Source organism: Cryptomeria japonica, chromosome 10 (genome assembly GCF_030272615.1).
Source record: "Cryptomeria japonica chromosome 10, Sugi_1.0, whole genome shotgun sequence".
In the NCBI taxonomy this organism is placed as follows: Eukaryota; Viridiplantae; Streptophyta; class Pinopsida; order Cupressales; family Cupressaceae; genus Cryptomeria; species Cryptomeria japonica.
The window spans coordinates 370,589,138-370,661,226 of record NC_081414.1 but is presented as its reverse complement, the minus strand read 5'-3'; the positions used below and the strand labels follow the sequence as shown (position 1 = coordinate 370,661,226).

General features: G+C 35.7%; 3 protein-coding genes across 8 annotated transcripts; 1 reads left to right on the top strand and 2 right to left on the bottom strand.

Moving 5' to 3' along the window:
* The first annotated feature begins 2,522 nt into the window (after nucleotides 1–2,522).
* On the top strand, nucleotides 2,523–3,122 carry LOC131858992 (uncharacterized). Its single transcript, XM_059212499.1, has one exon. It carries the CDS (start codon nucleotides 2,523–2,525, stop codon nucleotides 3,120–3,122), a length of 600 nt encoding a protein of 199 aa, XP_059068482.1.
* Nucleotides 3,123–16,617: 13,495 nt separating this feature from the next.
* LOC131077490 (E3 ubiquitin-protein ligase RHF2A) lies at nucleotides 16,618–49,865 on the bottom strand. Of its 6 annotated transcripts, none has more exons than XM_058014988.2 (9): nucleotides 49,677–49,865; nucleotides 49,211–49,354; nucleotides 48,179–48,225; nucleotides 48,013–48,075; nucleotides 47,550–47,658; nucleotides 47,037–47,416; nucleotides 46,681–46,788; nucleotides 46,213–46,585; nucleotides 16,618–17,222 (listed from the first exon to the last, which is right to left on the bottom strand). In XM_058014988.2, exons 1-9 carry the CDS (start codon nucleotides 49,677–49,679, stop codon nucleotides 17,133–17,135), a joined length of 1,317 nt encoding a protein of 438 aa, XP_057870971.2. In that variant the 5' UTR covers nucleotides 49,680–49,865; the 3' UTR covers nucleotides 16,618–17,132. The 6 variants fall into 6 exon arrangements, with proteins under 6 accessions (XP_057870971.2, XP_057870974.2, XP_057870975.2 ...); XM_058014991.2 differs by having other exon boundaries at nucleotides 16,618–17,225; nucleotides 49,499–49,861; XM_058014992.2 differs by having other exon boundaries at nucleotides 16,618–17,225; nucleotides 49,632–49,861.
* On the bottom strand, nucleotides 36,215–38,857 carry LOC131859472 (uncharacterized). The gene is made up of 3 exons (XM_059213256.1): nucleotides 37,751–38,857; nucleotides 36,937–37,635; nucleotides 36,215–36,845 (listed from the first exon to the last, which is right to left on the bottom strand). Exons 1-3 carry the CDS (start codon nucleotides 38,660–38,662, stop codon nucleotides 36,465–36,467), a joined length of 1,992 nt encoding a protein of 663 aa, XP_059069239.1. The 5' UTR covers nucleotides 38,663–38,857; the 3' UTR covers nucleotides 36,215–36,464.
* Nucleotides 49,866–72,089: the final 22,224 nt, after the last annotated feature.

The following is a 72,089-nucleotide window of genomic DNA, read 5'->3' as shown; positions in this document are numbered from 1 at the left end:
ATAGTGTCAAGGTGAGAAGAGCCAAGAATAGAATCTCGCAAATTACTAATGAGGAAAACCAGATTATCATAGATCAAAAGATGATTGCTAAGGATGCAATCCAATACTTTAGAAACTTGTTGAATAATTGGGAGTACTCGGATCTCCCACATAATCGAGATTTGATTAAAAACATTCCTAAACTACTATCAGACGAGGACAATAAGATGCTTAATGCCAAAATCACTAAGGAAGAAGTAAAACAGGCTCTATCTCAATTCTCGGGGGACAAGGCCCCTGGACCAGATGGATACCCTACTGGCTTCTATCAGAAATGTTGGCATATTATAGGTGATGAAGTGTCAGATGCCTTAGAAGCCGCTAGAAATGCAGGCAATTTTCCGAAGGAGATAAATAGCACATTCTTAGCACTTATACCTAAAAAAGAAAACCCTTCAAAATGGGAAGAATTCAGACCCATATCCTTATGCAACATGACATATAAATTATTAACTAAAGTCATGGCTAATAGATTAAAAAAGCTCCTACCAATTATCATTTCTGAAGAATAGACAGGATTTGTTCCTAACAGATCAATCTTGGATGGGATAATTATTGTCCAAGAGGCTATTCATTCCATACAAAATCAAAGACAACCAAATATGCTAATAAAACTTGATATCAAGAAAGCATATGATAAAGTAGATTGGTATTTCATATGTAGCTGTATGAAAGCCTTCGGCTTTAATAGACAATGGATTAATTGGGTATATAGATGTATTTCAAGTCCCAGTTACTCGGTCTTGATAAACAGAAAACCAGAAGGATATTTCGAAGCAACAAGGGGTTTGAGACAGGGGGATCCGCTCTCCCCCTTCTTATTTATTATAATGTTTGAAGCCTTAGGAAGAGCCTTTACTGCCTCAAGAATAGGAGGTAGGTTGCAAGGTATTCAAATAACAGCAGGGGTAGAACCATGTACACATCAACAATTTGCAGATGATACAATGATATTGGGAAAGGGCAAACTCAAAGAGGCTAAGGAAATCAAAAGAATCCTACTCGCTTATGGGAAAGCGTCGGGAGAATTTGTAAATAACCAAAAATCAGAAAAAAATTTCTTAAATATGTCTATACAAGAGGAAAATTAAATAGCTAGTTGGCTTGGGTATAGAATTGGACAATTACCATGCACATATTTAGGAATACCAATAGATAAAGGAACAAGATCCAGCAAGCTTTGGGACCACCTCATTGAACGCATCAAGAAAAGACTCTCATCTTGGAAAGGCCTTTGGTTGACAGGGGTAGGTAGAATAACATTGATTAAATCAGTCTTATCGGCAATACCCATTTACCTTCTATCTTGCATTCCTATATCATTAGGAGTACATAAGAACATATCCCAAATTATCAGAAATTTTTATTGGCAGGGCACAGAAGACAAAAACAAAATAAAATTGATATCTTGGGATAAAATTTGCAGAGACAAATGCGATGGGGGCACGGGTATAAGAAACCTAATATGGCAGAACAAGGCCTTAGGGGCAAAATTAATCGAGAGGACATATGTCTCATCCGATGCCAAATGGGCTAGAATCCTAAGAAATAAGTATCTGGCAAACAACCATAAGGAGGCAATATTCAAGGAAGAACACTTGCAGAAGGGTTCAAGAATCTGGAATTTTATAAAAGATTGTCGCCCCATCATAACAAATCATCTGGCTTGGGACATCCACAATGGCAAATCGGCATTGTTTTGGGAAGACTCCTGGGGGGATCAACCTCCAATAGATGTATTGATGGATACATCCAACATCAAGCATCAAATAAAGAACCTTTGGGGGATTTATGTAAAGGATTACATAATTCCTGAACCAAAATCAGCATTCGGATGGAAATGGAAAAACATGCGTCCATTTATGCCTGAAATCAAATTCCAAGAAATGCAAAAGATACTTAATCACCGACTAATTTCATTTAGAGAAGGGGATGATAATTTAGTATGGTCAAAATCCAAGGATGGGCAATATAACTGCAAAGATGGCTTCAGGAGCATATACAATAAGGCAAAAGTCAGCAAAGATCACATTCCAGTCGAACTCTGCTGGAATAAAATGTGTCTTCCAAAGGTAGGCTTCTTTGCTTGGGTGGCAATTCAAAGGAAAGTACTTACTGCTGATCAATTCAGACGTAGGGGTTATGAAGGACCATCAATCTGTCTATTATGTAGGGAAGATGAGGAAACAAGTGATCATATTTTCATGACATGCAAATATACCCAGAAATGATGGTACTAGTTAATGGCATAGCTAGGATGGTCAGGAGCTATTAGCTCCTCCTTGATAGAATGGTGTTCATATTGGCCAATCATCAAGAAAAAAAATCTATTTCATAATTTATGGATCTGCAGCCCATCCATAGTAATATGGGAGATCTAGAAAGAAAGAAATAGAAGAATATTTCAAGAAAAGGAAATGCAAGTAGAAAAACTCATAATCAAAATAGAAGTGGCTATAACTGAAACCTCCAATAATAGGAATATGAACACTCCATTACATGGAAAGTCATTCACAGAATGGGACAACTTTATTAGAAAGCAATGGAGTGGAATAAAAATCCCTCCTTTTACTGGGAAAACGGGAACAGACAAAGAAGAAATAAGGAAAACGTGCAAATGGCAACCTCCAAAGCATGGATGGTTCAAATTAAATTTTGATGGAGCATCTAGAGGAAACCCTGGTACTGCAGGGGCAGGATGTATAATACATTTAGATAAAGGGAAGAGTATTGGATCAAAATCCATTCATTTAGGACAGACCACCAACAATACCGATGAATTCCTAAGCCTCATAGAAGGATTAAAGATGTGCAGAGAACTAAGGATACATAAAGTAGAAATTGAAGGTGACTCAGCATTAATAATCAATGCAATTAGGAATAAAGGAATGTCTAATTGGAAGCTTAAAGGTATTCTTGATAAAGCATTGGAATTACTCAATTATTTCACAGATTTCACTATCAACCACATATACAGAGAGGCAAACTTGGCAGCTGATGCTCTAGCCAATTTAGGGGCAGATGGGATAACTAGGACAACGATTAATATTTCAGACTTTACTGATAAGGAACAAGTTGGATAAAAAAATTTAAAAAAATTATATATCTATACGCATATAGATAAGGCATAGACATATATGTATATAGACATGTTTCCATAGACATATTTGATCAGACTCAGTCAATCTATGCATATACAGAGATACCCACGGATATATATATATATATATATATATATATATATATATATATATATATATATATATATATATATTTGAATATATTCTTTATATAGATTGGACAGGTATTGATATATATTTACATATGCACATATAGATATATACAAATGTATAAACATATACACATTTACTTATATATTTATATATAGATATATATTCATATGTACTTATATATATGTATAGATACACATTTATATATATACATATATAACATTTCTTATATATATGTATAGACACACACACACACACACACACACACACACACACACATATATATGTGTGTGTGTGTGTGTGTGTGTGTGTGTGTGTGTGTGTGTATATATATATATATATATATATATATATATATATATATATATATATATATATATATATATATTTTCATAAACATATGGGTATACATATATTGTTATATACTTGTATATTCATATAAATGCATTTATATATACGGTCTTATACCCTTATAACCTAGCTCACTCTCTAGTAGAATTCATTATTGCTGAGTAATATTAAAGCATTGATCCAGACTGGCCGAATTTATGGAGATTGACACGGATGCTCTCCAAGAGGCTTGATCCTCTATACAGACTTAATAGTATAATTAAGAATGAAGATTATGCATTAGTTTCGATGATATTGATATCCAAAATTTATTTTTGAAACATGTGAAGGATAGGACAAATATGACCTCCGAAGCATGTCGTCTCAAATGAATCAATTAATGATAAATTAAACATGATCTCAATTTACGGAACATCTGCTAGTCATTAAAGGAGAATACGACATCAAGAGATTTTTAGATACGATTTAGATCTTCACAATTAACAAAAAGTTAACTTGGATTATCAATAACTAAAATGGCATGAAAACACATGTTGCCATTTCAAGTAATGATTATAACCTGATTTTTAGCCTAGCTCGCGTTTATATTAAAACATAGATCCCACATCTCTCAAACTTAAACTGGAAATAATGGATACAATTATCAAACTCAAGAGTGACAAGAGACAAATGGCCTTTTGTGGGGAAATTTCCAAAAAACGCCTAAATGAGATTATCTTATTCCCACATGAAGTTGTCATTTATGCAGTAAAGAAGGTGCTAGGAAAGGATTTCCTTCAGAGTGATGACAGAACCAGGGCAAACAGTGACATTGTTGCAATGTTCCTCGCAGTAGCCATGCATTTCGACAGCAACAAAGATAATATAAGGAATTTATGCAAAAATATCTTTATTCCATCCATACTGGGAGAACTAGACAGGGTTCTTTTCAACATAGATGACAATCTCACAATCCCTCGGCCCAGACATTATGACATTCTCATAAGGAATAACAGACCACCACCGAGGTTCCCCATCTTAATGCTAGGGGAGGAAGACAACTTCGGATCTCAACAGGAAGAGATCAGGCGAAGCATGGATTTTCTATGCTGGTTAATGCATGTGAAGCCTCCAACAAAGGAGGATTGGTTTGAGGATTATCTGGCAGCAGAAAATATCACTGTATACGCGGAACCAGTGGTTCCCGTTAATATGGGTTAAGGATGAATTTAGGCAAACACTGTTTAATATATCTGCAAGACGGCTTAATATGTGAATAGGTATGCAAATATAATCCTAAGCTAAGACTTAAAATTAGAATAGACTATGCTCTCAATACATTATTTCAACTCTACTAGATGATGTGGTTGAATTTTTTGATCGAACGCATATCTATATCTTCATGTATATAGACATATACATATAGTAACATAAGAATGGTATATACATACTGCTTATGAGCTGTCCTAAATGGCATGGTAAAATGAGCAGGGGTTTACTAATGACATTTTTAATATCTGCTTACTTTCCTTTTTTGATCGGCTAACACTTTTTTTGAGATTTCCATGGCTATAATGGCCCTTGAAAACGGTAGTTGGAACATAAGGTTCAGGATTGAAGGCTAAGAATTCAGAAGAAGTAAATGCAACGTTGGTAGCACTAAGGCTTCATCAACCAGGTAAAATGGGACACTGCAAACATGGTAAGATTTTAAGTTGTTTTTCCCCCATCCTTATATTGAGAAAGCCCAGTCCGGAAGTGGCCAACAAGAACTCTGGATTGTGAGGCATGACTTAACTTTCATTTATTGTAGCCTAGGTAGTCTCTTATCTTGGTATAATCAAAATAATGGGATATCAAAATAAGAGATATACAGGGCTACAATAATTGTTTGAAGAATAGATCAATAGTTTTACATTATGAAATTTGGCTTATGATGTTACTAATAAATTTACTAGGCTGGGAGGGTCGGTATGACTAAATTTCCTTCATCTACTCTTGTTTTTGTAGCTTCGGTCTTATCCTTTATAAAGGAAAAAATTCAAGAGCATAAACATGAGTTGGTAGCCTAAAGATTATTTGGTTGGTTAGGACACTGGTCGATCTTGTTCCAGCCTAATCGTAATCAGAATCTCAATTCTGTTTCTTTAAATTCTTTATTGGATGATCTGAAAAGATTGGTTTTCACAGGAAATTGAATGATGGGCAGAGTCTAACTTTACAGATGAATTTTCATATGATATAAATGTTTGGATAACACTAACAGATATGCCAAGTGTTTGAGATATAACAATGCAGGCCAAACAGGTTATCTTGGATAATTAAGGAGAGACTATAAACAATCAAAGAACAACCTCTGAGCCAAACCGTCGGAAGCTGAGGGAATGATTAACTGATCATTAAAAATAATACTTTTGGGTTTGTAAGGGGAGGGAAAATAAAATACCCCCCACCTGATCACCCTGGCCCGGGGTGATGATGTATTAAATCTGAAACTATTATAAATGATTTGCTGGACTATGGTCCCAGGCAAGGCCGGAGGTTTTCTCGCCTCCACTCTTTCCTACCGGTGCCCGCATGAGTGGAGTAGTGTATAATTTCAAAATGATTAATAAAATTCTTGGCCTTGGCCTTTTACCGAAAAAAAAAAAATTTAAGTAAACTAATACCTTTTACTCTAACAATACACATGGGAAGAAATGAACAAAAAAGAATTGGGAACCATTGTGGGAATTCAATGTGAAGTGGAAGTTAGGATAGGATTTTGAAATAGAAGTTTAGAAGTTCACTAAAATTACATGAATGAATTAGATAAAAAATGAGAAAAGATAAGATGGGAGGTGCAAAATTTCATTGCAAAAATTAAAAGTGAGAAGTAGACACGACGATGGAAGTTTGGAAATCCATCAAAACCCTACAACTAGATGAAAATGATGTAGGGAAATATGTGGGGAAAGGAATTTTTGATGTGAAGGGAAGATGGAAGAAGTGTATTAGAACACTACATGAGCGACTAGAATGAATGCAACAAAAATATACAAAAATGGCGAAGGGAAGTAGAGGTGGGAAGTCTAGAGGTGCAATAGAATTATACCAACAACAAAAAACCAGTAGGAATAAGGTAAATAAATGAGAAATGAAAGGATTGATGTTCAAACGTAAGGTAAAATAGAAGAATTCTATTAGAAACTCATTAATCTACAAAACACTAAACAGGACATTACATGGAATGACCAAAGGTCAAGATGCTTGGAGGTAAAAATGGATGAAACAAGATGTATGTTGGAACTCCAATTCCATAAAGGGGAAATAAACCACAAATATCAAAAAAGGATTTGACTAAAGGTCAAGAATTAAAGAGGTGAACAAGGATTGGAAGAAGTCTAGATTAACTTTGTAAGAGGGAAATAGGGAAAGGAGCAAGTGAAACAGGGGATTTGGGGATGAGAAAGAGGATGGGAGGTTTGAACAAATGAGTTGAAGTCAAGATATCTATTAAAATTTTACACTCCTTTTTGTGCCCTTGCCTTAGTGTATTTCCTCCTAGCTCTTTTCCAAGCCTATTTCTAGCCTTTGCATAGCAAAATTGTCATTATATGATCATATGGTGATCTAGATCTCTTTCCTAAGCTTGAGTGCACCTGAACCACCTTTATTTCACCCCATTCAGGGTGGTCAAGGACACTAGGCATCCTTGTCCCCCCAGGTTGGGCCCATTTTTAAATATGTTGATGTCCTAATTCTTACCAGTTGATCTACAATCCTGATATTTCAATATGACTGCTAGAGGTTAGCCTAATTCATGAAATATCTTAGGAACCTTGTACAAGAGAATCTTTCTAATTCATTTTCATATCCACACATCCATCAACAATCATATTATAGCATATTAAGGAGACATCATTTCATCCCACGATATCCTTCATATCCTGAGCATTATTGAGCAGCAAGTTGCAACAATCTTCATGCAACCATGTTTTCATAATTAATACCTTTTATGTCTTGTCGTGTCATTTTCTTGTATCAACACTTGGGGGTCATATTCAAAGAGAATTGCATCATCGCCATTATCAACGTCAGCAAGCTTGAGGTATAATATTGTAGATCCAACATTTTACTTCAGAGCTTTCCTTTCATATATTTCATTAAGGGTTAATTCCAAACCTAGGGTTTGAGCTAGGCAAACCCCTATCAACCCAACAACTTTTTCCCTCTTGTGTGCAAGTGATGAATTCTAGGGACAACAAATATAGATCTAGAAAGAGAAGACTGAGATGAACATGACTAGATTTTGAAGAAGCAAGAAGTTTGGGTCAAGATCGCCTAGCAAGAGTGACCGACACTTTTCTTACAAAATTTTAAGGAGATACTCAAAATGACATCTTGATTTTGAAACTATTTATGATATCTGCTTCTCACACTTTTGGGTCAAGGTCGCTTAGCATCATTGACCCACACTTTCGAGCCCAGATTTCAGCCACAAGTTCCTTTCTGCTTCCCGTTTCCAAATTTGTACTTAAAGTTTGCGCATCTCTTCTAAAATTGTTTGGGCATGCTGATCATTGGCAATTTTACATCATCAACCCTAGTTCTTGCATTCAAATCATATCCTTCCAAAATCATTTTTAACTAAAATCAAGCAGGTGAATCCAAACTATGCTCAACCCTATTCCCAATAGGTTTTGAGGATGAGCATATTGAATTTTATTTACTAAATGTATTGTTGTGAAATGGGCTCAATTTCCTAGTTTGCATACTAGACTAGTGAACCCCATTTTCCACACCAACTAAATTTTTGTTGAACCTAACACTTCTAACATTTTTCCATATTTTTGATTGGGTATTTTTCAGATCTTATTGGTTTAATATTTCACATGTGAATACATTGCTTATTAGTTATATCTATCAAAACCATATGTTGGATAATGGCTTCTTTCACTTCATGATACTTGCATTCATTCATAGCACTTTAATGTATTGCATTATGAGGGTTTCAAATATTTTTTCTACCTTTAAATCATTTCTCAGAGCTTTCGTACATGTTTCATGTTATGATATGATGATATTTTTAAAGAAGATTATGGAATTAATGCTAGTAGATTTCCACAATCCATGAGATTAATATGAGTTGATTATGGATTCGATTGTGTGTGTTTTTTTCATCAATGTTTTGGATCACACTTTGTGATCCATCATCGGGATGAGAAAGAGATCTAAAGGAGAAAAATGATATAAGTTACAGACCAACACCTCTTTTAAATAGGTGTTGGTCTGCAACTTATTACATTTTTCTCCTTATGATCTCTTTCTCATCCAGATTATGGAATGTTTAGATTTTATTAAAACTTTGATGGATGTTTCATATGGAACCTTTGATAATCCTCCTAGAGATAATATTGAAACGAATCATACTTGTACTCCTAGAGTATATTTTATTCATGAGGAAAGAGTTAATGCTCCTATCAATGATCTCCCCAATGGAGATGTAACATTGAAGAGTAATGATGAGTCTTCTTCTCACAAGGGTACTTTGGTGCAAGAGGGCTAAGGTAAGCATATTAATCTTAGTTTATATATCACTCCAGATCCTCCTTATTACCCAAGAGCTTATCTTAATCATCAACATATTTTGAGACAAGAAAATGTTATGCATTTTATTCATGATTTACCTCCTAACATAACATTAAGTAAAGATGAAGCTTTAGATGATGTGGATACTTCTTTCCAACCTAACAAAGTGGACATAAATAATAATGAGAGAAATAAGAATCTCCCTAAAAAGACCCTTCCCCCTTCATCTATCCATCCCTTTGACCCTTCAAGATTTAGTTACACAACAAGACTTTATGAGGTTGGCTATGACATGATTTCTAAACAAGGCTATAATGGACACAGTCTTGGAAAAATGGGACAAGAAATTAAGGTCCCTATAGAACCTCCTTTACAATGCACTAGAGGTGTAGGATCTCCCAAGTTTTTATCACAACAAGAGGACATTTACTTTGACCTTATCAAAGCTAAAATAATCTCCCTTTCATTAGGAAATCAAAGAAAGAATCGTAAACAAAATCAAGATAATCCTTCTTTTTTTAAAAATCATCACATACATGGTCATTCCAGCCACAAATGTTATGATTTAGAATGTGAAATTCAACAACTTATTGTTGATGGTACCATTCAAATAGCAGATGATTAGCACTCCCTTCACCTATTATGTTGCTCCTCACTATATGGTACTAGTAGCTTTCTATTTTTGGGGGGGCTCTTTGTCATTCATGGTGGTACAATTTCATGTGCAGTCATACTTGGATATCAACCCAATAGCCTTTTTATTCTTGTCTCCATGCTAGAGAGAAAATAGTTTTTAATCTTTTATCTCTCTTTTCTAAGGATTCACTTTTCCTTTGTTGAGTTGCATCTTTTTTAAAGATATCATTTCTTGTATAGAATTGCTCGTCCTTCATGGGGTTTTAACCTTGCTTGGAGGTGTGTTTCCTTTGTTAAGACCTCTTCCTTGCTTGAAAGTGTTTGTTTTTATTATCTATCCTTGGTGTTTCAAAGGAATCCTTCATCAAGAATCTTATTTACTAGTAGTAGGGAAGTTGTGCATTCTTGGTCTCCTTCCCCTCCCCTTTAGTTAAAAAAAAAAATTTAAAGACCTCCTCTTGGAGGTAGATGTCTTTGGGCAAAGATCTCTTTCTCCTTTCATTATGCATCCCTCAAAATGATTTGTTGCAAAATATCCCTTTTACAACTATCTCTTCCTTGCTTAAAAGAGTCATGTCCCATTTTTAGCTTGGAATATATGACATTGTTGCTTTAAGGATATCTCCTTGGTGATGAAGGTGTTTATCCTTTTCTTTTCTACCTTAAGATATCAACATAGAGATACATTGACATCTTAAGGGGAGGCATATACACAACCTCCTTGTTACTTATTTTGCAGTTGTGTTTGTGGATTTCCTTGCCATCAATGGGCTTTATTTTGTTATCCTTGTTCAATTTTGTGGATTTCCTTACAAAAATGATTTGTTTAGTTATCCTTGTTCAATTTTGTGGATTTCCTTACAATATGTTTTGTTTGGTTATCTTTGATCAATTTTCTGACCCTTGTCATGGTATCACTAGAGCACCCATTTTGCAGTGGGATTTCCTTACAAGCAATGTGTTTTGTTTGGTTATCCTCATTCAATTTGTTGACACTTGTCTTGGTGTCACTACAACACCCATTTTGCAGTAGAACTTTCTTGAAAACATGTTTTGTTTGGTTATCCTTGTTCAATTTGCGGACCCTTGTCCTAGTGTCACTACAACACCCATTTTGTAGTAGGATTTCCTCACAAATAGCATGTCTTGTTTGGTTATCCTTGTTTAATTTATAGACCCTTGTCCTGGTGTCACTGTAGCACCTATTTTGTAGTAGATTTCCTTACAAGCAACAAGTTTTGTTGGGTAATCTTTCTTTTTTAGGATGAGTCAACTAACACAACACACCTTGCTAGACCTTTTGACTCCCCTTGCCTTTTTCACATGGATCACACAACATAGCACACTTTGTTGTCTCGAACAATTTGTTATCTCCCATGGCTCACCTAGCATAACACAACTTGCTAACCCATGAAATCCATGTTCCATTCCTCCATAAATCACCTAGCATAACACAACTTGCTAGTCTGTGGAATTCATGTAGCATAACACATCTTGACCAACTGTTGGATCATAATTCCCCCTCTCATCAATTGATGTATGTTCTTGTTCTTTCCATGTGACCACTGGTGCTCTTGCAATAGCATTCCAAGAATGATATTAGTGGTTGAGAAATTTTGATTATCGAGGTCTCTTCAACTAGTTGACTTGATGATATTAGTGGTTGAGAAATTTTGATTATCGAGGTCTCTTCAACTAGTTGACTTGAAGCCTTAAGTTTTAGTAGTAACCCCTTTTTGTGTGTCTTTTGTCTTTGTTTGCCTTTTTGCCCTTTTTGTTTAGTTTTACTTTATTTTGTGTGTCCTTGTATGTGATTATGTGAGTTAATATCCTAAGCTTGGGAGCTTGTTCCCTTGAACTTAGTGATCTCTCTCTCTCTCTCTCTCTCTCTCTCTCTCTCTCTCTCTCTCTCTCTCTCTCTCTCTCTAGTATGAGCATAAGTTCATACTACGTTAAAATGGGGGCTAAATTTAGTGTCACCAAGCCAATTGTTGGCCTTTGCATTGTGGTGATCCGGATCTTTATCCTGAGCTAGAGTGCACCTGAACGACCTTTTTTTCACCCCTTTTTGGGTGGCCAAGGGCACTTCCGTGTCCCCCCAAATTGGGCTCGTTTTTTAAAATGTCAATGCCCTGGTTCCTGCCAGTTGATCCCTGATCCTAATATTTCAATATGATCATTAAAGGTTGGCCTAATTTATGAAATACCTTGGGAAACCTATATAAGAGCATCTTTCCAATTCATTATTATATCGACACATATCACACATCCATCAACAGCCATATTATAACGTATCAAGGAGACATCATTTCATCCTACCATATCCATCAAATCTAAGCATTATGGAGCAATAAGTTGCAATCTTCATACAAACATGTTTTCATGATTGGTCCTTTTTATGTCTTGTCGTGTTATTATATCAACACTTGTGGTCATATTCAAAGAATATTGCATCATCAGCAAGGTTGAGGTATAAGGTATAAAATTGTTGATGTGTTTCTTTGTCTAAAACTATGCATTATAACTTAAATAGCTATGTAATTAAAAAGGATTGTTGTTGGCTCTATTTGAAGTCTTTAGAGGAAAAGGATATTACATGCAAATACATGTCTTGGTTCCTTAGAGATGCTTGTTTGTATCTAAGGGCATAGCCTCAAACTTTGAGAATATAAAACAATGATATTAATGTCCAAGCAAGAACAAAAGTGACCAATGGGACTATCCAAGTACAATGAAAAATAGGCATAAGGAGAGCGAGCTCAACTCCAACAAATCAAAAAGAGAACCAAAATAAAAGGCATAAATTGAAACAAAGTAGAACAAATCAGATCATTTGATGACTCAAATTTTGTCACATTTATAAGCTTGTCATGCGGTTGCTTCCTACTTGATCTTACAAAGAAATAATGTGAATGAGAGAAGAAATTATCCAAATGTGACATTGTGGAAGAAGACCCATTTGCTTGATGTTATAAGAGGTCAAATATAGCTTGAAAGAGTATTAAGCATCAACGGTCCTCACAAGCCATGAACCTTGAAGAGGCAAAAGAATCACCCCTAATCTAATTGTAAGGATAACTCTAAAAACAAAATGATAATTAATTTCAAGTTCAATAGAACAAATACTATACAGCTACAAAATATGGTGATTTGTGTCTATGCAAAGTAAGTGAACAAAATTTGAATCGTACCAAAGGGGCCATCAAATTGTAGGGCAATTGGATCTTAAAGTAACCTAGAGATTAGATAATCCTATCCTCAAAGTGAAGATATATATTGTAGTAGTGTTGAAGCTTCGAGGAAAGAAGGTTCCAAGGCTAACCATTTTTTTTATAAGTAGGCTGCATAGATCTCGATCTTTGATTCCCTTATTTATCTCCCTTAGTGCATCAATTAAAAATTTATGTTGAAAAAGCCTATCCATACCACTACCTATCAAAGAAAAAGTCTTGATGCACCACCTTGAAGATATCTCATATTGTGGAGGATTTAATTGTTTGATATGAGTTACCTAAAAAATCAATAAATTTTTAGTCATCTATCTAAGCCTTTATATCAGAATTATTTTTCACTTTACATCTTAACAAAAGTGGGATAGTACAAAATTCAATTAAGTAGCAAGCACACTTACAATTAAATGGTAGGGTAATCATGCCAACTAGTGACAACTAAGTTTGGATTTAAAGAAAGGATTTTTAATACACACATAAAGAGACTATCCCAAACCTTTGACTTTTATATTCGATGATATTTAGTTTGGAAATACAATTTGAAGTGTTAGAAACTGTACCTTTTCATTTTTAAAGACCAAATCGACCTCTACAAGAATTAGACTCTTTGATCTCATAGGAAAGCTATGGTGTAAGGAAGTATTGAGAAACATATGGAACATAGTTGGAGAATTCATCAATGTAACCTATGTAACCAAAGAGAAATCCAAATATTCTTATCCAAAAAAAGTTTTGAATTGTACCAGTCAAACCCGTTCTTCATTCCCTAAAAAGAAGACATAAGAATTCTTGTAGCCATCTCCAAGAATTCGATTCTGAGTGCCTCCCATTCCAATGTCATTGTCATCTAAAATATTGTGCTTCGAGGACTAGAAATGTAAAAATTGCAGTAGTTAAAAATTCAAGAAAAGGATGAACTCAAAATCCCCTCCAGCCTATAAGAAAGCGTTAATGTAAAAAGACCAGGCCTAGAAAATGCAAGTTGTAAGACACGGAGATTGCTTCCATGACTACAAGTGGAAAAGAGCTTCGGACCATATGGGAAAAATAAGACTAATAAAATGCAAACCAAGGACACTATTAAAGAAAAAAATCATACAAGTGCCCATTTGAATTTTTTTCCCACTTACACGTCTTGTCAGAAACAATACTAAAATACATAAATCTGTATTTAGTTAGTCATAACACAAGATTCTTGAATAAACAATCACACTAAATAACAAGAGTGGGGGAGGGAGCAAAGGGGTTTCTGAGATAACAAGTAAAGAGGAATAGTCAAGGACGCCTGATGATAGGGGAAGAAATGGACAATCAATGAATGTAGGATGATACCAAATGTCACCAATGTGCTTGTATATAACAGCCATGAATATCCTGTATGTAGACATTCATGTAAAATACAAGTAATCACCTCCATTAAACAAGGCGGCTCCTTCAGTAATTAAGGAACTCAACTTTTTTCAATCACTGGTGTTCATGGACCACATCTCATAGGCTTCAATGGAAAATACTTATTAAACAGTAAATAATTCGCTATTTACCAATCAAATACAAATTCATTGCTGAGAAAGCTGAAATAAGTGAGCTAAGGGACATGGTACCAACAGTTTAAATACTTCACTATCTTATGGTCAAACACAAATGCATTGATGAGGCAGCTGAAATAAAGAAGGATTCTTTCCCAAATTTATAAGCTAATAATGGTATTCAAGCATAAGTTAAAGGTAGCCTTTTTTTGTAATTTCATAGTTATTGATAATCTTAGTGTCAACCAGCGACTGGTACCTTGCCTAATTTTGGATCTAGGTTCCCTTAACCCCAGATGCCTTTTACTTAAACATAATATATCAAAAACAAAACATTACTTCCATTTATAATAAAACCAATCTCTGATGCCTTAAAAGAAATCAAAATTAAAATAAAAAACAGAGACTAAAATATTCTTCGTCCTACCAAGTGATGACAAATTTGTCATCCTTTAAAGTGATGACAAATCAAAGCCAAAAAATATACACTAATCATTGCAAAACCAAGACCTACACATGAACCAATTAAGGGAGTAGATCATAACTTGACACCCTAGAAAAATAAAGCTGCTGTAACAAAGCATATACATTATATAATGATTAAGAAAACAAAGCTTATACATTATATAATGATTAAGAAAACAAAGCTTGGAGATTTCATTTTAGATTTAAACAATCTTAGAAACATCTATCTAGACAGATAAAGAAACATCTATCTAGACAGATAAAAACAACATTTGGCTTGTATGATGTTTAAAGGTCATCTCTCGATTTTGTTTTGATTTTAATTGTTCGTTGTATCTTCACACTTAATAATTAATAGGCATTTGTAAACAGTCAAAAAGAGGAGATAGTGAAGTACATACTTCACAAAAACGTTAAAGACAAATTAATTGCCTAAAACAGTTTAATAGGCCTTAGATATTTACTAGGTTTAAAAAGTGTTAGGAAGTCGTCATTGTCATATCATAAATGTAAAATTTGTTCTTACCAATTATGTTTTAAATATTGATATATATTATATCTAAATTTTATACTGTTAGGTTTCAACCTCAGGACAAAGCTTGGAAGTTTAATATACCTCTGGTGCTCCACCTCCACCTTCACCCACAATACAAGGAAGCTGACCTGGTATCAAGAAGATTATGGTTGAGCATATCAAGGTCATAATAACAGACTGAATATACTGTACTAATCTTTTCTTGAGCCTCAAACAAAAAGTCAGAAAACTTTGACTCGGTCATAGAAATCTTATATTCGAGTAATTATGAACAGGGGTAAACCTTTAAAGCTTCTATTGATGGACATCTCAAACAGGCTAATTGATGTAGCCATTGGCCCTGACCTCTTTACATTACCATGTTGAAACCTAATAATGACTCACCAATCCATCACCACAAACCACACCTAAATCAACATAAATTGAAAACATTCCCTGGATATCAAATGCACTGTAAAAAATATGATCCAGGTTTTTAGTCCAGCATGTTGAGTACATACGAAACAAACTTCCCTCAACATTCATGCCAAAAAAATCTTAGAATCAAAGCCACGTTGTATGGTAGCATGAGTCAAAACTCATCACCAAAAACCACCCAAGTTGAGATATCTTGAAAACATCCACTCAATATCAAAAATACACTTTCAAAAAATTTGATCGAGTCCTTTTGTCCAGCACGTTGATTACGTAGAAAACAAATTTCCTTCAAAATTCATGCAACAAAAATCATAGAATCAAAGCCACATTGTATGGTAGCATTAGATTGCCACTGATCTCAACAAAGAAGAGACCTTTAAAAATGGCAATAAAATGCAGACTGACATAATAACACAAATATGATTAAATAATCTACAGATATGTTAAGTGCAATACCAACAAGCATCATATTCCTAAAACTTGAACTGGAACTGCTGCCATCTGACAGATCTATTTATTTATCACTTGACCATGTCTAACCACATTTTTTGTATAAATACAACAGCAATAAGTAATTTAGAAAACAGGGGAAGGAAACCTCTAAAATATCTGTTCATTCCAAATCAACCAGTCATCCATAATATGCAAATCATGTTGGTATTTATTATTTCCTTATCCATAAAGATAATAGCGCCACAATTGTCTTTTGAAGACAGTCCTGAAAAATCTATACACGGCAAAAGTTCATTTTTCTAGAATTAGACCTTACAAGGCATTTGTCACACATTTTCCTCTTCAGGGTTGTTTCTTACACCTTAATACCATCATTAAAGTAGTAATGCAAAGACACTGCTAGCAAAACCAGTTTCTGGTGATAATCACTTCAGAGAAACACCACTTCTGTGATTTGTTACACTCCATTCTAAGAGTCGACTCCCAATAGAAAGAAAAGGATGATCAAAGTTTGCTTACACTTGAGATATACCACTTAAAGGATGAGGAATCCCAACTGTTTGAACAAGCTATACAACAATTATAATGAATTTTGAGCTGTAGCCATCAGGATCACTTCTTCAGCTCATTGTGAATATACATAAGGTATTTTTTTTAAATAAGGGAAACAGTGTTTCCCTTTTCTCTGTGTGTGCTATTTTCATGATACGGGGGAGATAACAGTAGCAGTAGCAGTAGCAGTAGCAGTATGTTGCACACTGGCTTCGCCTCCACTGCTATCTTCTATATCCTGCTGAAAATATTACAAAAGCAAATGAAAAAAAACCCGGATGGAAGACATTTTTAGTTTTTGGAAAAAAAAGAACATTATCATGGCATGCTACAAAAAAGCACAGAAATTTCAGATTACTATTAATAACAATGCAAAAGTAGAAATGGATCCAAATTACACTCAAAATAAGAGATCATAACCCTGATGCATTGTGATATTCTATTCTCATTTCAAATGACAGTTGCGAGCCTGACTTCTCATGTAGAGGCACAAAGATGGAAGGAAAGGAACACACGGGACCTAGATAACATGGAGTGAGCATGCTCACTTGGGCCGGAACCCAACTCATCATCAACAAAGAGCCACAACTTAATCCGAGACCAGAGCCTTACAAAGATTAGATTAGCATAACTAGCCAGTACTAGATAGGCCATGAAACTTCTGAGCGTGCATAATTAGAGGTTTGCTCTCAAGAACAGATATGAATTTGCCAGTACTTTGTTCTCGCAATAAGGAAGATGTGCCTTAGTTCAATCAATTTATAAGACACTCAAACCTAGTCTTCTTTAAATAGGCAGATATCAGAAACAGCAATAGTTAAAAAAGGGTAACTGGATGCATGTTTACTAATGTAAACTACACTTAAAATTTAGAAATTAGGGCAAACCAGTTATGGTCAGAGGCTAGGCATTTGAGTTAGTCCAGTAAACAGATCTTAGTCCACTATCTCCAGAACGTTTCAGGAAGATGCACAAAAAGTTTTTACAGCCATGCCTATTCTCTCAATATGGAACACATATTAGTATATTATTTACTCAATAACCCAAGCTTCAAATTGATTTAAAAGCATAATCCTTACTAATAATGGGAACCTTTAAGGCACATATTCCCCAACACCTCCCTCCATGATATTAACAAAGCAGTGAGCCTGGTGGCAATGGTCCTTTGATATATATGCAAGCACTTATAGGTTTGAAATCACTCACCAGGAAATTCAAATGAAAAATGAGCATATCCCCTATAATTTATAAAGAGATCAATGAAGCAAACACTCCACTTGGAACAGAAACACTCCCAAAACAGAACAAACTTTAAAAATTGACAAGATTGGTGCCGTCAATATGTACTCTAGCTAAATATGAATCCTTCTGAATCTTAAACTTCCTCAAACATTTTACCCATGTTGCATCAAGAATTGGCCACTGGGAAACTCTGAAAATGGAAGCATCAGAAAATAGGACAGCTATGGTTAAAAAAATAGCAGAAACGTCAGGTACACTTCTGTAAAATGTTACCGAGTTCCATCAATTAATCACCATTTGTCTGATTTATTAAAGTTTATTATTTTGATAACCATCTCAATTTTGTACGCAACTTTCACATTTTTTTTTTTTGAAAAATGCCATTTGTCCTCAATTTTTCAGTTTTTTATTAACCCATGGCATTTTTTACCAATTTTTCGTACTTCTGTAATGTCCCCTAATTAGTTATATTCTAAATTATGACCAGTGTTCCGCGGCCGTTGGGTACAGGGAGACGGGGGGACGTCGGGATGGGCTTTGGGGATGGGGATACAAAGGGAAAAAGTTTGGGGGACGGGTTTCAGGGACGGGGGGACTTGGGCCTGGCAGGGGGAAACGCGTTTCCATGGAACACTGAAATTATCTTAAATTTTCCCAAATCTGAAATAGGTAACTAAGTTTTAAGGGAGTACCTTTGTATACTGTTTTACATTAGCATTATATTTGTTAAAATCAGATTGTAGGTTAGTTGCCATTCTTTATTATCCAATTTCTTAGTGTACTAGGGTAGGCTAGCTGGATAGGATGTCCAAGAGACCCTCCACCCTAGGCCCAAGAGCAGATGCTACACCCCTCTTGGCTCCATGTGGCAGGTGTTAAGCATTCATTATGGAGTGGCCTACCCAGTGAGGTGTCCTATCACCATTCCCCCTCATCACAACCACCTCCTCTCTTAAGCCCAAGAGCAGATGCTTCATCCCTCTTGGCTCCATGTAGCAGGGGTTAGGCATCCACTATGGAGTGGCGTACCTAAGAGAGCGTCCCACATACATTAAGCAATGAGTTTGCAATTGATATGATTTTATAACAGTCTTGTAAGGGTTACAAGTTCCCTTAGTTTAACATTATCATACCATCATATTAATCGGTCCTTATATTGTCCATATTATTGTGATCAGATTTTGTCACAGCATTAAATTACATTTATTATCAGCTTTTTAAGTTAAATTCATCACATTATATTTGAAGTTATCATCATTATAGAATTAATTCCCATCACATTTATATTCTTATTATATCTGATTATGTTCATGTATCAGATTGTCATATCCACTATATTTACTGTATAACTCTGATCATTTATCAGATGATCAGCTATGTTACTGCCTGTAACTTAATAACAGTTCTGATCTGAACTGATCGATGGTGATGTTACTGGATGCTTTGATTCCTTTCCTTTATATCTCTCAATGTGAGGGAGAGGTCACACCTCTTCATCATGTATGCCCTTTGGCAAGAGACACAAACTTTCACCATTATCACCATTAGCACTCTTTGAAAGAGTGCAACTCTTCATTAGTTCTGCCCTTTGAAAGGGACACAATCTTTCATGATCAGGTCTGCACTTCTTATTTATATCAGATGTGCACTTCTCATTTCCAAATTATCCCCCTCTCAAATGAGTATCTCTTCTCCCTTTTATATCTCATTGTTGAGGGAGTCGCAACTTTTCCTTCCATGTCTTTTGACCATTCATTAACTTTATAAAAAAATTAATTAATTATATTTAATTATATTATTTTATATTTTAATTTAATTTTTAATATTTAAATTTTATTATTATTATTTAAAATTAAATTCAATTTCAAAGTGGGGACATTACAACTTCCACAAATATTGTTCCAATTTCCAAAAACAGTAAGAAATGGCAAGAAACAATGATGAAAAATAACAATGGAAACATAAGGAAGAAAAAATAAGTTTAACAAAACCCTGCCGATAACTGGTGGACTTGCTTTCAAAACAAAATTGATGTTTTATTTAACAATCCCATTTCCTTGGGTACACTTTGGATGATTAGGAAAAACAACAAATATTGAAACTTGAAAGCACATAATTCAGTTGCCTATTATTAGAGTCCTATGGAAGTTAAGACGCAAGTCTACTTTTCAGAATGCCCCCTTGTCTGGTAGCTTAGTGAAATTTCAAGCAGGATTTAGCCTTGCTTGTTAAAGTGAAATTCAAATGCTCTGCAAACAAATTGATACATGTGATAAATGATTCCACCTTCGATCATGGCTTATCTTAAGAGTTCTTTAAAAATGTTGATGTCATCAACAATGCTTTGAAATTCCTTGTAACATGAAAAATCTGTATGTGCAAAGTGCAGTAAAAAATGCTAATGATGAGAAAAAACAGATACTTTGTTTCTAAAACACTGGAATCAGTGTGTTATCACTTATCCCAATCAATAAAATGGGGGAATAACATGCAGCAAAACAAATGCAACGTCATCCATTGGTAAGTTCCCATCGAAGAGACCTAGAATGGAAGCAAAAGCTCCATCCAATGATTGCAACAGTTTGGCAGGACAAATATATGATAAATTGGCATTAACCAAATCATATATGAGGACACCTCAATATTTCTGATAGCATGTACCAACCTGCAATACTAATATCATCATTGATTATTTTCCATATAGGAAAACACAATAAAGTTCATTACAGTCTACTCCTACGTTATACTTTCATTTTAGTTAAAGAATTTTTTTGCAGCAGCCTCAAGAGCACTCAGAATAAAAGCAGTAACCGTAGACCATTCAAGTGCCATAAAGAATAGAATGCAAAAAGTGCACTTGAAATCAATTACCTGATACAAATAATCATACCAGTGTAAACTGATTCCAACAACAGGATTCTATACCATAGAAAGTATACCACATCCAAATAACAAATGGTTATAAGAAGCACACAAAAACTTTTTCATGATCACTTGAAAATTTCTAATGTATGCATCGCTGATGCTCAAAAAGGAAAGCCAACATGCAAATATAGATTGTGATTCCAGCAAGCATGGTTCATATCCATCAATTGTCAGTGTCCTTAAAATAACTTTTTTGTTTATTACTCTTTAAAATAACAAGTTTACTTCTCCATGTAGCCTAATTTGCAAACATCTGCAAGTTGAACTATTGTCAAAAAGAAGGAACCAATCCATATGAACAATTATAGCCAAACAAGAATAGTGATTAATTGCAAGATATACCTATTCCTTACTGTTTGATCATACATACTCGAGCATTAATTTGTGCATGACAAGAAAAAACCACACATTATATTAGATATGAAGTATTACTCCCAATCTCTAAATGTCAAAGCACTAGAGGTGCAAGGCATCTGAAATTTGGCAATGTACCCAGATACTTTCTTCAAGCCTGAGCTATAGAAGAAAGTTTTGCTGGGTAGCTCAACTGTGCACGTAAATTTTTCTTCTCTTTCCAATACTTTGTAAGGCCTATCAAGGGTGAGGCTTCTCTGTTCCACAGTTCCACTTCCTTTAAGATAGTGTTGCTTATAAACTTGTACTTCAAGAAAGCCCACTGACCGATCTCAAATTCTCTCAATTCAATGTTGGTCCGGTGATCCATGTAGAATGATAACCTTAATGAGAAGATATTGGAACCACTGCCTGAGTTATTGAACTGAAGCATGCAATTCCTTATGTAAATATTATAATTGAGATTGACCTATTACATTTATCCATAAATGCTCTCACTGCTTAAGAACTGCAATTATGACATACTGAGAAGCACCAGTCTTGAGATCAAATGGCTGCTGCACATCAAGAAAAACAAGAAATGCAAAGGGAATCTTTCAAACATTTAAATGCTCAAGCAACTTGTCGACTAAGTTGGATTTTTCTTATGACTCAGATGATGAAAACGGTGGGCAAATTGTAAGTAGCAGGAAATACTTATTGATATTCAACCAATCACCTACAGGCTACCATAAAATAGAGTTCTTCCTCCAAAACCATTGTAGGCCTGAAATGAATTTCATGCTAATGGACTCCGATTCTTGTTTTGGAAATGGGCAAAAGCTGCATTATATGTGGACTTCTCTCATTCCATGCTAATTCAGTAAATTCCTTTGGCAGGTTTTCACAAGAAGCCACAGTATTTTACATATTCTGTCATCCCCATGAAGAAAAAATTACTGTCTATAATTCTTAAGCAATCCAACATGAGCAGTAGGCATGTGGGGAATGAATTCCTCTGATTCTTAAATTTAAAACTTGGTACAAAAGGTGCATGTCTCCCTCGTGGGTTGTTTCTAGGTTTGGTATACATGCCTTCCTCATAGAATAATTTCTAGCTCTTGAAGTTGAAACCATAGTAAGAGCTCTCTCGAGTCTTATCCTTCAGCATATTTAGCCAATGTGTACTCTTTCCATTCAGGTTAGACATGCTTTTCCAACAACTTTGTTTCAACTCAATGATGTGTTATTTACGATGTTTCATGGGGACACGTCCCCTAAATCTCAGGCACATCCAGGTGACTTGGGGACTTGGCAGGGATGTCACCCTGTTTGCGGTCTTTTTGGGGACTTCCTAGTATCCCACGGCCATTCCCAAGACTTCAGGGCATCCCCCACATAAAATGTATTAAGAAAAGCAAAAAAAATTAATAACCATGCTCATTGCTGTTTTGCATTTACCAAAAAATGAGAGGAAGAAGAAAAGATAGGAAGAAGAGTAGTTTCTAAGATATCAATTGGATGATAACTCCAATTTCTGGGCTTGTTTCTCAATATACCTATGTACCATGCCCAACCCAACATTTTTTTTTCTGCATCTCTTAGTATAAATTATGTTTCATATTATATATCTAAGATTATAGAATCAATAAATATTAATGAATTGTTATTTTACTTACTCTCTAAGAATTTCATCTTCTTTTGGTTTGAGTTATTTTTCGGTATTTTTTATCTACTTGTATTATAAAAATTAAAATATTAATTTTGTAATTTTGTATTATTTTAATAGCCTACCCAATAACCAGACAAAATTTTGCTGTCCCCAAAATCCACCCCTGCATCTCTCCTCCCCAGAAACTTGGAGAAATACAGGTTATTGCCCTCTATTTGGTGGAAGCCAATAGTAATACAGTGAGAATCAGAAAACATCTGCAAGTTCATCACCTTCATATTAATCATGTTTCATGTTACATCTAGAATTACCAGTATGTCACATGGATTTTCGAGTCAATGAATTCTTAGTACTTTTCTATATAATTCCATTTTCTTTCAGTTCGTTTAAGTCAATTTTAGATAATTTTGATCTATTTGTATTATAAAAATTAAATATTTTTTTATATATTATTTTAATAGCCATCACCAATATCCAGACAAAATTTTGCTGTCCCCAAAATCTGCCCCCATGTTTCCCTTCCCTGGAAACTTGGAGAAAAACAGGTTAGTGCCCTCTATTTAGTGGAAGTTCATACAGCAAGTCTCATAACATCTGCAAGTTCATAAATGAGTCATAGCACCTCAAATTTCTCTCATTGGGTTTCTTTGTTTTTACCTTAACATGTAGACCATTAGTCCAGATACATTGAGCATTTGTAAGTTGTGTTATGTGAGCTGAGATCAATTTTATTTGCATCTTTGCAGCCCTTTAATTGTAACGTACAGCATATCAAGATTCATAGGAAATCCTTCTAAGGTATTCACATAGTGTGTCCCAGTCTTGCTAGGGCTACAACATTGAAATAAGAACCTTTTGTTCACCCATTTGCAGTCCATTCTAGTATCATTGGCTAACAAAGCTTGGAAATTTCATGGGCAAATCTCAACATTTATCACCAAATCAAAGAAATCTTCCATTACATGACATTGACATGATGTGGAAAAAGAGTAAATGGAATCCACTTACCCAGGTTTAAAATGGAAACGACTTAGCAAATGAGAAAACAATATAATATCCATATAAAATTTAAATAGAGGAAACATCAATTTTGTTATTTCATGTCAAATATATTGTATAGAGACAAAAATATCAAAGTATGTTCAGAAACAACAAATTTTAAAAATTGTGTAGGAACTAAAACAAAAAATATAATACTTTTACCTAATGGACTTTATATAAAAACAGAGGCTCATCCTAAAATTGTAGATCATGCCATCATGGAGCACAGCTTATAATTTTAGGGGCAGCCTTATCAGTTTATCTAACCCTCGTTAGGGTATAACATCAAAGAAAAAACCTCGTCGCTATTTAAAATTCCAATTCTAGAATAAATCCATTCAAAGTAAAAGTTCAAAAGAAAATTTTAAAAGCCACCTAAACTGAAAAAAATCAGTCTCCATGTTCCTTGGACTTTTTCACTACTGATATACTGAATCAAAGAAAGGTATATATAAAAATTCAGAACCATTTTTTGCCTCTGTGGTTTGAAATTTTCTGCCTCTAAATGAAAAAAAAATGAGCCAAGAAAAGATACATAAATCGAAAAACAATTCAGAACCAATTTATGGAAAACTAAGGAAAACCAGGGGTAAGGCTCGTGATTACTTGGTATTAATCAAGTTTTTCTCAAGTGTAATGCTACTATGCTATAATGTAACAAATCTGGCCATAATCAATGGAAGCCACCACCATTATTCTGTTGACATTTCTTTTTACAATTAAGGTCTGATATTGGGTTATTTCTGGCATTGGCACAAAATGAGCAGTTGGAATTCATTGCATTTGGTTCCCTGTATTTGTATGCCATCTTTTTTTTTCCTTCTTTGTGAACACTACCCATTCATATCAGCATCTTCATCTAACAATAACTTTGTGGATACTTTTGGGGATTTGCATTTGTATCCCTCTAAATGCAAGTCAGCAATGGTAGCAAAGGCCTATTATTCTTCCTTCAGACTATCCAACCATAGAAAAAGACATAGGTTGATTTGTTAGTATCTTAACATTCTTCATTTACTATTGGGTTAGCTTTAGAGGGTGGTCCTTTTATAAGACAACTTCCAACAATCTCAAAATATGCTTCTGGCTACTGAATGGCAGCCTCAAGAGTAGCTAGCCTAATAAATTGGCACATACCTTATGGACTAGCAATCCATTGACATGCAACCACATGCCTGGAAAAAAAATTCCCAGCCAAAAATCAAGCTTGGTGAAATTGCCTTGGGAAAATAGGTCATCAGCATTGTTGTTTCCTGTTCTTTGGCACTAAAGAATCAACTTCTTGAGTATCAATCCCACAATAGTCATAAAAGTCAATCACAAATTAATCCTCGAGGTTTCTCTGGTTGATTGTCCCCACCTCCAGCCCTCATCCCAATGTCATTCAGAACTTTTTCTACCAATCAAACACTTTCCCTTCAAGTTGCAAAGTGGCAGACAAAAAATTTGGTAATATAGAGTTTGGCAGAAAAATGGGATAGCTTACCCAACGATATCCTCAACTTAACAGCATCACTAGAAGCATCAAATTTGGGAATGGTAATCTTCTCCATTGCTTCGACCAATTCAGTCTCCTCTCTGGATCACCCAATTACCTTGCTTTAATTGTTCATTATCCTCACATCCCATCTTCCTTATTCTTTACAATATATTTGTCAAATATCTACTTCTCTGCTGTAACACCCAATTAGGCTACCAAAAAAACAGATTAAAATTTTACTTTGTTTAACAATTTAAAAACCACATTAACATCCTTACAGTTTAAAATGCAGATTAAATTGACCAATTTAACTCTTGAATTAATGCAGGCTCCAATTAATTAGTTTGATGTGTTATTTGGTTCACCAAATAACCAAACACTGGTTAAACAATTTCAGTCACCAAGCTAGAATTTGTTTCCCAACTCCTGTACAGCCATTGAATTTAATCCAAGGATTAAATCATCACAGATGACACAAGGATTGCACCTGGGAAAACCCCCTTACACTTCAGGAGACACAACACGTAACAACAATTGGTGTCCCAAGGTTCTTGATCAACAGCTAAGCAATGGAGCAATCACAGTAAGGTCTAAAAACATGTGTTGCTTGGTCAAAACAAACCCATGATGTGCTAAACAATCAGACTCCACATTTGCCATAGAGCATTTCATAATGCTCTTCAACTCAAGGTTTCAGAAGAATAAAATGCTTCTCAAAAACTGGACTCTCCAATTTCTCAACACCAGGATAGAAACTCATTATGTCCAAGTTTTAACTGCTATCACCCTGCCTATAACCTGGACCCCAAAAAGCTATTCTATGGGATTTATCTTGATTTAACATCTACAGCTAATGGGAATACAGTACATTATGGGGACAGGCATGGTTAACCAATAAGTGTCACAATACCCATTCAGGTCAACATCCCATTCTATCTGACAAAGGATCCTGTACACAATATATCCAAGAAATGGCAGAGACATCACATCCTAGTATCCAGATCCGAAAAGAACCATAACTAGGTTTAAATCCATTTCTAAAACTGTTTTGTTTTTGGAGCACTAGGTGGTGATAACTAGCGAAATCAGGGGCCAAGAATCTTCCAGGTGCAAAAAAGTCTTAAGTGCAGTTACATTGCTTTTAAAAAATGTAAGGTCCACCACCAATTGTCTGTTTAGACTCGGTTTAAAGCTCTCTCAAGAATAAATGGCAAGCTTTTGTACTATTGTTAAACCATGGTCTGACCAATGTTTAACTAGCTATAAGGATCTGTCTAAGGTAGAACCTTCAAGGTTGGACCCAAAATGGGTCTTAAAAACAGGAAATAAGACCAATTTGGCACCCTTTCATTTCGGAGTCATTTTTAGTGAATTGTAGGGGTAAAATGCTCTGAAGGAATTTCAATTGCAAAGTCTCCTTCAAGTCCATCTTACAAAGGTTTTCAGTTCCAGGGTTAAAACAAAGTAAGTCTCTATAGACTGGACACACGGAGCATCCATGCACACTCCAATGGAAAACTTACACAAAAGGAGCTGGTAACCACTTATGGTCCACCACTCAAGGTGCAATAATAATAGATCTAAGGCTATGCTTTCCAGATTTTAAATCTGATTAAGATTATTTAAAACTGGTTTCAGATACATTTTTTCAGATCAATTTAACAAAGATTCTAAAGGAAAGAAAATCTGAAGAGTCCAGATCCAAAAGTCATCTTGAACCAATTGAGCATATCTCTGAATACTGGAAATCTCATGGAGATTCAACAAAGGCAAAAACATATCCTTTGCTTAGGTTTAACCAGAAAATCCATTAACCAACAAAATTGAGCAAGGGTTTGAGTGAAATAACAGAATTGGATTGATTGTGCTTGCACAGAACATCTAGGGACATTCATACTAAGACTGAAACACACAGAAACTTCTCTGGAGACGACTTTATTGGAAGGTTTAACCTCGATCTCAATTCATGGAGGCTTGACTACTTTACAATCAATGAGTTTGCTCAGTTCTAAACTCAGTAATCGAGAAATGCTCTACCTTCTCCATGTAGATGGTGATCGAGAAATGCACTACCTGCTCCATGTAGTTGGTTACTGTCTAAATTTGTGATTGTTATATAGCCCCTAACAGGGCCTACTCAAATGCAAAGAAAAAATATTCCCTACCCCAACAAAGTTGGACATAATATTGGCAGAGCTACCAATGTACAAGTAAGCAAGGGGTTTATTTCTCAAATATGGATGTGGTGCAAAGTAAGAAGGCCTTTAAACCTAAGTTACCGAATCGTGGGAAAATAAGGCTGATTCCAGGTACAAAACGTCTCAGAATTGGAGGTGGCTTGGAATCGGTGAAAATACAGCCAGGATTCATTCACTCAGTTTTGCCCACTTTGCGACCTCTGAAAACCCTAAACAGAAAGTTTTTTACTCCCAAAAATAATAAATGTGTTTACCAAACTCAAGTCCAAAGGCATGACGGCGATTTCCATATGCTGGCAAAGCTCAATGCCAGGGAATTTTTTGTGGAAAGCTCTTTAAAGGTCAGGGGCGAGAGGAGCAGCAGCCGTCATGATAGCTTTGAGCTGCAAGCCACTAAGATCATATTCCTCAACGATGGGATTCTTCACCAAGGCCAGCATGATGGGCAGCACAATAGGCACAAAGTTGATGCCACAATTGATCAAAACATCCATAAACAGGCACAGATCAAATCTGGACATAACCACAACCTTCCCTTTGTTATGGAGCGTCGCACAGCAGATACCTGTTATGCCATAGATGTGGGAAAAAGGGCATTAGGCCCAAAATTGAGAATTTTCCCAGCAAAGACTCATCCACATCAAAAAGGGTGGAACACAAATTGGCAATTAGGTTCCTGTGAGTGAGCATGACACCCTTGGAAGCTCCCGTCGTGCCCGAAGAGTACGGCAGAGCACACAGATCATTCTGACCAACAATAGGCAACTCAATTACAGAGTTATCTGTCTCAAACAATGTCGCCAAAGGCAAGGTCTTGCCCTGTATTTTGCTGTGATCGTCAGCCATAATAACAGTCATGGAAGCCATGAATTCCAGGTTGCAGAGCTTATCAAAACAGAGGAAACAGTGACAAGGAATTTCGCCAAAGCTGATTCCAGATAGCTGCGTCCAAACTGAAAAATAAATTGAATGGATGATTCAATAATCGGATAATCTATTCAACAATATACAAGCGTATATAAAGAGATTACAAGGACGATGTTCTAAATTAAGAACAGGTCGTTTAAAGTGAACTACTAAAAGCTAAACACTAAATAAAGCTTAAAAGCTAATTAACTAAAAAGAAAAAGCTAAATGCTAAATAAAGCTTAAAATCTAATTAACTAAAAAGCTAAATGACCATTAAACAAGGAACTAAATATAGGTGACTAAAATATAATTAAATATTCTAATACCCTCCCTTAATGGTCATACTATCTACTAACTACCCTACAAAAGACACTGCAAGTCTTTTAATCACAAATGAAAAGAACACTCTGCTGCAGTGGAGACCCTCCCTGGATCTGAAAAGTGTTAATGACCAAGAATACCAAAATCCATCCAACCTGACGTTGGGTGACCAAACTAAAACCTGAAACCATGATTTTGAGGAAAAATCGGCAAACCCTCCAAAACTGAAGATACAAATTATCATTTTTGTGGAAAAAAAATGGTAAAAACCCTTGAAACGATTTTTGTGGAAAAAATCGAACAAAACCCTGAAACTTCGCATGGCAAGACCCAAAACACGACGTGGTAAGACACCAAACATCGCGCGGTAAAACATCAAACAATATGCGGGAAAACACCATACAACATGTGGTAAAATACCAGACATCACGTGGTAAAACCCTGATTTTTGAGAAAAAAAATCAAGCAAAACCCTCCCATGATTTTTTATGGCGAAAAATCAGAAAACCCATGCAAGCTTTGCAAATGACAAATAATAATTTTCAAGGAAAAAATTCTACACCCTGCAAACAATTTTTGAGGACAAAAAAATGTGAAAACCCTGGAACTTGTAGGACGAGGTCTGGCCTAAATCAATCTGATCAAGGCAACGATATTCAGATATCATGAACATGCACTGTTTCCAAGTGTTGTGGCAGCTGTTGAACTTTTGTCTGTGTTCCAACATGATGTTGGTCAAAGATGCCATCACGAAAATGGAGGTTGAACCAGGTCAACCTAGTGAAAGCATGAAACAGAAGAATCTGATTCAAAAATCAGAATAGAAGCAGCTGCACAAAAAATCTGAAACCCTAGAGGAGAATTCTGGCAGGAATTCCAAGGCACAAATGTTGAGGTTTGGAAGAAACCCCAAAATTAAAATTTTTTGTACTTAAAACAGCATAAATGGTGCCCAAAAAAAAACAGCAAAAATCCCAACGTCCACAGAAATAGCAGAATTTGTGAACTGTTTTTAAATTCCAAGGCAAATTTGCTGGCACAAAATTCGAGGTGCGGAAAACGAGGCATCCAGAAAAGCTCTAGAAAACTGCACCAAGAATCTCAACACAGAATGTAGATCCGACAGCTCAAAAATTGAGGCACGGAAAACAATGCTCCCAGAAAAATTTGACAATGACCCAATTGAGGGCTTGAAAAACCCACCAAGAATTTGCAACCAAAATAAAATTTCGACTTGAACTGAAGGGTCAAAACTCTAGGAAAATTGCAGAAACCCTAAGAAAATTTTCAATCTGCAAAAAAAAAAACTCCAGGTTGCAGGCCCGAAAATCTCCAGAACCCTAAAAAAACATGAACTGCTGCCCAACACAAAGAAATTCGCCCACGAACAAGAAACCCTCAAAACCCTCAAAAAGCCTTCAAAAAAGCAAAATCGTAAAAAAAAATCTGGAAAATATTCCAGAAAGAAGGCCATGAATTTTTATTAAAAAATCCCATCGACCCGCTCTGCTACCATGAAAAATAAATTGAATGGATGATTCAATAATCGGATAATCTATTCAACAATATACAAGCGTATATAAAGAGATTACAAGGACGATGTTCTAAATTAAGAACAAGTCGTTTAAAGTGAACTACTAAAAAGCTAAACACTAAATAAAGCTTAAAAGCTAATTAACTAAAAAGAAAATGCTAAATGCTAAATAAAGCTTAAAAGCTAATTAACTAAAAAGCTAAATGACTATTAAACAAGGAACTAAATATAGGTGACTAAAATATAATTAAATATTCTAATACAAACTATATTCTCTGCCCGAACAGAAATGTTTTAAACGAATATAGTCTGCCGGAACGATAATGTTTCAGACCAAAATTATGACCATGACGGAATCTAGGATGCATCGCGAAGCATCACATTAATAATGGAATATTTAAGATAGGTTATATAATAAGATTACAAATTTAAAATAATATAGAATTAATAAGATATATATTAAATATTTAATTTATAATTCATATATTTAATTTTTTATGAGATATATTATATATAAAATAGTTTATTTTTAAAATTATTATACATTATTTTAATATATTGTTTGAAAAACTATATCTTAATAGTTATATAATAAAATTAAAAGTTAAAAATAATATAAAATTTATAACGTATATATTTAATATTAAAATATAATTAATATATGAAATTTTTGATATATATAAATATATTTTTTAATTTATTATTCATATTTATGATTTTTCTCTGGGTTTTTTACAAACGTACCGAGCCCCCTCAAAAAACAATTGTCGTACCGATGTACTGTGATGTCCCCTTTTTGTTGACATTAGTTCTTTAGTGAGGATTAGCCTATTACCCTAACCCTCGTAGGCTAATGGGATTGGTTAGAGGGTCTTTTGAGGATTGGTATCATCCCCAGTGTTCAGAGTGCTTCAGTTTGGTTTTTGTTTGGCATCATTCGGACACCATTTGCTCTACTTACTATTTTTAGTAAATCTTAGGATGTTAGAGATGGACCCCTGCTAGTTTTAGTAAAGGGGGTATGGTCATATGCAGTCTCCTCATGTTAGCTCCCAGTTCAGACGACGTTCGAAAATACAGAGTATTCATGGAGATATTAATGTTTAATTGGCTCAATTAATCATTAATTATTTGGAGATTATATTATTAAGTTATAAAATGACTTTATATTATAAAGCACTTAAATGAGGGTCCATTTATCATGAGAAGGGGGCCAAGTTTATTAATAATTTATGAGCACATAACCCAAGGTTTAATTACATTATTGATGCCAATGAAATATTATAACGTTTTAATGTTAATTAAGAGTTTTTTGAAGAAGTTCGAACTTCTAGAGGAAATATTGTAACAGCATATAGAGGGTGTGTGATATCATCTGATTATGCTTGTGAGAGTTGGCTTCATTCAGGAGTCAATATTGAGCTAATTGGAGGGTTTATTTCAGAGTTTGTTTGCAGATTGAAAGGGATTATATCCAGAGATTTATTTGTTGCTACAATGCCCGTGAACAGTGCGCTATAGTACCCATGAATAGTAAATCGCTACAGTACTAATGCATTTTAGAAGAGTTAATCTACATAAATTCAAAGGGGTTTGAAGAACGATTTCAGATTGTTGGAGGCTACATTTATTGTTGTTAGTACCACTCATTGGCACGTGGGAATTACATGTATGTATGACAAGTGTTTGTGTTAATGACAATTTGTTGTAAGTGCATTTTGGTCTCTTAGAATGCATGCCAAATGTTCGTAGAAATGTCTAACAGCTGTAGATGCATATTTCATACGATTTCAGTCACACATAGTCATTGAAAGGTTAGTGGTAGGTGTTACATTGCATTCTCATTTAACTTCAGACTATGATATATGTCCTTTTGAGTTCAATGAATGCATATTATCATCTCTTAAATCAAAATATCAAAAAGAAACCACAATCAGCAAGTACAGAAGTTTCATGACAAGTGTTTGACAATATTCCTTGAGCATTTAAATCAGAAATTTTCAATCCGATTTGGCAAGGGATATTACAGTGGTATTAGAGCAGTTTCCTGTCAACCTGTTGGGTAGATTGATTTAGCTAAGTTAATCATGGTTACTTCAAGTACCCAGAATCAGTGGGACCAGAATATGAAGCAAGTGTATTCCTCATTGGAAAAGTTAAAACAAAACCAGAAGAAACTGGATGAATTGATTTCACACCCTGTAAAACTTGATAGATTTGCTCGGTATATGACATCTATTTTTAAGGGAAAGGAGAAACAAAAGGACTTTACAGGGGAAGTATCTAGAAACCTCTGTAATGAATTTCTAGCAACTTGTGACCAGCATACAGCTGAACCTAAGGCGAGCAAAAATCAGACTTACATGGAGGAAGATGTTGGGCACAAGACGCTTCAAGATGACTCCAAGAGTGAGGAGGCACGTGCAGGAAGTGAGGGTCAGATTTGAAGTGAATGTTGCCACTGAAAGCTCTTTAGAAGTTGTTATCAGTCATGATAACAATTCTGATTTTTGCAACAGCAATCATATTTCATTGCCTAATCGTGAGTTAGCAGCCATCTCAGGTGAGATTGATGGTTGTGTGGAGGCACCTAATGCAGACACTCAAGTTACGAGTGATGTTGAGGCCATAGGTGTTGTGGATTCAAACCACAACAAGTCTGATTTTTCCAATCAGAAAATTTGGCTAATGGTGATGGTTTCGAGGATTGTTTGACCGATGTGCACACATCTATATGGATAGGGGACATGAGCATTGATATTGGCGATTCAGCAGTCTCTAACATGTTATTCAAGCCATCCCAAGAGGTACATGACAGCGGTACACTTATTGAGGATGTGTGCAAAGTAGATAGTACACATGATGATGCTTACCACTCAGTGAGCGATGATGACTCCGCCTCTTACCAGAGTGTAGATTTCAAACCAGGAAATTTGAATGGAAGTGAGAAGTTCCAAGGTTCTCACCATTTAGTAGGGCCTCTTCCAGAGTGTAGATTTCAAACCAGGAAATTTGAATGGAAGTGAGAAGTTCCAGGTTTCTCACCATTTAGTAGGGCAGCTGAAGGTGAACGAAAGTATGATAAATTCAGCCTTACAACACTTCAATGTTGTGAAGCATTTGGTGGCACATTGTTGCTGGACTCCTGGTATACATGAGCACTTGGATGGTGGGCTTACCCTTGCAGAGTTTCAGTCGCTCAGAGTGTCGTTGGGGTAATGCGGAATCATTACCTACAGATATTATCAGATAGGGATCATCTCCTTATGCTTGACAGTATCTATTATGATGCAATGAGGGGGAAGGAAGAGGAGGTTGACGAGCTCACTCATGAGCTTGAGGTGACTTTGGACTCGTTGGAGAGCACTTAGTTGGCCCTTCGGGAGTCGCAAGCACGGGCTGATAATCTTACTGTGGAGTTGAGTTGAGCTCACTCTTCACCAGTTACATATACAGTACAATCTCCTACAGTGGCAGTTGGTGATGGTCTTATATCCATGGATCATGGATATGGTGATGGATATGTTAAGGATGCTGTTGTCTCCATCACTGAGTTAGGTGCAGTTGATTCAGATGGGATGAGCATCTTGGTTGATAGCAGTGGAGAACCACATGTTGCACCGGGTTCTTCGGTGATCGGTGCTACGACAGGTGATGCAAGTCAAATTGTTGATAGTGCTAGTATGGCGGTGATGGGTTCTCCAGAGAGTTGTGAGTTGGTGCACCGTGACACTCCCTCATCTACACAAGTGACTGGTAGAGTGTTACCTGGTTGGGAGTATGGCTCTCACACTGATTTGTTTCCCACTCCTGGAAGCAAATATGTTTCCTCATCTCATGCAGTTGATCTGGGTGGACAGTTTGTTGCGACTCAGAGTCAAAGTCATCAGTTGCAGGATGGTCTGTATGGAGCTACCGGGGATACTCTCATTCGAGGTTCTCATGCCATCAGGCGTCTTGTGGGAGCAATTGTAGACACTTTGGCTACAATGCTTCCATATAGAGATTTTGCGATTGGGTTCGTTGAGCAGGTTGCCAGAGGTCCTACCCAATCCACTTTTGGGGGCCAGAGTTTGGAGTCATCTTTTGATTCCAGAGTTGTTAGTGATGAGTCGTTGATCGAGGTTGGAGCCTGCTACAAGAATTACATTGTGAGGAGTGCTCATCACTTTTCCTTTGATCCACACGTGGATGACCTGATGATGCGTAAGTGTGGATTGGCTCAGGGATTATATCATCCCTTGTGGGATGGAGGGTCGCCATCTACAGAAGATGGGACTAGAGGCTGCAAGTACTTGATTCAGATGGTTGTAGGAACTTATTTGCAGGGACACCAATCAATTTTCCATTTTACTGATGTGTATCCGACAGGGTTGGTCACTCTTATCTCACGGAGATTTCGTACGGATACATGGTTACAGGGTGACTATGGTGCCAGCAGCTGCAAGCTGGATTACTTGTCGAGTCAGCACATCTATGGGAGTCTAGCAGAGGTGAGAGATAGTTGTGGAGTTGCAGATACCTTCAGGAATTGGTATCTCTTTATCGAAGATGGATATGAGTGCAGTTTGCTTTGGGACTCGAGTGATGACAGGGTTAACACTGTAGTTTGGGTGGGTTCCATTGGTTGGCTTCACCACTTTTGGCATGGTGAAGATGAGATCAAAGTTGAGCAGTAGGAGTTTGAGGATCTACGTTGCATGCTTCTATTCGAGTTTTGGGATCTTTTGGGTGCATCAGGATTTCTGACAAAGCTTGCAAAGGAATTTATGGGTGTGCATGATGTCAAACATGTACATTTTCACATTTGACCCTCATGTACGTGATTTGTTTCAGATGCACAGTTCAATGGCACATGTGATGGACAGCCTGTATGATAGCATACCTTGTGCCAAGTTTGGTAGCAACCAAGATCAGTGTTATGAGTTGCCTCCACTTGAGACTCTTACTCCAGTGACACCAGATGGCGGGGATGAGTTGATTCCGCAGGTTCATCTTGATGTGTCAGGGTTACAGGAGTCATTTGTTGATAGCAGGGACATTGTGCAGGTCTTCACTTGGGATCCAGGTGGAGGAGTCTATTTGCCGTCGAGATTGCTTGGGGACAAGCAATTTCAGGAGGGGCGGACTGTGATGTCCCCTTTTTGTTGACATCAATTCTTTAGTGAGGAATAGCCTATTACCCTAACCCTCGTAGGCTAATGGGATTGGTTAGAGGGTCTTTTGAGGATCATTATCATCCCCAGTGTTCAGAGTGCTTCAGTTTGGTCTTCGTTTGGCATCATTCGGACATCATTTGCTCTACTTACTATTTTTAGTAAGTCTTGGGATGTTAGAGATGGACCCCTACTATTTTTAGTAAAGGGGGTATGGTCATATGCAGTCTCCTCGTGTTAGCTCCCAGTTCAGAAATACAGAGTATTCATGGAGATATTAATGTTTAATTAGCTCAATTAAACATTAATTATTTGGAGATTATATTATTAAGTTATAAAATAACTTTATATCTAAGTTGCCGGTACGGGTACGGGTACGTGGGTACGGTACGCTGGTACGGCATTTTTTTTAGGGGGGGCCTGGGTACGTCCGTACAAAAAAATGTAAAAATCATAAATATATACATATATACACTCTAATAAGTAGAAACAAAAATTAAATTTAGAATCCCACATATCATCCATATGCTAAACAAAACTTGGAACTATCATATATGATTCATATTGATATAACTATAAGTCTATAACAAAATTACAAACTTTGAATGTTATGATAGATATCGAATTCATTGTTCACTGGCTCAACCGTTCAACAATAAAATGACACAACTAATAATCAGCAATAGCATCATATGGGTCACTAGGAAGATCAAGATCAACATCATCATTGACATTAGATGATGTAGGTAGAGTACTGGAACCACATGCAGCCTCACTGCCACTTGCACTAGCAGCACATTGGCTATCAGACTCCCCAGAAAGTAAAGATTGTGTGGCAACTGAAAAATCCAAATCAGTTCTCTCTGGATCTACATCCCAAAACTTTGTGCTCCCATCCTTATACTCATTTTGTTTATGAGTAAGAAGGCGCAAGTTTGAATGCACATAAACGAGCTCTTCTGCCTTACTTGCTGCCAGTCGGTTGCGTTTCACTGAGTGGATAAAGGAGTATGTGCTCCAATTTCGCTCAGATGAAGAGGAACTAGCAACCTATTGAATAATTGACACAAAGTGAGAGGGTGACAATTATAAAATAGTAAAAAATCTAAATTTAGAGAGCAATAAAAATTAAGAAGCTTACTTGCGATAAAACTTTGATTGCAAGAGTTTGAAGGTTTGGTGATGTATGGCCATTGAGGTACCACCAAGCATGAGAATCCTTTTTATACTTGTCACGGAGAGCGGAAACACTTTGACCATTGGAGGCTACAAAATCAGCAAACTCACTTGTCATTAAATCCTCCATTTCAGAATCTGGGAAGAGTTTAGTAAGTGCTGTCCTACACCCTTCACTAACTTCTGAATCTCTATATGGTGGTACCCTTGATGGCTTAGCAAGCATTTCATCACTATAAAATTTGGCAGTCAATGCAAATGCAAGAAGATGTAGTGGGGTGGTCATTTTGTTCCACCGCTCAACACAAATTGATTGAACCTCTTTGAAGAAAGTTTCTTCGGGATCTTGCTCTTTTGCATTGATGATGGCTTTCATTTTCTCAATCATCGAGTCAATGCCATCATATACCTCTCCCAAACATGGGTGATCCATGTCAATATAACGGATCATACTCATGATGGGCTCAGTGAAACTCAAAAGATATTCCACTCGATCCCACCAAGTGTCATCTAGGATCATGCGCTTTACATTTGCTGCCCTTTCAGTATTGGATTGCCTCCATAGGGACCAACTTTGACTAATTACCATGCTAGCAAGTGGCTGTCGCACCTTCACAAGTCGCCTCAAGACGATTGTGTTGGATGCAAATCGGGTCTCGGCAACCTATTCAAAAATTAAAAATAAAAATTAGAATACAAAGAAGACATGATAAAAAAATAAAAATTAAGTAACCATCAAAGTGAAATGTAGATTTTAAAAATTGAAGTGTTTCAATTACCTTTAGCAACTCCAACTGTGAAAATGATCTGAAAATGGCCTGTGACATGTTATGGTTTGTGATGAACATTTGGATCTCTTCAGCCTCAACATAAATTTGTTTGATCCAATCTATTTTCCTGCCTATCTTTTGTAGCATGAGGTTGAGAGAGTGGACAGCACAAGGTGTCCAAAATATGTGTTCAAACCGTGTCTCAATCAACATACCTGCAGCTCTACAATTCTTTGCATTGTCCGTTATTACTTGGACAACATTTTGAGGTCCCACATCCTGAATGCATTGTATAAGGATGTTAGCAATAAATTGTGCATCCTTCACCTGTCCCTCACAATCCACAGCTTTCAAAAACATTGCCCCTTTAGGGCACACTGCAATTACATTAATTAATGGCCGATTTTTGGTATCCTTCCATCCATCTGAAATGATGGACACCCCTGTTTGTTTCCATGAATTTCTAATGGGAGCCAATGCATTGTCTATGTTTTTTACCTCCTTTGCTAGTAAGGTGCTACGCACCTTCTCATAACCTGGCCCTGTGTACCCTTGTGGAGCCTCATTTACCTTTTTCAACATATCCTGCCAATATGGTGATCGTACCACATTAAATGACAAACCGTTTGCATATAGACATCTTCCAACGGATTGATCTGCAATCTCTCTAGCATCATTCTTAAATGCTCTCTCTAATGGTCCCTTGCTTCTCTTCACAATAACAGGTTCTTCACTAATTGGGCCCAAGAATGGGTGGCTCTCTACCACGATATCAGGAAAATCGCTATAAGATGGAGAAATAGGGGGCCTCTTTGATTTACTTCCTCTTCCTGTCAACAAAGGATGGTTTGAGGCACGACCAACTCTTGCATCTGCTTCCTCTTGCTCTCTAATATATCCTGCTATTTCTTGAGGTGACATCCCATTTCCATTCTTTCCTAGACATGGTTTGATTCCTTGTTGGGGAATGGCACAAAAATGGGCTTTGACACGACTGTAGGAGCTATTTTTTTCGTACTACAGAAGTTGCATATCCATAAAAATGTTCCACCACCTTTTACTTGGTCTATTATTTTGACATATTTCCATAAAGGTGAATTTGGGTCAGTTTTGAAAGTCCGTTGAGGAGTAGAGCTAGTAGTCGTTGCCATTATGATTTCTACAACAAATTAAAAAATAATTATTAATATTTAATAAATTAATAGTAAACAATAGATTCTAAATGTTAAATATATAAAATTAAATTTAATAATTTATTTAAAATGAAAGTAATTAAATTTTAATTTTTAATTACACATTATTATAGACTATAGTTTATTTAATAGTTTATTAAACAAACTATAGTTTATAATAATTTGTGTAATTAAAAATTAAAATTTAATTACTTTCATTTTAAATAAATTATTAAATTTAATTTTTAAATTTTATATAAATTATTAAATAAACTATAATAAAATTTTACAAACTAATAAATTTTTTTAAAAACTATAATAAAATTTAATTTTTTAACAAACTATGATCATTATTTTAACAAACTTAAAAAAAATTAAAAATTTAAAACCTGCGTTGGTCGTCGGTCGTCGCCCTCTTGCCTGGCACCTCCCGTCTCGCCTCTCTGTGCCGTCCTCGTGCCTCCGTCGTGCCTTTGTGGCGTCGCGCCTCTGTGCCGTCGTCGCGCCTCCGTCGAAGCCTCTGTGCCATCGCGCCTCCGTTGCGCCTCCTGCCCTAACGCCTCCGTCGAAGCCTCTGTGTCGTCGCGCCTCCGTTGCGCCTCCTGCCCTAGCGCCTCCTCTCACCTCTGTCGTCGCGCCTCCTCTCAAACCTGCATTTTTCGATTTTCCTTTCACTGTTTCGCATGGAATAATGATTTCGCGTTTTTTAATTTTAGCTTTGCTTTAGGTTTAAAACGTGAAAAGACATGATTCGACCCGTAAAAAAACCCTCGAAATTTGTGTCCGATGTGGATTCGTCAAAAAAACCTTATGGAATCACCACGTCTACACCGGATGCATATGGAATCGTGACTCCAAAAACGGATGCGTTTCAGAAGGCAAAAATCAGTACCCTGTCCGAATCCACAGGGATTCCGAGGCGAATCCGAATCCGATACGTATCGTATCCGGATTCGGGGGCAAAACCTGAAGTACCGGTAACTTAGCTTTATATTATAAAGCACTTAAATGAGGGTCTATTTATCATGAGAAGGGGGCCAAGTTTATTAATAATGTATGAGCACATAACCCAAGGTTTGATTACATTATAGATGCCAATGAAATATTATAACATTTTAATGTTAATTAAGAGCTTTTTGAAGAAGTTTGAACTTCTAGAGGAAATATAAGTGTGCAAAAGGAATCGAACTTAATTAATGTGATTGGAGTTTTTGATTGAAGTTTCTCTAGAGCATTGAAGTGTAGAATACCAAGGGTTTCTGTAGGATTCAAGGCTTGTCGGCATTGGAAAGCGTGGCATATAGAGGGTGTGCGATATCATCTGATCATGCTTGTGAGAGTTGGCTTCATTCAAGAGTCAATTTTGAGCTGATTGGAGGGTTTATTTCAAAGTTTGTTTGCAGATTGAAAGAGATTGTATCCAGAGATTTATTTGCTGCTACAGTGCCCGTGATCAGTGTGCTACAGTGCCCGTGAATAGTAAATCGCTACAGTGCCCATGAATAGTATGCGCTACAGTACTAATGCATTTTAGAAGAGTTAATCTACATAAATTCAAAGGGGTTTGAAGGGCGATTTCAGATTGTTGGAGGCTACATTTATTGCTGTTAGTACCACTCATTGGCACGTGGGAATTACATGTATGTATGACAAGTGTTTGTGTTAATGACAATCTGCTGTAAGTGCATTTTGGTCTCTTAGAATGCATGCCAAATGTTCGTAGAAATGTCTAACAGCTGTAGATGCATATTTCATACGATTTCAGTCACACGTAGTCATTGAAAGGTTAGTGGTAGGTGTTACATTGCATTCTCATTTAACTTCAGACTTTGATATATGTCCTTTTGAGTTCAATGAATGCATATTATCATCTCTTAAATCAGAATATCAAAAAGAAACCACAATCAGCAAGTACAGAAGTTTCATGACAAGTGTTTGACAATATTCCTTGAGCATTTAATTCAGAAATTTTCAATCTGATTTGGCAAGGGATATTACATGTACCGTACCCACATACCTGATTCGGATCCCGAATCCGATTCGGTAACTTAGTTTTAAACCAAATAACTCCTTAGACTTTTAATAGTCTCTCTATATTATAGACATATACATTAAGTTTTAACGTGTTAAACTTTTCATAGATCTTATTGGATATCATTTCAATTTAACATGTGATCTCAATGAAATGGTGACATTTTTGTGGCAGAAGCAAAATATCCTTGATAAATGGTGATGCACATTTTGAATCAGCCATGCAATTCATCCACCTGCAAGCACACTTTGTAATGGTCCTAGGGTTTGGTCTTGAAGTCGAAGAAAATAATAGCTGTCTAAAATTATCAAAAAACCCTAACATGTGATAATTAGGAAACTGCAGATCTGAAAGGATTGTTAAATTATCGTAATACTCGTCAAATAAACTCAATTTTAAGAATTCAAGCTAATGCAGATGACAGAAAATTTAGATCTGGAAAGAAATAGATGGCATTCATTAAACTTGTCCCAGAAAAACAATTGGGGTACAAATAGAGGTTACAAACGATTAGATTACTAGTCACTAGTCCACTTACTGCAACAAAAAATTGACTGGCAGTGATGGAAATGGCAAATTTCTCTATGTAGAGATGTGTAGAATCTTCAGATCAAGTGAGTGGTTGGACCTGTGGTGCATCTAAATAATTTTGAACTGCTGGATAGGCGTTTAGATCTGTGGAGTAATTCCAACAGCACCCAGCTGAAAATTGAGGTGTGTAACCCTCAATGGATTGGTAACCTTTTTGTTGTAATCTGCAATAACTGTGTTGATGGTAATCAGTTTTCTTACCTAGTGCCTGAATTAGGGTGGATTTATAGGTGCTTCACTTCTGATTTGCTGATCTCTTGCTCTGATGACTATAAATTGCTCCTAGCCGATTCCTATGTAGATCTCATCCAGTGATCACCAACTCTGTTGAACTTGTTGTGTGCTAGCAGTCTGGAAACAAGATGAAAGCTTGGGTCTGATCTTGAAGCCCTCACAAGCTGGCGCTCCACTTTAACCCTTACCTAGTCAAGATGACCTTTCAACACCCTATAACAAAGGTTTTTGTCCCCACTAGGGCCAGATAAATGGTTGAAACTTGAAACAACAAATCATCATTCTCCAAAAGATACCTAAAATGTACCTCAAAATTCACTTTTACACCTATTTTTGGGTGTTTATAAAAGAGCATATAGGTTGGCCCAGAAATTAAAAAAGATCAGGTCGGCCTAGAACAAATTTTATTATTATTATAAAAATAATCATTATTAATACTAAAAATAATTAATATTATTATTATAATATTAATACTAAGTTGCCGGTTCGGGTTTGGTCCACGGTTCAGGTTCGAAGAACCGGTATGCCGGTACAGCAAAATTTTGAAAAGGGGTTTGGGTTCGTTTGGGTTCGTTAGTGCAAAAACATGTAAATTATATATATATATATATATATATATATATATATATGCAGCCTATAAGCATGAATTAAGATTAGCTTGTCCCATAGCATCATATAAAGTTATAAACAACAAAACCAACATAAACTTGTAATCATAGCATAATGATCATACCATAACAGCATCATATACATTAAGTTTAATATCAAAATGATAAAATATTCAAGTATCATTGTTTCAACTTTCAACAATTTAAAGTTTGATCATCAAATGGATTCTCTAATTCATCATCCTCATTCTCCTCCTCCTCATCATCGACATTGACATTAGATGAATCAATGCCAATGCCAATGCCACTTACACTTGCACTTGCACTTTAAGTTTGCTCGCTATCTGAGTCATCAAATGCAACAAGCTGAGAAGTGAAAGCATCCAAATCAGTATGCTCTGGCTCTATATCCCACATCTTCATTTCACCTTGCTTGTAGTCATGTTGCTTGTGTGAAATGAGCCTACTTAATGTTTTAAAACTCACTTTTAGGGTTACATTTTAATTTTCTGTGGTGGAATTAAAAATAAATAAAAAATTTGCAAAAAAAAAACATTTTTGGGCTGTCAGACCCCTGCGTTCGACCTAGGTCCTCTTGGGTTCAACCTGGTTTGAACCAAGCCTGTGAATCACGGACCACAGGCGGACCGGACCAGTACCAGAGGTCTAGGGGGCCGAACCTGGTAACCTACAGAGGGAACATGACAGTCCTTCCATCCCAAATATTGCTTGTCCTCGAGCAATTCCAAACGAAACAAGCAAAGTTTTAAATATGTAATTGAGACTTTGTTATGTTTTGTAGTCTTAGTGACTAGCTTTAGCATAGTTTATTTTTTTTTGGAGTTTCAAATTCTATTATTAAAAAGTATGATCTGCTGTTGTAATCAGTTATTTTTAGTGTTAAAACTGTCCAATTTTATAACTCCTTTTTCTTTCCTGACTTGTTCTCCATTAACTAGCAAAAAACTTAAAAACACAGCTGACATATGTACAATAACCCCAAATACCCCACCACTAAGTGCACCATTTTTTGACATCATATTGGAAACTAAGAAGGGAGTTTAGTAACTGTAATGTGCTCTTACTCTTGGGATAATTGTTGTCAATAATATTTGACCATGCCTATAAGATTTTGTGTCAATTGGGTCATGGCGATGGGTTCTAACTTCTGGTTGCTGGACCGTCAGTTGCCTGGAATCTGGTTGTTAGTTGGTGCCTGTATTGCTAATGAAATAAACAGCACCCTGATCAGCAATACAACATTATGGTGACTTGAGTTGGTTTTACCATTTACAGCATAAAATTTAATTCAAGATCCCTGTTCTCTTTAACAGGGCTTTTCAACTGAATTTATTTTATTATAGAGTTCAAGCTCCTGCAACCCTTAATACTTATAGGAACAAGGTTTCAGAAAAGATTTTGTAAAAGTTTATTAGATAAACATTTTTAGTTGCCTTATGATCCATCTTTCCAATGAATGATTAGATTACAATTTGAAGCTCGGTGCATAGGTAACTCCACATATATCATGATACTAATTATAGACAATAATTAATATATATCGAATAATAAAGAATAGTGCATCAAGCATGAATTCTTGTAAGCTTGTGGATGGGCCTTGGGTTGTTCGTATATCTCCCAATCTCTAAAGCTTCTCCTAATTTTCTGTTCATGAGTGGTCCTATTTTACCAGTAATCATACCTCATATATATATCTTGGGTAGATGCATTAGAGAGTATTCTTCTATAGGTAAGCTCTTTATGTGACCCCAATAGGTGTCAGACTCAGCACAATGCTTTTTTATTCTTTTTGAAAAGATCTAATTAGTTCTTTAAATATTTCACATATATATTCCATATTAATATAACTCCTTTTTGTTCCAACTTAGAAAATGCTACTTTAATTTTTAGCATCTTCCTTCAAACTTCTTGTTAAACAGTAAAATCAATTTTCTTAAAAACTGACTTTTCATATGTTGTTTCTAGTTTCTCTGCATATGCATAGAAATTGTTCATGATAGAACCACATTTGTCATGCGCGGTATCCATGGACGAGATAATACATAAGACATATCAACCTGATCCAAAATATGGGATACATTTCTTTAAGAAAAAATGCAATGAAGCAGATGTGAACATCGATATAGAGGCCAAGGAAAATGCACAGTTCTAAAACATACTGCTGTGCTTCATGGGAAAAGAGCAACATCCTTGAAGGTATACAGTTCTTGCTCAGGGTAACAACTATGGAACTTAGAGACATCCATCATTAAGAAATTACAAACCAAAATTCATATACATAACCACATATTGTATGTTAATGTTGTTTTGTAACTAGTTTGGAAAATATTTATAAAGGATTCAAAGTGCCAAAGGCAACATTCGAATCCATTAGGATTAAATAGGGTTGGGCCCTATCTCAATCTAATATGTAAAACAAATAGGGCTGGGCCCTATTCCAATGTTGTTTGGATCATTATAGGGCTGGGCCCTACTTCCCTTATATTCCTAACATATAATGTTCAAAACCCATGGACCTATTTACCAAACGTGTGGGCTAACGTGTGGACCCATCCTCATTATGTGGCGTGTGAATTAAAGTGAGTTTAGGCGCCAAAATGTATTGGGCCGACCCTATATGCATTCCCTCTACCTTGTATAAATACAGATTCATTTTGGAAGGAAACTATTCAAGCAAGTTCACAAAATACCTCTGCTCCAAAAGTGTGATTCAGATCTGCCCTAGGTGCGAAATCTCCAGCTGTGCAAATTATCCTTGAAGGTCTGCAAACTCAGTTAGGAGTCAGCGAATTGTCATTGTATGCTGGGTGAAATCCATCTGCTGTGCATCTATTGTATGAAGACAGTGAACCATCATCGAAGGAAAGCGAATTCATTGTCTTGTGATTACCTTGCATCCGAAGGACTGAGATAAGTCGGTTTCTATCTATTGTCATCTGCTGCTATTGTGCCTTAGCTGGGTCAGACTTGTAACTATAATTTCTGTCTATTATAATCAGATCTGAAGATCTGTTGTTGCTGGGTTTTTCCTCCAAGGGGGAGGTTTTCCCAGGGTAGTCTTGTGTTGTGTGCATCTCTATTTATGTGCTTTATTTCTGTTACTGTACATTATCTACTTCTGCACCTATATGTTAAGCGACTGCAAATCTGATTACTAAAATCTAACAGTTAAGAGTAATACACTGCATCCAAACTATGCTTGGTTGAGCTATTGGAAAATTCATCCCTACAAATATGAGCTCCAATAGGCTTTGTGAAGATTGATGGAAAAATATTGAGGCAGCAAATTATACTAAGGTTATAGCTTAAGAATAGATGCAATGGAAGATATCAAAAGAAGAGCAAGGCTGGAGGGATTTAACATCCACAAAACTAAAACATGTTATTTTTGGTAGAAGGAAATCACATTCCATTAATAGAATAAAAAAAATCTTCTTTCTTCCACAACCAAAAAAGACATGGAATGGGTTAGTGTGGGAATGACCTGGCACTTGGCAGGACCATAAACTTGCATAGGTACCATACCAAAGACAAATCTAAAATGTTTTAATGATTATAGGCCAAGAATATCACGTATTTTATTATTAAATGTCACTATCCTCTCCTATGCCTTCCAAAGAAAATGCAAGGCTTGTAATGCAAAAGAAAATAAATCACCAACAGAAGGAATAGCATTTTTAAAATAATGTGCATCAACTTTTTGGTTTACATTGTAAACTATGTAAATATTTTTGGATTAGTTAGCACATCCAGCTCAGCGTTTGGAGCTTAGAGACTTTGACATGGAATTTAATGGAGATCAGAGTTCCTCACCTTCACAGAGGCCTCATCAATGCAACTATCTGATTTATCACTCACAATCTGTGGACCATTGGTGCTTATACCCGAACTAGTGCCACATGAGCTTGATCCACTGCTGCATTCTGAAGATGCAGAACCCTGGTGCTCTTCAGTGCCATGTCCAACTGGTATTCCAGCTGAGCTTCCCTCCATACTATCAGAAACAGGGGCAGTCACTTCATTATTTTTACCAGAAGGATCAAGACGTTCCATTATTCGTGTAACACCTGCAATCCCAGCACTAACTTCTCGTTGAACTTCTCTGCCAAGTTCAGCTACTGCATTATTACGTGCAAACAACTTCTCCCTAAAGCCTCGTGTACCCCTTGATATTGATTCCTTGTACCTGTTAATTACCAAATATTAACCTTAAGAATGCTACAAAATGGGATAAAACTAAAGACCTCAGTTCTACACAAAACACATAAGGTAGAATAAAACCTGGAGGAAACAGCAGAAAATCGAGACTTGAGCGACTCTGAGAAGGACTGGAACTCGGAAGGCCGAGCTCTCTGTTGATTTTCAGGAGAGTGCTGTCCTGGGACATTCCTGAATGAAATTTGGTGAAGGAAAAAAGATATCCACACGGTAAGAAAAACGAATTGCCCATTCCAACTCCATTATCCACTAAGTAGGGAGTGTAAGTATCTTTGGGTAATATTCTACAAAAGAGCCTTGAATCGGTGAACAAATGAAACATTGCATATAAAAAGCAGATGCAGGCACTTTGGTTACTAGATAGCAAAGTCAAACAGCTCAAATTCAAATCCAATAACCTCATGCTGAAAATTATGTACCTCTGTGGAAAGGTTTCACTTCTATTGTCAACAATTCGGGCTGCAACATTAGTATTCCTGTTTGTACGTGAACTCATCTGCACCGGTGTGGATGGCAAAGGGCCATGCTCTAACTGCCCATCCCTCATGACAGGGGTAACTGGTGTAGCAGAGTCAACTGCAGTAGTTGCTGAAACGGTTCCATTCTGAGCTTCTGCATTACTAGGAGAGGCAGGAGGTGGAGTATGAGTAGAAAACACTAAAAATTGTGGATGACCTTGGCCAGATGATCTATGCCGTAGACTTTCCCTTCTGCTGAAATGACCTCTGCCCATTGCAGCAGCTGCCAAATGCTGCATTAGCCTTTCCTCAAAATCAGAGTCATCTGTATAAGCTGGAACCTACAACCATAACCAGTTCTCATCATTGGTGCTCAACTACAATCCTACAATCTCGTAATGAAGGAGATAATATAAGTTGCAATTCATCCATGACAAATCTGTTGGCCTAATGTTAGGGAAAAAGAACACAAACATGGTGAAATTCTATTTCGTCAAGAGAATTCCGGGCAAACATAGGAGAATTCGGAGACCGGCTTAATCTTATATTCCTCTCTTGCTCTACTGCTGCAAGCAATTCTTGGCTGCAAGAACAATAAGGAATAATTAATGTCTACAAATGGATTAATTGAATTGTCATTATTCTTCCAACAACAAAGAATAAAGATCCGTGATCCACGTTAAATATAAAAATGTTGTTAATATTCAAAGCTCCAAAGCAATTGTGCATAATAAATATTAGAAATAAATAAAAAATAATAATCAAACAGAGATTATGATAGTTATAATTTTTACAATAGCATCTCCAAACTATTATCCCAACATTCAGAGAAGGGCAACACAGTCTACCACATAACTGCAAAAACAAAAGAAAAGAAAAAGAGAACGGAATTACTATATATATTCCAAAAAAACAATAAGTCGAAATTTATACACACCTTGCAGGATCCTTCAAACTCAAGATCCTCCAACACATAGGGCATTCCTTGCTTCTTTGGGACCTGTTGAAAACATCTGGACTTTAATCTTAATTAACTAAAATCCAAATAATAGTTTCTAATGTTTCACAACAATGAGGTAAACAAAGTTTTAAGAGAAATTCACCATTCAAGTATACACTGCAAATGGTACTCATGTTTACAGCTGGTAACCTGAAACAACTCGAGCAGATCTAAGGTCAGTTTCCCCAATCAAATGATTCTGCTGGTAGAAAATTAAAAATCAAATTCTATAATCCGCTTAAGCCATTGACTGAATCAAAACAAATGGCACAAGTCCCCCTAAAAATATTTGAAACCCAAACTCCACTGCAATTGCTACAACCAATTAAGAAAACCAATCCTTTTTTTTGGTGTAAGCTGTGTTGGGGAAGAGAGCGTGGCAAGCAGAGATCATACTGTTGGTTCCTACAGATTATTTAAACATTCTTTTGTGATGCTTAAGGAATTAAAAGCTATCCAAACAAAGATTTTGAACTAGCCACGTTGACAAATGTAAGGAGTAAAAGACAACAGCATCGCACTGAGTCCAGTTATACTTATGATTGTCCTGACAAGGCGTATATAAAAGCAGAATCTCTATCAACTGAATTCAATTATATTTGTGAATACCAGGACATGTCATTCATCGTACCAAAAATTGAATAGATAGAGAATATATTTGTAGCCCAAATAATCACTCAGTTTGCATAAACTTGAATTTGTTTGAGGTAGATGGCATCACCTCAAAAAAAAAGGAAAGGGTAGATCTATGTATTGTATACAGGGTTGGAAGAAACAGAGAAACACTCTATCATGGAATACCGGCTTATAATTATTAATAACATTCTAGTCAACTATACACCCTTGGAGTTGACTCCATGTTCGAACTCTCTGAGGAAGCACGAATATAAAATACGGGAATTTCTGATCAAAATCAGCAGAAAAAGATCCAAAGAACACTGCCTTACCTTAAAGCCCTCTTTTGGTTAATAAGATATATGTAAGTTTTATGGTCCAACAAGGAGTGGGTCTCGTGGTAGACTTCATTAAAATTAATTCATTTCAATAGTAAAAAGTTCGCCCTAAAACCCAGATTGCACTGTAAAAGGTAAAATCGAATAAGAAGATCAATAATAATTTCAGGAAAGAATTTTACAGTGGCAGGATCGTTGTCGGTAAAAGCTTCCAGGCAGATGCTGCAAGCATCATCACAGGCATCCTGCACGCCTCCTTCCACGAACGCCGCCGCAGATGTCAAATGGGTGTCTGTTACTTTGGTTTCCTCCATCCCAAATTGTATCTTCCAGACAAAACCAAAGAACCCACAAACACAAAAATAAATAGGCCTAAAACACCAACAGCAACCAAATTCAGAAAGAAAAAAGAAAAAAGAAAAACAGAAAGCTTGCAGGATTATCGTCAACAGGATCTCCAAATAACTAACCAACAAGGGCAAGCAAATCCTTCACCCAAATATAGGGTATTGGCATTAAAAGATTGAAACAAGTTTAACAATCAACCAGCAGGGAAATTTGAAGGAACCCAAAACAAAAGGAAATCTGGTCAAAGCATCATACTTAAGATATATAAGAAACACAACACAAAAACCAAACAGAGATCACCATTTCAATGTGGAAGAACTCCAGAAATGGCAAGAGGAGGAAGAAGTTTCGATAATGATGAATGTTGATGGGGTAGAAGATTAGACAATGAAAAGATGGGGAAAGGCAACAGATGGCACCCAATGTAAATGAAGATCGAGTCTTCCTTACTAGACGGTGAAAATAACATATCTGCCGTCCTAAACCCCCGTGATTTACTTTTACATGAATCCTCGAAAGACAGTGGCCTACCATCCAACCAACCATTCAGCATGTGGGGTATTAATAGAGATGATTATTATGGTGTAATGGTGAAATTTAAATATGTCATTTCCTAAAATATTTTATATATGTGGATGTAATAAATAATGTAATTTTATAAGAATTTGGATTTTCTAGTCTTTGTTTATTGATATTAGTATATTATTTTAAATTTAATTCATATAAAATATGTGGATATATATTGAGTTGTTGAATTTGTTATTTAATAATTTATTTATTAAATTTGAATGATGAAAAATTAAACATCTTGAAATATCTCCACATAATTTATATAGATTAAATTTAAGATATATATGTTAGTAGTCACGACAACCTGTAAGACATTAAAAATTAAAAATATTATTATTAAAATAATAAATGTTATTAAACCCTAACCCTAATTGAATCCTCATCCTAATCCTAACCCTAGTTAAACTCTAACCCTAACCTTGTTTGAACTATTATTCATATTTGACACTAATTGTACCCTAACTATAACTGAATACTTGCCCTCATTGAACTTTAACCCCAATTCTGATTAAATCCTAACCCTAATTGATTCCTCATCATTGCCCTAACCTTAAATTAAACTCTAACCCTAATTGTAACTAAAGATAGGGTTAGGGAGTAGGTTAAGGTTTAGGTTAGGAATAGGGTTGAGGTTATGCATAAAGATAAATTAGCGTTAGGGTTAACATTAGAGTTAGAGTTGGGTATGGGTTCATGTTAAAGGTATGGTTAGAGTTGTGATTGCGTTTAGGATTAAGGTTAGAGTTAGAGATAAAAATAAGGTTAAGGTTAGGGTTAGAGTTAAGGTTGAGGTTAGGATTAGGGTTAAGGCTACATTAAAAGGTGGACTTTGGGTTAGGGATAGGATTAGTGTTCCAAATTCTACCTCTTAATTGAACCCTAACCCTAAACCCAACTTTATTCCTAACCTAAATCTTAACCCTACAAATATTTGATGAGTTGCTCGTACATGCTTTTTTTTCTCAAATACAAAAAGACATTGTAAGATTTCAAAATGTTTTGTGCATTTGCTTCTTGGATCCACATAGGTTTTATTCACTACTTTGTTTATGCAAATCCTTCTAAAGCTTCATGATGTATATTGAACATGACATTTTCCCATTTTGAATTTCTCTAGGTCAATTATTATTTTTTTCTAAATTTTTAAATGAATAAATTTAAAACTAAAATTTAGATATAAATAGAACCTTTCTAAAAAATTATAGATAGATAAGTAATATTTCTCCTCTGTTTTCCCTTTTTGCATGCAAATCATTCAAATTTCTTAAATTAAACTAAATTCTATTTTTATTTTTATTTTTATTTTTAAATGAATAATCAATCAGTTTTAGGAAAAATTTAAAACTATTTAAATATAGATATACACATAACCTTTCTATATTTTTGTAGATATATAAGCAACATTTCTATTCTATTTTCCCTTTTTGCATGCAAAACAGTTCAAATTCTAAAATTAAACTAAATTCTATTTTTTTAATTGTTAAATTAATCAATAATTAAGTTTAGAAAAAAAAATTATAACTGATTTTTGAGATTTACAATTGCCAAACGCAAAAAATAGGAACATTAAATCCAATTTTATAAAATTGGGATGGCATTGCCAACTTCCTCCCAATAACAGTAAATGATCCAAAACCTAGCCAATCTTTATATAACCAATATACATGCATATTTTTTCTCTTGGAAAAAAATAAAAATAATCTATTTCCTTAAACTATGCAAAGAGAAATCAAGTTTGCTCAAGTTTTGGCAATTTAAAATGTGTTCACCAAATTTTGATAGTAGATATGTTTTATCCCAATAAGTTATATTAAAATCTTGCGATGACTTTGTTTGCAGAAGGATTTGAACCCCTAATGGCTTAAACAAAATATATTTCTCTTTCAAATTTAATTTTAGTCAATCTTTAATTAATTTGCAGCACCCCTGCATAGATTGAACATTGGAAGGCTATACTTTGGTGTATCCTTTAAGAACTTTCAAACTCCCGATAGCTTAAAAACAAGTTCCTTGTACATAATTTGTTTCAACTTTACAAAATAATTAGATGCCTTAAGTATATAAAAACACAAGCAATTTCCATCGGTTTCAATTTATCAAGAAAAAATAAAGTTCTAAAATGTTGAAAATGTTTGAAAACTATCAAAACTTCAACTTTAATATTTTCCAATCCTCTATTCACTTACAATAAAATGTGGGAACTTGATATCTCTAATTAAACCTATAATTATGAAAACATTATTATCAAAATCAAAACCAACAATAATATCTAGCATGCACCAGGAAGACAATTAATATGTTTCTAAAGAAAATAACTTGTGGATTCATTGCTAACTAGTGATAAATGGAAAGAACAAAAGCCTAGAAGCAACTAGTGGTGTGAAAGCACATCATTGGGAGAGAACTCCAAAAAGGAAAAGCTAGTAAAATAACTAAGCATATTCATCATGGATGCAGTGGGCAAGTTGAATATCTTTGGGCATGATGGTAACCCTCTTGGCATGGATAACACAAAGATTTGTGTCCTCAAACAATTCAAATGTCGATCTTGTTATCGCCACCAATAGATTCAGAGACTGCAAAAGTATCCAGGATGCAATAGATGCAACTCTAACAATTTGAGAAGTGTGTGTAGATCACCAACAAATGCTTGGAGGACACCATGATAAGCAAGGATGAAATCAACAATATCGTGCTAATAGGTTGTTCCTCAAGAAACCCAAAGGTCCAAAACTAGAACAATTGATACAGGAGCATCCCCGGTTGATGAGCAATCTTGTATCAACCAAAAATATTTCCTTTCAGTTTTGTTCTTGCTTAGTTCTTTGTGCAGTTTTCTGTGTTCTTACCGGTTGGCACCAGTAGTTGCTTTCTTTTCATGCAGATCTGATCTTTGCTTTCCAGACTAGTTCATGTGCTTAATTCCAGATTTCCAATTCATTTGGGTTCTAATCCGGTCAGTTATCGCTTATGGTTGACTGTTTTTGGGTTCCGGAACAGTTCTTGTGCTTACTGATTGGTTTTCCTTCATTACTAGCATGATTCTTGGCGTGTGGATCTATTTCAAGTCTTGTCTGATGTTCTTTAGTGTGTGGCCAACCTTTCTACTGAACCGCACTTTGTGGTTATTTTTTGAAGAGATTCCTTTAATTCTTAGGGCCGACCTAATTACACATTTCATTTTCCTGCATTAGTAAATGTAATCTTATGAGGCAGACCCAGATATGTTCTGGTAGGTATAAATATGATGTCATGTAATCATTTGTAGGGGCAAAGGAAGTTGAATTGATAATAAGGATCGAGATTTGCATTTTGTGATCTGGTTGATTCTTAGAGTCCCGGAATGGATTGTATATGGTCGATAGCCTGCATGTAACCAGTTAATTGTCAGATGTTCTTTGATGATTATATGATGATAGTCGGATGATTGTCAGAAGTTCTAAAGCAATAATATGATATGTTTGTGTGACATTGTTATGTTTTCTTGTTGCTTTTGTTGTGTTGCTATTGCTGCATAAGTCGATTGATTCTCTTTGAGGGTTTTACTGATTATGGTTGTATCAAGTGGTATCAGACCTAGTTATGGACTGGCTGGTGGAAGAATTATTTGTGAACATTGAGGCATTCTTTTGGGTGGATAGATCGTCGATTGGAGGCAGGCTATGTGTGTGTTCAATAGATCGTTAAGGGGAGGCAATTGAAACTAGTAGTCGGATCACCGAGTTGAGGCAGTTCACCAGAGTGGAAAAGGAGATGCTGCCTAGAAGGACAAACCCCCAAAGGGTAGAGTAGATGATGGAAGACTTCAAGAATGAAGTGAGGAACGAAATACAAAACGCTTTGGTTGGTTTGCGGAGAAACCCTTATTCTGAGGATGAATATGAGGAAGCCGGTGAAGAGCTTGAGGAAGCTGAAGGACCGGAAGATGAAAGAGAGGAAATATTCCTAAGAGCAGTGGTGCAAGCGAGTAAAGTTCATAAAGTTGAGGTTTCCAACTTTTCTGGAACACTGAACCTGGAGGATCTGATTAATTGGATCAGAGAGTTGGAGGATTACTTAGATTTTGAGGATGTCAAGGACCTATAGAGAGTCCAGTTGGCACAAACCAAGTTGAAAGACCATGTTGCCTTATGGTGGAAAGAATTGCAAAAAGACAGAGTGGAGAATGGTGAATTGAAGATCACCCGGTGGAGACAGATGGTTGAAAGATTGAAGGCCAAGTTCATACCGGGAGACTATGAACTGGAATTATTCAAGAAGTTGCAGAACCCGAGATAGAGAATCATGACTATGAAGGAATATACTAAGAAATTATACAAGGTGGTGATTAGATCTGGACATAGAGAGATGGATAGAGAAAAGGTGGCAAGATACATCAATGGACTTTCTTTTAACATGTAGGATGAAATGAGTATGTCGAGGGTTTCCATAGTTGAAGAAGCTTACCAGTATGCTTTGAAGGCAAAGGAGAAGATGAGAAGAAGACAACCGAATAGACAGAAGGAGAAATTTAAAGGACAAATGAGTGAGTATGAAGAAACAGGTTGAGGAAGATGAATCAAAACCTAAGTGGAGTAAAGAACCAGAGCAGAAGATACAAAGGAAAGGTAGTAGCAGTACTGATAGAGAATTTCCTGACAAATGTTACAAGTGTGGAAAAACTGGACATAGATTCTATGAATATAAACAGGGGATGGAAAGAAGTTGTGTGGCAAATGAGGAACCAAAAGGTGAAGATACTAGATCTGACTGTGCGTCGGAGCAAGGAGAATCCCTTATGTTGAGGAGAAAGGATACTAGATCTACTCAGAGGAATAGTCTTTTTTGGACTGTGTGTAAATTGGGAGGTAAGTGTTGCAAGGTTATTGTAGATAATGGAAGTACTGATAATTTGGTATCTGAGGAGATGGTTGCGAAACTTGGATTGAAGAAGCTTGAGCATCCTTGTCCTTATGAGGTAAGTTGGTTACACAATGATCAAAAGATTGAGATAAAGGAGCAGTGTTTGGTGAATTTCAACATTGGGCCTTTTAGAGATGAAGTTTTGTGTGATGGTGTATCTATGAGTGCTTGTCATGTCTTGTTGGGAAAACTTTGACAATATGATAGAGGATATATTTATGATTGTAAAAGAAACCTAGTCACTATTGAGAAGGATGGGCAGAAGTTCACATTGATTTCTTTGAAAGAGAAAAAGAAGGAGGTGAAGAATCTGAGTCCTGAGAAACTAGTTGTAGAGGTTATACCGGAAGGTGACTTCAAGAAAGATCTGATGGAACCAATTGTTGAGGTTACACTAGAAGGCTTGAAGAAAGATTTGATAGAACCAGTTGCAAAGGTTATACCGAAGGGTGACATAAGCTTGTAGAAGGATCTGACAGTTGAGCATGGTGAACAGATGGAATTGGATGACAAAGAGCTTATGGTAACAAACCGGATGAAGTCTTATGGAAGAAACAAATCAGAGTTGTAGAAGAAAGAGAACAGTAAACAAAGAGAATGTGCAGATCTAAAGAAAAAGAAGAGAAACAAAGAGAGTCAGAGGTTAGAGAAGTCGGTTGAGGCACCAGAGGAGCTAAAGCAGAGGTTGGCAGATAAAGAAGATGTTTGGATCAGAAATGAGCATGGGATCTTTATTCTGAATCCTTTTAGATGGTCATGAGTTGTCTCTCATGGAACATCTTTTTTCTACATGGGTTGTCTGATGCAGGAGCATCCCTGGTCGATGAGCAATCTTGCATCAACCAAAAATATTTCCTTTCAGTTTTATTCTTGTTTAGTTCTTTGTGCAGTTTTATGTGTTCTTACCGGTTGGCACCGATAGTTGCTTTCATTTCATGGAAGATCTTATTTTTGGTTTCCAGCCTAGTTAATGTGCTTAATTCTATATTTCTAGTTCATTTGGTTCTTTTCCGATCAGTTATCGCTTTCAGTTGACTGTTTATGGGTTCCGGGACAGTTCTTGTGCTTACCGATTGGTTTTCCTTCATTACTGACACGATTCTTGGCGTGTGGATCTATTTTGGGTCTTATCTGATGTTCTTTGGCATGTGGCTAACCTTCTTGTTGAACCGCACTTCGTAGTTATTATTTTTCGGAGAGATTCCTTTAATTCTTAGGGCCGACCTAATTACACGTTTCATTTTCTTGCATTGGTAAATGTAATCTTATGAGACCGACTCGGATGTGTTTTGGTGGGTATAAATATGATGTTATGTAATCATTTGTAGGGGCAGAGGAAGTAGAATTGAGAATAAGGATCGAGATTCACATTTTGTGATCTGGTTGATTCTTAGAGTCCCAGATTGAATTGTATCTGGTTGATAGCCTGCATGTAACTAGTCAATTGTCGGATGTTCTTTGATGATTATATGATGATAGTCGGATGATTATTGGAAGTTCTAAAGCAATAATATGATCTATTTGTGTGATATTGTTATGTTTTCTTGTTGCTTTCGTTGTATTACTCTTGTTGCATAAGCCGGTTGATTCTCTTTGAGGGTTTTACCAGTTATGGTTGCATCAACAATTTTGTCAGGGGGAAAAAAATTCAAAAATTATAAAACTTGAGGAAGTCGTGGTTGTTAAAGTTGTGAAATACAACCTCACAGAACATAGTGAACACCTGTATGCAAATAACCTATCACAACAATGGAAGATTCACAAAACACAAAGATTGCTTTGAAAAACTAGAGCAAAAGAATGCAATAATAATAATCAGATAAGTTAATTACAAAAGGGACCAATCCTTATAAAAGGATAATCAAACCTAAAAACATAAACCCTAAAATCAATTAATAATTAATAATGAATTAATTATTAATATTACTAAGTTTAGCTTCCTAAATTTAGCTTAAGTAAAATATAGAAAATATGACTTAATTATTAAATCAATATGATTTAATTAATTAAGTAAACTAATACCTTTTACTCTAACACTCCCCCTTACGATGAAGTTAGGGAGAAGCTAAAAAAACTAAGTACTAGATGCTAGAAAGCTAAAAATGGGTCCCAACAACAAGGCCTAATGAGGTACCCAAGTACAATGAAATCTTTGTAAGATGGAGAAAAGGGAGAAAACCCTGTGGGAACAAAACTCTTATCCAAGAAGAGATGAAAGCTCGAGTGAAGGACTAAGAAACCTCCAAACAAGAATGTTCCAGAAGACAGGAACAAAAGAAGAATGACTGCTATGATGCTGAAATAAGAACCTCCTTTGAAACAAAAAGATAATTAGGATCAAGAAGACATGAATCTGCATGAGTGCCCTCATTGACACTACTCGAATCAAAATCAGATGGCAAACACAAGCAAAACATTTGGAATCCGAAGATACAAATGACACAAGTACCAATAGTCTGAAGAACTGATCAAGTTCGAAAACGGAAGGTCGCCTCCAAAAAAAGGAATGCAAGAGTGTCCATATGGTAAGTATTTCATCCCATCGAAATGCATGGGTAACCAGTCCCTGCATCCGCCTAGTACATAGAAACAAATATTGAATACATAGCTCACTCCAATACGAAACCAAGGAAGCATTGGCACCAACAGTAGAAACCCCCCCATAATGTCGATAAGAGAGAGGTATGACAGGTACACTGAATCTGAAAGCCATAATGTAGTGCATGAAGAAGAACCAAGAACATCTGATCGTGCAGACATGAAAGTACAAGAAAATACAAAGGGTGTGCAAATCAAGGCACACATGCATGAGAAAGGTATGAAGGCAAACATCAAACCCCCATGGCACTTTATTTCATAGTGCGAGTACAATAAGGCACAAAAATGATGTGCAAGATCCCATAATACATGTGCAATACAAAGGCATTTTATGTTAGTGCGATTACAAAATCATAAGTGCTGACAATGAAAGCTCATAATGTCAAAAAAAAAATATAAGATTGGAAATACGTGAAGAATAGCCAAAAAAAAGTCATCCCACACAAACGAGAAGTTTCCATGATCTCGTATGTCCAAGTAATTCACTAGAGTGTGAAAACACAAAAAACTGAATAAAATGAACCTAGAGTAAAATCTATAAAAAGTGCATGGATGGTTGTGAAGAGCTCTGAAACATTGTCCCAGTGCCGCTAGAATCATGAAAAATAGAGAAACTGGTGAAAAGGTATGAGCTCGGGACTGAAAACAACACCTTTGACTTCAAATGGTTGTTGAATGTACCAACAGAAAAAATAGGTGATGAAACCCACATATTTGGAAAGTAGACAAAACCATCTTTTCGACAATATTTTGTTTGCCAAAAAACGATATCGTATGCCCAAGTTATGGCCAAAAGAAAAAAACCCCTTTTTAGGGCACAAAGAGGGTCAAAAGAGGGTCATGTAGCAGTTGTTCGTACTGCTGACTGTACCGCTGACATTAGCATGATGTCATGTTGACGTCAGCACTGATGCAATGTTCTTTTGTTGCAAAGGGTTGATTTTTTTTTTAATTAAAAAAATAATCTTTTAACAACATGCACCAACTTGAATTTTTTATTTTTTTATTTAAAAAAAAAAAATTAAAAACCTAGCAATCAAATTTTATTTTTTTACTAGGTAGTTGATATTTTTTTTGAAAATATATCTGACGTAGGTGCAGGTACAGCCATACGAATTTTCATGCCTCAAAAAATATGTCAATAAAAAATCATGCCCCAGATGCCCCTGTCACCGAAAATAGGCAAATTATATATCAAAATTAATGGAATCAACCTTTTGAATCCAACTATGAGGTCCTTTTGGGCCCAAATTGCTCCAAAAAATAGATGCCCCCCTAGATCACAAAAAAGCTGAATTTTGAAACCCTCACAGATCTGACCCCATGAATAAAAAATTGACAAACAAAAGGTCAATCGTGACTATTTTGTAAATGTCGGATTCAATGGTGAGGTCCAAATCAACCCAAATTGCACAAAAGACTTGCTATAGGTAGAATATCCCAATCAAACAAATAGGAAAGCCTCAAGTCTGAAGCTCTGATACCATGTTAAAGTTGTGAAATACAACCTCACAGAACCCAGTGAACACCTGTATGCAATAACCTATCACAACAATGGAAGATTCACAAAACACAAAGATTGCTTTGAAATACTAGAACAAAATAATGCAATAATAATCAGATAAGTTAATTACAAAAGGATTCAATCCTTATAAAAGGAGATCAAACCTAAAAACATAAACCCTAAAAGCAATTAATAATTAATAATGAATTAATTATTAATATTCGTAAGTTTAGCTTCATAAATTTAGCTTAAGTGAAATAGAGAAAAGGTGACTTAATTATTAAATCAATATGATTTAATTAATTAAGTAAACTAATACCTTTTACTCTAACAGTGGCTTATGCGTGACCCTATAAATTTCTTTTAAATAGATCTTTGTCTATTCCGCTACCATCCATTACAATGAAGTTCACTAATTAAATATTGAAATAATTTATTTTACTTAATGTATTCTTCACTTGTAATCTTTTACTATTCTCTACTTTCAATTTGTAACTATCGGAAATACCAACCATTTATTTTCATTTACATGGGATATTCCATCGTGATGTGGTTGTAGAGAACGCTTCTCAAAGTAATCATATATTTCTACATATATAGTATTCAATATACTTGCTTCTAGATTAGACCATGTAGATTTTTTGTTGCCAATGTTTTGGATCAAACATCATGATCCATCGTTGGGGCAAATAGAAAAAGAATAGAATTGAAAAGATTGTTAGCAGACCAAGTAGAATAAATAGATCTAAGAGAGAAAGAGATCTAAGAACAATGGCAAAAGAACCTAAGAGTAGGGGTTTAGAAAGGAGGGATAAATAAGGGGAGTGGAGGAAAATGGACAAAAGGAAGACTTGACATTATTACATTTATTTTGTATTGAAATTTTTAAGCTTTTCTTAGACAACTGTTTCACCTCGCGTATGCACTCTTGGGTAAAAGTACAAAATTTTGTCACATGTTTATAAAGGAATCGACCAACACAAACAAAAATGCTCAACTTCAACAACATAAAAGTGCCCTTTCTAATTTGAATTCCAAAATGATGTAGACTAATGAAATGTAGAAATCCTGATCAAGTTTATCCTTGTAATTTAAAAATAAAATAAAAATTTGTTTGATATTTTTTTATAAATTTAAGAGTAGAATTTGAATTGATAAAAATTTCATAATAAGTGAGGCCGAGTTGATGTCGTAAAAAAAAAAAAAAAAGACAAAAAAGACAAAACATTTTTATTTTTCTAATTTTTTTTTCCAAATAGATAACTTCAATATCTAGTGCTTGGAAAAATAATATTTTTTTTATGAATATTTGTCTCATAATAAAATTGTACAATTAGTTCCTTCCAATTCTATAAGCTAATGACCTTTAGCGGTTGTTCTGGTATAAGCGTGGCATCATGGATGGGGGTTTATTTATTGGCTAACATTTTTTGTAGTAATCTATTGTATGGCAGGGTTGAAGGTTTCTTGCAGACATTGTCACGACAAGATTAAGGGCTTGATACCCTAGAGTGAAGTTGACATTAATAATCATATGGGTAGTTAAGTTTCAAGTTGTTGTCAAATTTTTAAAACATAATAATTTTAAACATTCTAATGACGATCTTGGTTGAAAGGCGTGATAAGGTTCTTATGCAGAACACTGGACTAGTCTGTTCCAAATCTGGCAAGACAAGAACTCAAGTTAGAGCTATGTTTAGATCATGATCAAGGACATTATTATCAAGGAAGGGTCGAATCATAGCGCATAGGAAATCTTGGACGATCTTTAAGTATTCTTTCATATAGATTAACCTGGATATGAATTATCCAGGGATTCATGTATCATGTTCTTTATTATTAGCTTTCTGTAGCATTAGTTTTCTGATCCATTAATTGATATGGGCTAGACCAGAGGTTTTCTTCCCTCCATTCTTTCCTACCGGTGCCCACACTGAATGGAGGTGTAATTATCTTTTTTTTAATTAATAAAATGTCTCCCGCTTCAACCTTTTACCGATCAAAAAAAAAAAAAAACATTGTAAAGTCATTACCAGAATGTTATAGTTTTCATTTAATATCAACTTTTTGTATAATTTTATCGTCATTTTTCAAAAAAGCATTTATACCCTTTTGGAGAGGACTCCCTTCTCTAGTGCACCATATATTTTTCAAAATTTTTGAAAAATGTTTTAATAATTTCCTAAAAAAATCTATTCAACCTCGTGTTTGGTTATAAAAACCTACTTGTAGTAATTTTTTTAAATTATATTAAAACTAATCAAAATATAAAAAATAAATAAAAAAATTAGACTTTGAACTTTAGAAAAGGGTATTTTTAGATTTTCATGAAAGTTCCCCTAGTTAAAGAAATTCAAAGTTAAAGTTGAAATTCACCTAAATTTACTTCAAAAGAGGAGTTAAATTGCCACATAGGCAACCATGGAGACAATTTTGGTTGAAAGGGTTTCAACCAGAACCCTTTCGCCCAAAACTATACATGCAAATTTGACCATGATTCAAAATTTTAAAAGCAAAAAAATTATTATGTCGAGAGCCATCTACAGTGACATCAAAATGTATGTAAACAAAAAACCATTTTTGAGATAATTTGACATGAAAATGACAAGTAAATGCATGAAAAATGCCATGTTTCAACTTTTGTGGGGGTTTTATTTTATTACTCCAAATAAAATAGAACCCTCGCCACTTGTCTCCATTTGCATGCAGGACTTTAATGGATTTGTATTCTTGGTGTTTAGTATTTTAGAAGAACATTTATTTTACTGATGATTCTCTTCTATTATCAAATATCTCTTGGCATATATATATTTTATATTAATATAAGGAAAGAAACCATATAACAAAAATTGGAATATAGCAAACCGTCTAGGAGGATAGAGAATATGTCTTAGCAACTTACATGACTAGAAGGACCAATAATAAGACTTTACAAGACTTCATTATATTAGACATATATGGACTATATAGCAGGACTGAGAATTACAAAACATGAGGCATTCATACAAGCCAACAAAGTATTTCAATAGGCGATAGTGGGACCCAAAAAGACAAAAACAACTACCACTTGACTTAGTTGTCTAACCACGAGGTCCAACCCTGCGGGTCCTCCATCCAGATGGTGGTTCTAGCCTCTTGGAAGATGATTGGGACTTCGATCTGGGGTTGGTGATGCATCCCTTTCCTACCTTCATTGATCTCCTTGACAGTGGTTTCCAAAGCAGTAGCAAACATGAGCTCCCCTTAGTGACCTTGGACCATACATAACCATGTGATAGCTCGGGTATGTATAATTGGATCAATCCATCGTCAATGAGACTCTTAAAGTTCTCTTTTGATATTTTTATCACAAGTTTGGCCTGCATGGAAACATGGTGGTAGATGAGTTTCCTTAGAGACTTAGTAAGAACCTTATCCCTACCTTGAAACTTAGCCTCATTATATGATTTCCAAATAATCCAAATTATTTCACAAGATAAAATAAGACCAGAAGTGATCAATATCTTTCTTTGTGCCTTTTATAAACCCACTAATAACATCCACATGTGAGAAAGTTTTATTAAAATAAATGCCAAACATGTTCCAAATTTCCTTGGCAAAGAGACAATTGAAAAAAATATGCATAGTATTATCAGGGACCCTGCAGAGGGAGCACATCGGGTCATCATTCTGTGAGCACTTAATAGGTAATCTTTGTAAGATAAAAATTCTTTTAAAGCACTTTTGTTTAGGAATAATGATAGAATGCCAATGAAAGGAAAACAATTTCTACTATTCTTCATTAGAATACTACAAGTTCCAAATAGAATTAAGATAACAAATAACATCATTATTAGAAAGCATAGAATTATAAATCCGATTAGCATTAACTTGGAGAAGGGGGGGTCCATTCATCCATGTGTGAGAGGAATATCTATCCTCCCTCGATACACATGGTTTGGATAGATCCACACTGCCACAAGCAACCTTAAGCATGACATAGGTCCTCCAATTAGAGGGGGGGACTTGAAAATTCTGTTGTAGAGCTTCACAAGAGATTAGAGCACCATTACAAATAATATCATTAAAAAAATTAATACCTTTGAGAGCTCAGCTCTTTGTCGAGCAACCTTGGATGAGGGCCAAGGGTTTATTTTTATGCATAAGGTTCCATCAAATAGATTTCTCACCAGCAATAGTGTTGCTTTTGTCCACGATCCCATTGTTAGCAATCATGTGTCTAGTGTACTCCCAGACTTTCCATATAGTCCTAAAAATAGGGGACCCTGTTGGGGAGACAGGCAACTTGCCGACAACCAAATCAACAAAGGGGAGTTGCTTCCAACCCTTAGCGTGCTTGGGTACAACAAGACTAATATTGTTCTTGACAAGGACTTTCCAAGGCTCATCACCCTCTAGAGCCTGAAATATCCATTTGGCCGCTAGTGAGATACCTTGGAGTTTCATATCCTTCAAGCCCAAACCACCCATCTTCTTCTCCAGGCAACACCAACTCCACTTAACTGGATGCCATTTTTTCTTCCCTATGCCATTGGACCAGAGAAAGTGTCTGATACTTTTTTGAACCTCATTGATCTGATAATTGTAAAACATCCATATTGAGGAATAGTACAGAGTGTAGGAAGATAGGATCTTTTAGCACACTTGAAACCTTCCTGCTAGTGAAAGGTAGGTGTTATCCATTTATTAAGTTTAGCATCTAGTTTTGTCTTGATCCACAACCACATCTCTCTCAAGTAAGGATTAACAACAAATGGGATCCCCAAGTATCTGACTTGCATTGATGGGCCACCCCACTGAAAAATCAAATTTGGATAACCATTGGGGGGGGAATCATCCCACCCCAACAATATGGATTTGGGGGTAGAAATTTTAGCCCCAGAAGCATCACAAAAGATCTTTAATTTACACGTCAAGGACGAGAAATTCTCTTCCTCAAGTTGGAGAAAGAAGGCAGTGTCATTCACAAATTATACATTCACTAAATCCATATTATTGGGAAGGGTGATACCCTTCACCTTAGGGGAAGAAGAAGTATCTCTGAGAAGATAATACATGGCATATAAAATAATCACAAAGGGGGCAGGCGCAAGGGGACAAAATTGTCTAATGGATCTACTGAGAGAGATAAGTTGAGAGTGAGAAGCATTGATTTCCACTTGTGCTGAGGCATCTCGAAGCAAGATTGAAACCATCTGACGGAAGTTTTTAGGGAGGCCAAAAGCCTCGAGCATCATAAGGATAAAACTCCACTCCACATAGTCATAAGCTTTTTCAAAATCTATGAGAAACATGGCATCTTTTTTATCAGTGACTTTGGCCTAGTTCATAGCTTCCCAGCTGGTGATCAAATTCTCAAGAATGTATTTTCCTTTAATAAAACCAGTCTAAGTGTTACTGACTAGCTTGGAGAGTATCCCTTCCAATCTAAGGGCTAGCATCTTGGATAAGATTTTATATGAAACATTGAGGAGAGTGATAGGCCTCTAGTTCTTAATGAGGGATTTGTCTCCTCCTTTTGGTATCAGCTTGATGACACCCTTGTTAATCTCAACACCTGAGGAACTAGTTAACATAGCCTCTTGATAGACCTGAAGTAAATCCTCTGAAATCCATTCAATATTAACCTTGTAGAATTCTACAGGGAGCCCATCTGGACCAGGGGCTTTGTCATTTTTGGGATTCTTGATAGCCTTTTGTATCTCCTCAATGGTGAAGAGCTTCATGTCAGAGATCTTCTCAGGGATGAGGCTCTTGCATAGCTTGAGAGTTGGTTTGTTTTGGATGGATTCATAAATCTAAGGTAAAAAGATTTTCATAGTACAGATAGAAAGCCTTCTTGATATCCTCAATCTCAGTTAACTCTATACCATCATCCCATATTCTTTCTATCCTCTCCTTGTATTCTTTCTGTCTGAGCATATGGAAGAAGAATTTAGAACCCTTATCACGAAATTGCATCCAATTAAGTCTAGCTCTGATTTTGGCCCTTTGAGCTTTCTTATGTTGAATGTTCCTAAGCTTGTCCCGAGTATGAGAGACTGTTAAGGATAGATAAGTATTATGAGGGTCATGCTGAATGAGAGCTTCTTGGGAGAGAAGTTGGTCTGTGAATTTTCTCTCTTCTCTTCTTCCATCTTTGGCAAATTTGGAACCCAGAGTCTGACAAAGAGACCTCCAACATCCCACATTCCTATTCCATTTGTTAATAGCAGAGGGTTCCTAACAGGACCATTTGTTGATTTGTCTAACCATATATAATGCATTCAGAACATCTTGCTTTTCTAATAGTTTCATATTGAGCATAAAATTAATATGCCTCCTGGTCTGAGGAGCCAGAGAAGAGTTAAATGAAATGTCAGCCATAATGGGGTGGTGATCGAATAGGGTGTATGGGATTACCCCAACCATAGTACCCAAGGAATCTTGAGTGAAGGTGCAAGCATTAGAATTCACATAGAACCGATCAAGTCTATAATAGATCCTCTTAGAGCCCTTTGAGAATTGTACCAAGTGAACCAGATACTATTGTGATCTTTTTTCCTAGCCTCCAGAGGATCAAAAAGATGGAGCCTCGATTTCATTCTATCTCAGAATATTTTTTCTCCACTTTTCCATTCCAAGTTCAGACCACCACATTTGTCTTCTGCATTCTCAACCATATTAAAGTCTCCTCCAAAAATCCAAGGAATGTTCGGGAGACAAGAAATCCATTTCCATAGATTAATCCTATCTTTGGATTCATTGGGGGCATAAATAGAGCATATACCCACACTAGAGCCATCCATATCTAGAATAACCCACGCAACTCTATTACAAGGGGAGAAGCCATTATCCCTAATCTTGGAAGACCATTTGTTGCTAATCATAACAACTACTCCACCTCTACCTCTGTCATGATTGGTGGTAAAGTGGATTGCCTCCCTTCATATGAATTTGAGATTAACCTCAAGGAGGAATTTGGAAGCTTTGACTTCTCATAGGAAAAGACAATCTAGATTCCTATGTTGATTGAGGAATCTTCTAACAATGTGTTTTCTATCAAGGGATTCTAAACCCCTAATGTTTTATGAGATGATTTGCAAATTCATCTGAAACCCTTAGTCAGAGGTGTCCTTGGCAGCTTTGAAGCTGTTGAAGCATTTAGGCAGTTCATTTTTTATATCCTTCTTTTTGGGGTGAGGAGAGATCTTTTTTTCCCCCTTTGGCCTCCCTCTCTTCCTTCTACCTTCGGTGATGGGTTCCTCTCCATCTGAGCTAGGAACATCACCATCTAAATAATCCAAGATTTTAGTGGAAGGTGGTTGGTTCAGGATATCCTCAGTGTCGGTTAGATCGCCAGACAAGGATCTCTGACGCCCATCAGAGTCCTCAAACAAGGGGTTGGACCTGGTTAGGTCATACTTATTGGGAGGAGGGTCTTGGGAGGAGACCATCATTTGATTGCTAACAAAAAGATCGTCTTTAATAAACTTAATGCTAACCACATCACGATCACAGACAATAGGGTGAGAATCAAGTAAATGGGTATGCATTTCAGTTCCTAATTTTCAATAACATTATGAGAGCTCGGACCATCAACTTGGTCCTTAAAAATAACAGAAACAAAGCTTTTGCAACCATTTTTAATGACACGGTCATCATCCATTTTATCAATAGAATTAGATCTATTCTCTATACTTTTAATCATGAATTTAACAATAGAATTATTAGCAAAGGTTTCAAAGGCCATGGGGGGAGGTTCAGTCAGAACTTCAAACAACATGGGATTAGGAGGGTTCCTAAGCTTTTCAAGGGCAAGTTGTTGTGCATTCTTCGTTCTAATTCTCCCCAATTTAGGGGGAGGAGCAGAGTTATTCATGCTCTCCTTCATTTGGTCCAAAGAAATATCGATAGCCAAATGGGGAGGGGGGTCTGTATTGAAGACCCCAAAATTTACATTACCATCAAAGGAAGTAAGGGCATCGAGAGGCTTGGAGATACCCTCCAAAATGGCTTTCTGAAGCCTATTAAGCTTCTCAATAATGGGGTTTTGATCTTTCTAGGGCTCTAAGGGAGTGTTCTTAGAGGAAACCTCCTCTGAAGCAGACTTAGAAATAGGATTAGGTCTTTGCTTTGTGAGAATAGGGCAGTTCTTCAAAACATGACCTTCGCAACGACAAAGGAAACATGTGTTAATTCCCTTGAGAACCTCAATTGAGCAATAAATAGGGTCATTATCGATAAGGATCTCAATAGAGTTAGGGATATCTTTGCCTAGGTCCATGACAATGAGAACTTGAGCGTCAAGATGAGGAGCTAGAGAGGGGGAGTGATCAATTTTTATGACCCTACCCACTAATTTGAGAAACTGCGGGATGAATTTCCAAAACAAGGGAGGAAGATTTTTAACAATAATCCATCTAGGGCAAGAGAGTGCCAAGATTTCATCATTAGCCACTTCAGAAGATCATTTAATGGCCATAAAGGTGCATTTACCAATTAACCAAAATTGCTTAATAATGGCTTGCTCTTGAGATTTAGCATCCCTAAAGAAGATAACAAATAAACCTCTTTGAATCATGCGACATAATGAAAATTACAATCCCAATTTTTTAATCTAGATATTCTTTAACCATTCATCTATAAACTTGTGTCCGGACAGTTAGTTATGTCTATGGCCACTAGAAAAATAACAATGTATTTAAGTCTATTTTTTTCATTGTTGATAGCATATAACATCGCAAAATTAGGAATCATAGAGAGGGTAGAGACAAAGGGGTTAGGTTCCTTACCTTTTTCTCCATCGAATCCATCGATACCTAAATGCGCGAATGAAACCCTAGAATCAAACTTTGCAGTGTCGAAGATAGAAGAGACATTTGATTCAATGATAGTTGACTTAAAAGATTTAAATGGAGTCGTGCCCTCGATAAGAGGGCCTCCATTCAGCTCATCCATCATCAAAACCCAAACGTGCGAAGGCTCACATATACCAAATAAAAGCACAGGCGAAAACATCGGACGACTGTGAGAGAAAAGAAAAATAAATGCAAACAAACAGAGAGGAGAGAGGGTACTTACCTTCATGGAGGAGGCCGCCTGCACTCCTCCACGTCAGAGATGCACACGTTCAACGCCCTTCGTGCACAAGAGAGTTGAAGATTGTTTATTTCATTCTCATTAGTATCATGTTTTGCAAATACATAATTGTGTATTCACTAGAAGTGATATCATCATGTTTATTGATTGTAACTGGTAGTTGAGTTTTCTTGGTGTTTAGTATTTTAGAAGAACATTTATTTTATATATGATTCTCTTCTATTATAAGATATCTCTTGGCATATTTTACATATATTTTTTAAATATAGGTATACTAGTTTTATGTGCAACACCATAAACTAAACTAGCATAAATCATCAAAGGATCAAACACAATTCATGCAAGAATCTAATCTACCAACGAAGTATGTAAAAATGAGTGCAAGAAATAATAGAAAAGGAACAAATTATACCTTCAAGCACACACTCTTCTTATCTCCATTGTTCTTTGAAGCTCTTTTTGTATGGTGGTAGTGTTTCTCTCATAAATTTGTAAGCACAAGTGATATTAAGATTATGGAAAAGCTCAAAAATTGTGGTTAGAGGAACAATGGAGAAAAGAGGTTGAATTATAGATTAATAGAAGGATCGATCAATGGTGGAGTTTCAATTCATCAGAGAAGGAGATCAATGGTCTAGAATGAATGAGAGGAAATGGGGGTTAAAAATAGAGGAAGGCATAGTGGGGTTAAAAATAGAAGTAGAGGAAGTGTTGTAAGAGGAAATTGGATAAGTGGATGGGAGGTTAGTGGAATTAAATAATTATATATTATTTAATTTATGCGTGAGGGGATGAAATAAATAAATAAATAAATAATATTTATTCCTAGAAGAACTTTAGGTGATCAACAATTAAACAAATTAAAATAATTTATTTAACTATAGAAGGAAAAGATGGCTAATTAAATAATTATTTAATTATAGCAAACAATTAATTAATTAAATAATTAAAAATTAATTAATTAATATGTAGGGATGAAGAACAATTAATTAATTAAATAATAAGGATTATTTAATTAATATTAAAAAAAAAGATAATTGTAGAATAATTAAATAACTAAAAATTATTTAATTAAAGTAGTGAAGGAGAAGATTTTGAATTTGGATTTGAAGAAGTGAAATGAGCTTTAATTAAATAATAAAATTATTTAACTAATTTATGAAGAAGAAATGACAAGTGAAGGTTATTTTTTAGTGTTTATATTTTACCCATCATTGAGATAATGTTCTTTTCAACGTTGTTTCAAAGAAAAAAGAAAAACTGCAAGAAATCATACGTCAACGTGCCCTAGTGGACTAATGAATGGAGGTGTGATGCCCCCTCGAGAAATTTAGCAAAAAAATTAAAAAGGATGTCAATTTTGAATTAGCTAAGATGGCAAAAATGAGGTAAAACTAGCTAGAAGAGTGAAGCAAAAGGCTATGGTAGGTTTGGAAGGCATCAAAGGTCGAATCTACGTTAATGGGGAGGTTGTAAATGGAAAGAGGAGGGGCCCATGAGCCTCATTTGTACACTCACATTTTCACATCCATTTGTCATTCCTTGAGTTCATCTTATTATAATCGAGATGTTGTGCATTCTAGTTGCCAATCATCGTGTAAAGCATGCCCAAGTACATGAGAGGCCAGCCCACTATAGACCACAAGTTGGTTTTTTATCCCACTTTGTCAATTTGATGTGTTTTTTGATCAAAAAGTAGGTTTTTTAAATTTGTATGTATTTGTGTATTTTATAATTTCTATTTGTGCAATTGTTTGTTTGCGATGCACTTTTGTTTTCTGTTGGTGTAATTTATGTCTCATATAATTACACTTTACTTAAGGTGACTTAGGATAATGCATTTCATAGTAGTTTGCATATGAGACACTGAGGAAATTGTATATATTAGGGAATATGGTTGTAGGAGAAATTCCACCTTCAGTGGGTGATCCACCTTTTGTGGAATTATATAGTGTTTCTCCTACCTACCCCTACTTACTCTTGCATCTTATTGGGCCATATGTCATGATTGTGTGCTCTCTTTTCATATTGCCTTGCTTTTATAGGCAGGCTCATGTAAATTGTACTCAGTTGGGCATTTTGCATCCTGATGAGAATACAGTTTGTTCTCTCTTGATTTTGTGCTATTCATTGGCCTCTAGATCTTGGGTTGTTATAGGAAATTTTTTAATATGCACTTTTATAAAAATTTATTGTGCATTTAACACACTTCAAAGATTTTTGACTTTTCATTTCGTATTTGTAACCATGTAATTAGTTTTGATCGACACAAATGCTTTTAAATTCTGCATACATCTTGGTCTTAGGTACACTTGGCAAATAGGGATATGCAATTGTTGTTTTCCAAAGTGCATGTATCATTTTAGGTTGTGTTATTGTTTAACAACAACACAATCGTTATTTTGTGCTACGCATGTGTTTTAGGGTTGTACAATTGTTATAAATAGATACACAATTACAAAAAATAGGTTTTGACTAAAATTCTAAAAATAAGATTTTGACATTTTTGGTTCATGATTTATAGGAGACCTAGATTCCTCGTTGTTGACTGAGAGGAATATCTTTATGCGGGATTTTATTACCAAGTTGAGTGTGGTTGAGTGCATTGCATTGAGTTCAATTGGACTATGGCATGTGGCTTGGATGTCTTTCATCAAGGCCAATTTGATATGATCATAGTATGGTGGAGCAGTGGCACAACAAAACTAGTTCGTTTCATATTTTTGTTGGTATGATTATTATTACCCTAGAGGACATATGGAACATCCTATGCATTCCTATATATCCATGGTAAGCAAGTGGTATATGACATGGACACCAACTTAGAGGCAATGGAATGAGTATTCTTAGTTGATGATCTAGATATAGTTGTTGGAGAGGTTGACCTGGAGTGGGTCATCGGTTAGTATGAAGGAATCATTAGAGGCATGTTGTTGCCAAACATGAGATCTCACAACTTCTCTTTTGAATGAGGTCATGTGTTAAGAGTGTATTGTCATTGATGGGGTACAATTTGCATGGGGTTTGTGTTTGTTGTCTCATCTTTATATGCATGATATTTTTTATTGAGGGTTCACTATGATGGCTTCATGTTTGGGCATTCAAGCATATATAATTTAAGAGACTAGCTTACCACAAGGTTGGAGTAGTAGGGAAACCTTATGTGTATCTATATAGTAGGATGATTTCTAAGCACGAGCTAGGAACTGTGTGGTATTGGAGTAGAGTGTTTGATGATTTAGATACAATTAAATGGAGACCATGGCTAGAGTGTTAGGACTAGCTCGAGGATGTAGTGCATTTACCCTATTGTTGGTCATGTTGGTGTTTCCAACTAATTGCGTAAGGATTTCCTATAAAATAGCCAATTTCAATCTATAGACCCTTAGATCAATGGCCAATGAACGAGATTTAAACTTAATGAATGAAAGATCTCCTACCCTTTAGGCTCTATTGAACCTAGGCGGGTATACCTCGCAATATTTAAAGTTTTAAACATGACTTGTCATCAATATTGCACATTAAGAAGATGAATCCCAATGAAAATATACCAAGGAAAGATGATTTACCTTAAATGCACTCCTGGTCTACTATTATTACTCCATATTTGTGAATGGGATTTACAACTAATCGTACTCTACAATAAGAAATTTAAAAGGTTTTATTGAAAAACATGATTTTGAAATATATTGGAGACATGGACTGATCAACGCCTACTCCCTAAGGTGATGGAGTCAAATAATAGAGAATTTCATATCCATGAAATGCACTAATAATTTCACCATCTAATTCTATATACTTGTGCATTACACAAATACCCAATTATAACAATTTCAAATTCTACTTCAGGATCACAATTTCATTCATCTAGCCTACAATAACATGCTCACAAAATTTAATTCTTTCCTTGAAAGAAACCTGTAACACATCCTACTCATTCACAACAAAATTGCAAAATCAAATTAATGCATCCTTAACACACTAACTCATATAGGATAGAGAACATAAAATGAGAGACAATCTAAAAGTGTATTTTCATTAATATCCCAGAATGATGT

Coding starts and splice junctions, on each gene's coding strand:
- LOC131858992 (XM_059212499.1), top strand. CDS start 2,523: ATGAACACTCCATTACATGGAAAGTCATTCACAGAATGGGACAACTTT.
- LOC131859472 (XM_059213256.1), bottom strand. CDS start 38,662: ATGTCACCTCAAGAAATAGCAGGATATATTAGAGAGCAAGAGGAAGCA. Junction 37,636..37,750: donor CACAGTTGGAGTTGCTAAAG/GTAATTGAAACA, acceptor ATTTTTGAATAG/GTTGCCGAGACCCGATTTGC. Junction 36,846..36,936: donor CAATCAAAGTTTTATCGCAA/GTAAGCTTCTTA, acceptor ATTATTCAATAG/GTTGCTAGTTCCTCTTCATC.
- LOC131077490 (XM_058014987.2), bottom strand. Junction 47,417..47,549: donor ACGAAATAGAATTTCACCAT/GTTTGTGTTCTT, acceptor TTATGGTTGTAG/GTTCCAGCTTATACAGATGA. Junction 46,586..46,680: donor TTTTCTGCTGTTTCCTCCAG/GTTTTATTCTAC, acceptor GGTAATTAACAG/GTACAAGGAATCAATATCAA.